Source organism: Dermacentor andersoni, chromosome 6, assembly GCF_023375885.2.
Source record: "Dermacentor andersoni chromosome 6, qqDerAnde1_hic_scaffold, whole genome shotgun sequence".
NCBI classification, from domain to species: Eukaryota; Metazoa; Arthropoda; class Arachnida; order Ixodida; family Ixodidae; genus Dermacentor; species Dermacentor andersoni.
Genome location: NC_092819.1, coordinates 2,064,452 through 2,136,540, shown reverse-complemented (window position 1 = coordinate 2,136,540; position 72,089 = coordinate 2,064,452). Strand labels below are relative to the sequence as shown.

General features: G+C 44.4%; 1 protein-coding gene and 1 long non-coding RNA gene across 2 annotated transcripts; one reads left to right on the top strand and one right to left on the bottom strand.

Annotated features, from left to right (window-relative positions):
• The first annotated feature begins 16,754 nt into the window (after positions 1 to 16,754).
• Positions 16,755 to 65,269, top strand: LOC129382204 (uncharacterized). The gene is made up of 4 exons (XR_008610293.2): positions 16,755 to 17,038; positions 19,422 to 19,632; positions 32,443 to 32,484; positions 64,773 to 65,269. It is a non-coding gene; the product is annotated as an uncharacterized lncRNA (long non-coding RNA).
• LOC126534420 (uncharacterized) lies at positions 52,841 to 56,944 on the bottom strand. The gene has a single exon (XM_050181699.3). The coding sequence runs from the start codon at positions 56,641 to 56,643 to the stop codon at positions 55,786 to 55,788; it is 858 nt and encodes a 285-aa protein (XP_050037656.2). The 5' UTR covers positions 56,644 to 56,944; the 3' UTR covers positions 52,841 to 55,785.
• Positions 65,270 to 72,089: the final 6,820 nt, after the last annotated feature.

The following is a 72,089-nucleotide window of genomic DNA, read 5'->3' as shown; positions in this document are numbered from 1 at the left end:
GTCGTGCTACATCTTTTTACTATACATAGGCATGAACTTAGGTGATGTTCCCAATCAGTGTCCAATTTTTATATACACTATGTGCTGGTTCAAAGAGGCTTGAAACACTGCGATGGAAGCTTCAAGTAGAAAAGGTGCCTGGAAGAAAAAAACTTAGCAGCGACAAGCCCACTTCATCAGCGAGGGGAAAGACGTACGACGGTGCAGCAAACCCAGATCTCGATCGACCATTCACCCAGGCAGAGCTCCACGCAGCATTAGCCAAACTCACTAGAAACACCAGTCCCGGCAAGGACAGAATAACTAATAAGCTCCTACGCAACCTCCCGCAATCTGCCACTACAGCACTGCTACAGTATTACAACTACTGCTGGGAAAAGGGGGACCTACCAGCAGCCTGGAAGCATTCGGAGGTCACCATGATCCCCAAACCCAACAAACCCCTTCTCATCGAAAACCTACGTCCAATTTCCCTCACATCTTACGTGGGCAAACTCCTCGAGCACATGGTGCACGACCGGTTAACAACATACCTCGAGGACAACGGACACTTGCCGCACACCATGTTCGGATTCCGACAGCATCTGTCCACGCAGGACGTACTCCTGCTCCTCAAAGAAGACTTGCTTGATTACCTCGATCACAGACGCAAATCATCAATCCTGGCAATCGACGTAAAGGGCGCATTCGACAACGTGAGCCACGAAGCCATTCTCCGCAACCTCGAAGATACAGGCTGCGGAACCCGGATCTATAACTACATCAGCAGCTTTTTGACACACCGAACAGCAACAGTAGGCGTCTGCAACCTCCGCAGCGATGAATTTCGGCTACCCAACAAAGGAACCCCTCAAGGATCAGTTATTTCACCCCTCCTTTTCAATATCGCAATGATGAAGCTACCGAAACAACTGAACGCCATCCCAAACCTATGCCATGCCCTTTACGCCGACGACGTCACGCTCTGGACCAAAGGACCTACTACTGGACAACAAGAACGCAATCTACAAGAAGCCGTCGATACTATCGAAAGATACCTCCGACACTGCGGTCTGCAATGCGCACCCGAAAAGTCGGAGCTTCTCGTCCTGAGAGCACGGACACGAGGAAGACCACCTAACTACATCGAACCCGATCCTAGCGTCTCGCTCAACGGAACCAAGATCCCTATAGTAGACTCTCTTCGCGTACTCGGACTTCACATCCACAAGGACGGATCAGGGGTGGCCACTCTCCCGCGTCTCCAACGCACACTGTCACAAGTTACGCACCTCGTCAAGAGGATCACAAACCAAAGAAGCGGACTTAAGGAGCACGACACACTAAGCATAATTCAAGCTCTCCTAACTAGCCATATCACCTACGGAACTCCCTACTTGACGCTCAAGCCGGCAGAAATCAAGAAACTCAATGTTGTCATTCGAAAGGCAATCAAAGTTGCCTTGACCCTCCCACCCATGGCATCAACGGAGAAACTCCTCAAGCTCGGCGTCCACAATACGTGGGAAGAGCTTGTCGAGCCTCATAAGATCAGCCAACTAGAGTGGCTCAAGCTCACACCCACCGGACGTGCAGTTTTGCGCTACCTCAACTAGAGTGAAAGCTTCATTGCAGACAAAGACCAGAAAGCAAGAATCCCACCTGCAGTTCGGGACTATCAGCGTTGCAAGTATACCGCGCAATATGCATCCAACTTATCATAAGGAGCGTCGGCAAAGCAGAATCCGCGCACTCAGCAAGAAATACGGGAGAGACCCTGATACAAGGTACACCGATGCTGCCTGGTATATTAAACGAAACGCCTTTGCCCTAAGCGTCACGGATCACCAAGGCAAAGAACTTGCAGCTGTCACCATCCGAGCAAGAGCCTCCGAGACCGCAGAGGAAGCGGCAATAGCTCTGGCAATGACAACATGCCCTGAAGTAGCAGTAATACTAACAGACTCCCAAGCAGCAGCGCGCAACTCTCAAAAAGGACGCGTATCAGAAACCGCGCTCAAAATACTAAGAAATCACATCGCACGCGCCCCGCTCCCCGACACTCACATCAACTGGGTCCCAGGCCATCAGGGCATGACAGGAAATGAGGCGGCACACGCCGCTGCCCGCGAGCATACCAGCCGGGCTTTCGTGCCATCCCACACTAGGCCGGCCACCAACGTTGATGACATCTCCCTGAAGTACTCGGAGCTTCTGCAACACCACCGACTCAGCAGAAGAACGTACGCTTCACACACAAGAATCCGAGCAAAGAGGAAGAAGTCATCCTGCGCCGCCTACAGACCAACACCTACGTGCACGGAATAATCATGCACAGACTGTATCCTACGCAGTACTCGTACACGTGCCCCCATTGCGACGTTCCAGACACCCTGCAACATATGGTCCAGGATTGCCCTTTGCGTGACAAAGCCGCAGACCCTACCTCACAAGCTCCAGAAGACGACTCCAAAGAAAGCCGCCCCATAGAAGCAATAAAAGAGCGCCCCAACTCACCTCAGATCCATACAACTGAAACGTGGGAGGCTAAGCTTAGCTTTCCTCCGATGACCTGGACAACCAACGCAGTCTCGTCGCCCGGGCCAAAGAGGCAGCCCAAGCCAGAGGGTTCTTGGAATAAGGAATCCTCCCACCTAGGGTGAACCGGGTTCTGACTCGGTTTACCGTTTCGGAAAATAAAAGTTTAGTTCTCTCTCTCTCATATCAACTTGAGCCCTGCAGTTTTGATTAAAGTACCAGTGCACTTATGAACAATGAATCAAATCTCAAAGAGCATGTGCAGTCCAGCCAAAAGCAGGGGCAAGAATCTGCATTGTGCTCCTGCATTGAAGGTGAATAACACGTACCATAATGGCAAATGTGCTTTAGTAAGCTTCTCTGCAATATGAATTTGTAATGTACAAAGAATTGTCAATGACGCTTACCACGAGCGCAGATGCACTTGCAAATTATGTCAATTGAAAATAATGAGCACAGTGTAAACCTACGTGCCCTTTCCACTCTTAGTATGCTTTACTGCACGATGCTTATTTACACTCCTGTATTGCGGTGAATCATGAACAGCAGGTTGCCGCTATTTCTCAAGAGGAAAGTGTATAACAGCTGTGCCTTACCAGTACTCACGTACGGGGCAGAAACCTGGAGGCTTACGAAAAGGGGTTCTGCTGAAATTGAGGACGACGCAGCGAGCTATGGAAAGAAGAATGATAGGTGTAACGTTAAGGGATAAGAAAAGAGCAGATTGGGTGAGGGAACAAACGCGGGTAAATGACATCTTAGTTGAAATCAAGAAAAAGAAATGGGCATGGGCCGGACATGTAATGAGGAGGGAAGATAACCGATGGTCATTAAGGGTTACGGACTGGATTCCAAGGGAAGGGAAGCGTAGTAGGGGGCGGCAGAAAGTTAGGTGGGCGGATGACATTAAGACGTTTGCAGGGACAACATGGCCACAATTAGTACATGACCGGGGTAGCTGGAGAAGTATGGGAGAGGCCTTTGCCCTGCAGTGGGCGTAACTAGGCTGATGATGATTGCGGTGTAGCAAGCTACGAAAGAAACATTGCATGATTAGGCTTTTTACGATTATCTTTCTCGCAATACACTAATATTTCGCGGTGAAGCATAAGCAATGTACTGCGGTGAAGCATACTAAAAGTGAAAAGGGGCCACTGTCACTGGACATAAAAGAGTTCTTTAATTATACACTCGCGCACCCGCCGCCTCTCAGGTCGCCTAAGTGGACATACTGTGCTGGCTGATAGCGGCCCCCTCCCAGTTTTAGTATGCTTCACCGCGTAACTAAAATGTACTGCGGCGAAGAAGCCGTACATTTGTATTGAGTGAATAAACAAATGGTTTTTACAACAGTACAGAAATAAACGCGCACCATGCATCAGTCTACCACACGGAAGAGCGTCGCAACATACGGTAGCTGATTCACACAGGCCGTGTAGCTAACTTATCAGTCGTAAAGGGTATTATGGGTAATTCAAAATTTCAGACACACAGATGTGTTTATGTTTACGTTCGCACTCCTTGCGTAATAAGACTCCCAGAACTTCCACAATAGAAAATAATTTAAAACACACAAAAGCAAAGAACACAGACATATGTCTCGTTTTCAACTCGGCCGTCATGCAAATGACATATAGCGCGGAAAAACGTGAACATACTGTGTGTTAGCGTCGTAAACTTCATACTAGGCAAGGAGCTAGCACACCACAATCCCGCGACAGCCGCTAATGAGACCACGACGGGAGCACATGTCTGCGAACGCGCAAACCCTAAGCCACTCTGCTCCTCCGCCACCCCCGCCGCACGGCTGCGCCACTTGTTTCAAGCACACCAAACACACATTCAGCGCTGAACAGCGGGCGGTCGACGCAGTTGCATTTACATCACTTGCAGCGAGCAGCACATCCCTCGATGTCCGTTAAGCAAAGTTGGACACGGCGACGCCACATCGCGGTTCGCAGAACTTTGTTGCCGAGGCGCTAGGCCACTTCGATATTTCAATTGTCACCACCGCCAGGTTCTCAAGAAAGCACGGATCACACAACGCAGATTCTGTACTGCCAGAGCTCACCGAGGCCAAAGCCGCACTGCCGCACCGCCACTACTCACGGCTTTCCGCAAAGTAACACAGAACCTACAACCAACATACAAGCAACGCACGCACAATCACATGAGCAATATTGAACAACGCGCGGTCCAGAGAACGATTACGCCGAGGACGAACACGCACACGACGGCGTCGCTCGGCGCCACCATCGCACCTTCTCAAAAATCCCTAAACGAAGGCTGTCCCTAGGCACCTAGGATCAGGTCACGTGAGGGATTTTTGCGCGACAAATAGACGCACGCTGCATCTTAGGAGAGTAACACCAACACCACATTGCCCATAGTTGTCTTGATTTATGCCATTTTTGGCGCGTGGTCAGTTAGCTAACGTAGTTTAATAATGCAAATAAGGAAATATTCGTTCAAAAATTAAATTCTCGGGTTTTACGAGCCGGAACCACGATATGATTATGAAGCAGGCGGAAATGAATTACTCTGGATTAATTGTTACGTCCTGGGCTTCCTTAAAGCGCATGTAAATGCGTAAATCACGTCCGTTTTTTAATTCCCCCCAACCAAAGTGTGGCTGTCAGGACCAGGATCGCACCCGCCATCTCAGCAGCGTGACGCCAGAGTCACTGAGCTACCCCGGTAGGTAAAATATTAGTTTTCTACTACGAGAAGTGTTGAAGCAAGTGTTCAGAAACATGAAACGAAATTGTTTCCGTGACGTTATGTCTTATGCGGTTGTTTTATTCGGCCTATTAAGAATGATTGGGATGATGTATGCATTTTATTGGCGCAAGGGCCAGATATTTATTTATTTATTTATTTATTTATCATACCCTCAAGGTACGGTCGTACATTGCAGAGGGGAGGGTCAAAGTAAATACAGAGGCAAATCACAAAATAAGGAAGGTAGGCAAATAACATGGCAAAAAACATCGTATATGAAATAATAAGAATGATAAACAGAAACTTGTAAGCGTGGCAAAAATACATGGCGTAACAAAAAAAGAAAGGAAAGAACATACCATATAAAAATGCAAGCCATAACTTAAAATTATGGCATAAAAGCAGTTATTATACAGAACAAGCAAACGCAACATCATTTTATAATATGAAACGTTGAAGTGTGCTTTTAAAGTTGTTGGTGTCAGTTGTGCTTGTAAGTAATGCGGGTAACTTATTCCAATCTTTGCTCGTTTGGGGAAGAACTGAATATGAAAAGCCGACGGTGTTGCAGTGCGGACCACCTTTTGGCGGTGGTCAATGCGAGATGAAATGTATGGTGGCGGTATTGACACGTGTACTTATCTTTATCGGGCGACCACGTTTGGCCGCCTAACAAATGTTATCGCGCAGCGCAGGACGCGCCTGCATGTAAAAGAAGTTTCTGGAATGTTATCGATGGTTCCGTCCACTGTCTTTCACCGCAACTTGTGTAATCTGATTGCATGTATGCGCGACACGAATAGTGTAGAACTTTGTGATAGACACGCGGGTCCCATCGGTTTATCTGGAACATTCGACGACTGCTGTATAAAAGCCGACGCGCTTGACCCGCTGATGAGATTTTCGACGATCGCCGACCGTGTTCGCCGCTATCGTTGTGCTATAAGTGTAGCCTCTTTTGTGGGCACAGGTTCGCCCAATAAAAGTTAGTTTTGTGTTTCACAGTATTGCTACTGTGTTCTTTGACGTCACGACCACGTCTAAATCTACTACCACGTTGTGGTAGTAGATTTTATGGAAAAGACATATGCGAGATAGTTTTCTACGGGTTGATAACAGCGGGAGGTGTAGGAGAGCTTTCATGTTAGTGACACTCGCAGTTTTTTGGTAGTTGGTGAGAATGAAACGGGCTGAGCGATTCTGTATTGCTTCTAGAGATTGTATGAGGGTGTCATGACCAGGGTCCCATACTGATGATGCGTACTCTAGTTGTGGACGAATGTAAGTTGTGTACAGTAAGAGTTTTAGCGATGATGGTGCTAGAGAAACTTTCCGACGAAATTATCCCAGTGTACGAGTGGCCTTAGATGTTATGTGATCAATATGAGTTTACCAGGATAGATTGCTGGCAATGTGAACCCCCAAGTATCGATATGACGTTACACATTCTAGTGGGATGTTATTTAGCGTATAGGTGGGGCGGATCACGTTAGTACGAGCAATCCTAATAGTCTTACACTTTCTAATGTTTAATTCCATGCGCCACGTACGACACCACTCATTTATGTTATTGAGATCCTCCTGAATCAGTAGAATATCTGAAGAATTAGTTATTTTACGATACAAGACGCAGTCATCCGCAAATAGACAAATGGTCGAGGTAACGTGAGTGGGCAAGTCATTAATATAAATTAGGAATAATAAAGGATCGAGCACAGACCCTTGCGGGACGCCGGAGTCAACTGGGGCTAAAGGTGAGTTAGCGTCATTAGTGGTTACAAATTGAACACGTGCTGTCAGAAACGCGCGAATCCAAATAATTACGGAGGGGTCTGCGTTTAGAACGTCTAATTTATGAAGAAGCAATGCATGGTTCACTCTTTCAATGCTTTAGAGAAGTCGAGAAATATACAGTCTGTTAAAAAACCAGAATCTAAATTGGCATGTAGGCCATTAGTGAAGAGGATAAGCTGAGTGTCATAGGAGAAGTTTTTACGGAAACCATGCTGCATAACTGTGAAGAAGTTGCTATTTTCAAGAAAATTAACTAGATGCGTGTATATTATATGCTCCATAACTTTGCATGGTACAGATGTAAGTGAAACAGGTCTATAGTTCTCTGGATCATGGGTTGGTCCAGTTTTGGGAATGGGGATTACTAGTTTTGTGAATGGGGAATGGGGATCATATGGTAAGGTGCCAGAGTTGTAAGATTGCGAGTAAATGCATTCTAGTAGGATTGAACAGTATTCCGCTGTGTTTTGTAAGAATATAGTATTAATTTCATCTACCCCACATGATGCTTTAGGTTTTAATTTTTGTACTATGGCTTTGATACCGGTTGAGTCGAAAACGATGGGATCCATGAAGTGGTAGTTGAATTTATCTCAGGCATCGGATCAGGGATCTGAGGTGATGAAAATGACTGAGTGAAGGTATTGTTAAGCACAGTAGAACACAATAGGTCAGGTACTGGGTCCCCAGAAGTTGTCAGCAATGATATTCCAGTTTCATGGTTATTTTCTCGTATGGTTTCCCAGAAGCGCTTTGGAGTAGTCTTCAATAAATTTGGAAGTGTACAATTAGGGATTGAAAATTTGGCTGACCTTAAGGCTTTAATATATGAAATTGCTGCGTATTTATATGCTAGCCAATGTGTCTGTTTTGAGGAATGTTTCGCTGTAGGGAATAAACGTTTTTTCCTGTTCGATAACCGATTCAGATTTGTGCTGTACCATGGTGCTTTATTGTTAGCATAGACGGATCGAAGAGGCACGTGTTTGGTGATAAGCTCACTGATTTTATTTTTGGAAATAGACCAGTTAGTTTCTACGGAGCGTTGCAGATGAAGTGGTAGGAAAGTGTCTAGAAATATGCATAGTTCTCTATGGATGGCTTGATAGTTAGCTTTTTTATAATCTCGGAACTTTTTCCGCTGCCGGTATGTTTCTTGTTGTGTTGTAATTGTAAAATGCAAGATGTCGTGATTGCTCAGTCCGGGCATGTGTGTTACCACAGAAAAGTTATCGGGCGATGACGTTAGAATGAAGTCCAGGAGTGATGATGTGTTTTGTGCTACACGTGTTGGAAGTCTGACGATCTGCGATAAGCCGAAGTCAGAGCAAATGGAAATGAACCGATTGGCCTCGGCCGACGAAGGATTAGAAAAGGGATTGACATGTGACCAGACAATGTTAGGAAAATTAATATCGCCTAAGAGTATAATTTCAGTTCCGGGGAAACGCATGGTAATCTTATTTAAACAATCATATAAGTCATCGCAAAAGGATGAGTCGCTTGATGGGGATCGGTAGCACACGCCTAGTAATATATTTTTAAAACTAATAGTTATACAGCACCAAATTAGCTCTAAATTCGTATCAATGGTCACACAAAAACAACTAATACATTCTTTAACGGCGAGCAGAACGCCACCACCAATTCTACCTGTTCGGTCGCTTCGGTAAGCAACGGATTGGTTCTCGCATCCAAACAGTTCGGGGTTTGTTATTTTGCTATTTAACCATGTTTCTGTGAGTACAATGATGTCAGCATTACAGTCGTTAATAACAGCACATAATTCGTCTTTCTTAGGAAAAGAACTACGAATGTTAGTAAAAAGAACTGAACACCCGCAATCTTTTAAGGCACCTCCCCTAACTTGGCTGTAACTTGCGGCCAGAACGAAGAGTTGTGCCAGGTGTATGCGTTCTGCGCATTTCATAAATACTTTCATTGGCTTCGTCATATGCGTAGCATTTCCCATCCAACATTAGTTTTATATATCGTAATTTGAAAAACGTGCTTTTCGATTTGCCATATTCTATTAATTTTTTCCTTATATTACGAGTTGCTTGGCAGAAATCATCACTCATTGCTCTGTCCGTCTTTTTTAACAAACCTCGCTTTGAAGAGATGAGCTCCCTGGTTTTATAGGTTTAAAATTTAGTTATTAGTGGTCGAGTTTTCGCTGAATCAAAGCGACCAATTCTGTGCGCCCGGCACATGTCACAACTCGTTATGTCAACCTTCATAGTATTATTCAGCAGGTTTAGTATCTTATTTTCTGATTCTGATGAAGTTTCGTCTGCGGTGTCCGGTATTCCATAAAAGATCAGATTATTTCTTCGAGATCGATCTTCTGCGTCATCAAGACGTGAGTGCAACGCACTCATGTCTTTTTTGAGACGCTGTACTGTGGCATGCAACTCTTTCATATCTTTTTGGCACTGCTCGAAAACGGAAGTTTGGGTTTCAACTTTTGCTAGTCTGTCCTTTATTTCGGACGTCGCTTCTGAAACAGACTGCAGCTGTTGCTTTACTTCAGCTACTGTTTCCAATATTGTTTCTTGCGCTGATTGAATTCTCTTTGTACGCTCATTTAAGTCCTTCATCGTTTTCAGAACTTCTGCAAGATTATCGGGGCCGGGGTCGCTTTCAACATCCCCACAAAGAAGAAGCAGCAAGGGGCAAAAAGGCAATAGGACGACTTCAGGGCACGGAAGCATGATAGCGAATGAATCATCTGATCTGAAGCTACGACAAGGTAATTTAGAAATGCAACTAACCTGCAGGACGAAAAAAGAGGTGTGTAAGCCTTTGGTTCGTCCGCTTATCGTGCCTCCGTGCCCACTGGAGAGATACTGTTCGATGCTTGGTCTTATCCTTTCCAGACGTGATGACGTTGACGTCGCAGCTGCGCAATGGCGGAATTGCAGGTGGCGCTCTATGCGCACTTTAAGGTCCACGTGAGCTGTTGCCAGCAGGTGTGGGTCCGGAGCAGAGGCGGCATCACAAATTCCGTCCAAGGGTGGAAGGTTATCCCGAAGGCCAACCACCGATGCGCCGGCGGCGAAGACAACGACGAACTGCAGGACGGAAAAAGAGGTGTGTAAGCCTTTGGTTCTTCCGCTCATCGTGTTCCCGTGCCCACTGATATGGGCACGTATGGCCAAGTAGCGCCAAGCAAAAGATAACAAATGAAGAACCGATGGTGGAACGTTGACAAACGTCAGGGTTGTGAATCAAGATGTGAATGGTACATGCAACTTGGCTGTAGAAGAGGCCCAAAATTAGTCGCTGTAAAGTGCGTAAAATATGTAAGTATTAAAACAATGACAATGATTAGTGGCGTATGCTATTACCATAAAAGTTCTGTTGCCAAGGGATTATGTACTGAACGAGTGAATAACAGTAGCGCTAACTAATACCTCACCGTGAACTCATGAACGCGAGGGCCTCTGATGAATATGTCCGCAAAAGATGAAAAAAAGCAAACAATAGACAGTTTTAGATTGGGGGGAGGGGGGGCGCAAACGTTGGAGCACTAAGCACCAGGGGGCCTCAAAGCTTTGCATCCCCCTAATCTAAAACTCTAATAACAAAATGAAAAATAAATGAAGCAGATCCCATGCATTGAGAAAGTTGATGTTATGCGAAGAATGTTCCTCGTGGATGACAACGCAGCATCGTTTGCGATTCCACAAAGCGTTACCAGATGGAACAATGCGTTTTTGTTAGGCGAACATGATGCGAGTGTGTATGTGAGGATGTTTGGAAGACGCCGGCGATGACAAACGTGTCATGGCATGATTTCTACTCAGGCACGTCCCACGCGAGCTCATTGATGACATGTTCTTAGGGGTGGACAGTGCTACCCGGAAGAAAGACAAAATGAAGTACACGATACGAGCGCGGACTAACAACTGGTTTATTTTTTCAAACAAGTGAATAAAATGTACAGAATATGTAAACACGTGTAAAGTGACGCTTACAAGGGTGAAAGGGTGAAATGACATGCCGATTATTGGGTTCTAGATAAGCACTCGACAAGTACTCGACACAGTATGTCACGTTGTCCGCGACTGCATGTTATACACTCTTACGTAGTACCTATGACTATGTCATATGGCGTACGTTGAAACGACGATGGCATTTGTACACCGGCAATGAAACGTTAAAAGCTGCTCGCCCTGGGTCGATCTTGAAGGCGGTACCGTATCGCACAGTTTCTTTGTATCGTTCGCTGCTACAAGGAAAGCACCAGGGAATGTGGGCTGACCCTGAGACGTTGTAGTCTCACACGGCGTGTCATGGTGTGAGCTGTTACGAGGAAAGAAAACGAGAAACTTGCACGCGACACACGCGCCATGTTTACTGACCGATAATGGAAAATGCATGCCATTTGTTATAATGCTTCTGGGCCTATATATTATTTGGTTGTTGAGAATAGCCGATCGGTCATGCAGGTTTGAACGCGAGGCCAGTGACGAGTTATGGGGCCGTATAACGTAAAACTATTCCAAAATGTTTTTATTCCAATCTCCTGACGTCAAATTTGCGTAACCGCCGACGCCATCAGCAGGCGGTCACCCGCAGGCTTGACTGAACGGACCAATCAAACGCTCTCCTCGTTCACAGGCGGTCACTTTTCTTTGCTTCAAAAACGAATAACATTGCCTACGTTGAGCGGCTTGTCGTATATAACTGACTGACAAAAGGTGAGGAGCACGCTCAAGTGGATAGGAATTTGATGGGGCCGAGCCACTGCACTAAAATTGATAACCGGACGAAGAAGGTGGTGCCGGCGTCTGCGATTGGTCCGCTTTCCCTTATTTAACTCGCGGTGGATGGTCGAAAATTGCGGCGGCGTGCAACGGAAGCTTAAGAATGACGCTAAAATGGATCCTCAGCAAAGAAGAGTTGGCAGAACGAGGTCGTAAACGTGCCAAAAGTGCTCGAAAACGTTATGCGGCCACGGAAAAAGTTTTATACGCTAATAAACCCATGCTTTCCATAGGTACAAGTAGCCAGTGCCTGGGCGATCGGTAACAGCCATATTTTATTCCTTTCGGAATGGGGCAGCCTGCGGCTATTCAGAAGAAAACTCAGTTTTGTGCGCCATATTAATGCATCTTTAAGGCGTGCACGTCACTTTGACGCGGTGAGTTTTTGTGGTTTTGTGACGTCGCGTGACAGGCAGGTGAAGTGGGTGCAGCCCGAAAGCCTTTGACCAATGGCCGAGGGCTAACGGCGAAAAGACGTAGAATCAGAAATAACTAGTTTGCTTTTGTTCGGTCAAGTCATGCACAATCAGTGTGCACACGTCATATCAGATGGGGAGCTATCGCGGTTTACGTGATGTCCCGTGACAGCCAGGCGAAGTGGGTGTGTTCCAAAAAAAGTTTTTTAATAATCACGTAGGACTGATTGCAGAAGTGGAATAGAAAAGTTTGGAATAGTTTTACGTTATAGCGCCCATGTCCTCGAATCTGTAAGTAGAATGGTTAAAGTGTTTAAACGCCCAGAAGCAGAATATATACATGCCAGACCGCTGACTGCTTTTCTTCTCAGCCCATGCTGGGCTGGCATATCTCTCTGCGGTAACTGTGTGTGAATTGAATAAAGTCAATTAAAAAAATTATCGTGGCCTACTGGCTGCTGTGCTCGAAGGTATAGGTTCGATTCCACTGTTGGTCATGCATATCTGTTTCTTACAGAGAGCCGAACTGCGACGAGAGGGGAAATACCTACTTGAACTAAAGTGGCTGAAATGAGGCGAAGAATGATTCGCATCAAAGCGACGCCATTATTAAGCGACGCCTTTAAATCGAGTTTTCAAAGAACTATGCTCTCATGCCCGTAGTAAAAGAAGTCGACGAGTGCGTTTTGGACCAATTGGAGTGCCGGCGTATTCCTTACGATTTAGGATCGCGGTAGATCTCCACAACGACGCTTCTTTAAGTACGAAGCATAATCTGCCGCCTTCCATAGTATCGAGATTAGGTCCACTGCAACAATCAGCGAGCGCAGGCGCCGAAGAAAGTGTTCACCTTCCGTCTTGACCTCCTCGCAGGCACGCGCCACGCGGCGGCCGATGGCGACTGCCGCTCGAGGCGAAGAGCAGCGGTGCCCAAGAATGCCGGGTGATCGGGTAGATCCGTCGTTTCAGCTGCGATAAAGTCGTTAAAAGCGGATAAGGATGGCGAGCTTGCTAGGTAGGCTGGTTTGATCCTGTCTATATCGCCACGGCTCCTTTACGTCCGTTGAGGTTGATGGTAACAGTTATTATGCGCCTGCGCTTGCACGGGAGACGTTTGCAAGAACAGGCCGACAAGTTCGATTGCGCCGTCTTTTTTTATTTTACGCCAGCAACCACGAACTGCTTGGCCAACACACGAAGGTGGCCTTTAAGAAAAGGCGGCGATTTTATATCACAACGGAGGAAAGATATGACCGAGCTGAAGCTGAGCGTCGATCAAGTACCGTGGATCCAGCCGCCATCATTGTTCGAGTGCGGCGCCCCCACAAGGTCGTGAAAATCGCAGATAGCGTAGCCTCATTGCCTAATATTGTGGGTCGTCGGTATCTCGTCAACCAGGCTTGACAGGAGTTCTCTCACATAGCACTGCAATGGAGAGAGAAAGCACGCAGAGAAGTTGGGATGTAATCGTAACGTAGTTTAGAGGAAGCACTTGCGCACTCACGTGGGTTTGCTCACAAATGGTATTCGTAAATTGCGATGCGACCTCGAAGGACATTTACCAGCTTTTTGATTGGAAGGTATGATGATGATGATGATGGTTTGGAATTTTAATGGCGCAGGAGCCGTGCAGGCGCCAAGCACGTCTGGAGGTGTAAATAATGTCTTTGCAAGTGGTGCAGACGTCAATGCAAACATTTTGTATATATCAGTGCATCTGCGCCTGCTTCTGCATGCACCGTGGGAATAACTTCGCCTTGGTATTTGGGAGTGTGATAGAAGTCACGCGCCTCTAATGTTAAGTAGTGACTATCCTTGCCTTTGTTAATGGAATAATAATTGCTGCTTTATCCATTCTCGAGAATAGCTTCTGCACAAGCAACGTCATCACACGCATGACTTCGACGCAACAGTTAGATAACCTAAACGTGGTACTAGCATAACGTTGAATTTTGTCTACTTTACTTCATGATTGCAGAATGGGACAAATGTACCATTAGCAAAAACATCTGCGTCAAAGAGCCTTCGTGTCGACCGATTGTCACAGTGTGGGGCATCCGCGCAATTTGTACACGTAAAAAGGCCTTTCACGGCAGAGCTAACTCGTCTTGATTAACCGGCCGCATGGAATTTACGGGTTGTCAGAGCAGAAACCTGTGAAAGTGCTTTCTGCTTCCTGGTGAAGTCAAACCCGCTGCCAGCGCCTTTAACCTTGACGGTAACGCAGACTTCTGTCGAAGACATTGTCTGCTGTGCTTCTGAACTTTTCATCCCGTCTCTTTTTAGGGCATGGCAGAGCAGATCGTGTGCCCTGGTTGGCTTTTGGTCCGGTGGCGGGCCACGACCACGCCATGCTGACATCGCCCGGAGCTTTTTCACTTGGGGATCTTTTCACCTGCGGGGCTTGTGCCGGTCGGGGTCATTAAGGTTCATTTAGGGCTGGGCCGGGGCACCCGCGCCCCGCTGATGGCCGTCCTCAGCTCGTTCCTTATTCATGCGCGCTACGGCGGGAGCCAGGCGGGTAATTCGCTCTTCCCCTGCTGCAGCCACGTTACCCGCCCGATTCTTCCAGCGACCCGCTCATTTGCTTTCCAGCTACTGGCGTGCCGAAATTGTATGCCATGCTTACTGTACGACGTTCTTCTTTTGGTCGTTCGTGGAAGAGTGCACGTGTTCTTGCAACCGTATTCGACCGCCCCTTTTGTGAAACCTCAGCTATGTAAGTAATATATCCCGTTTCTATGTACTATTTTCGGCAATGTGTTATGTAAGCAAAATATAAGCGAGCTCAGGAGAGAACTAACACCCTTTCCACATGAAAGAGCTATAGGTGCAGAAGGTTCCGCCTACGGTTCTTGAATCATGGTGCATCATACTGAATATGGAAACAGTGTAATAGTTCATGCAGTCTTCTGAAATAAATCTGAAATTTGAAGTCTAATATAGTCTTCCTCACCCAAGGAAGTCACGTAACGGCAATTCCAGCGCTAAGTGCACTGTGAGTTATAAACGTCCGCATTAAGGCCCAACCACACGCAGCACGGGATACGCGTACACGTAAGCGTACGCGTCTGCGAGCGCGTACGCGGCTGATGAAGGGCGGCCAGCCACAACACGTGCGCGCTGCGCGTAGCACAAGGCTGACAGACCAGCGATGGCGGAGACGTTCATCTGGGGCTTTGAGAAAAGTTTATCCTTAATTTCATTATGGCTAGCCTTTCTTACTTATCAATGTTAGAGCTAGTACATTGTTTTTAAGTTGAGAAATGCACGCCGTCTATATCTACACATCCTCATGGCAAGAAAAGCTACATCAATGATCAACATCACGTGCGATAGCGTCTGCTTGCCTACGACTGCAGCTGACACACACGACGTTGCTGTAAAGCTTTTGCTCAGCCGCTTGCTTCGCCGGCATCAGCGCTCTCATCCCGCAATGTACCACATCAGAAAGAAGGTTTTGCTGCTGCTGCTCTTGTAAAGGCGGCGGGAGCGCAGAATGCGTCTGCGGCGACGTTGGTGGGTCCTGCCAGTCTTTCAACGGCGTAAAGGACTTTACGGCTGTGAGTAACTTCTTTCCTTTCGATGATCTACAGTGGTAGAACTAGGAGCCAGTGTTTGGACATGGGGACTTATCTTCGTCGGGACAGCAATTACTTATCAGTGTTTTTAAGTGCGCGCATATAGGAGACATAAGTGAAAGGGTTAAAGTAGTAATGCGGGGATCGTACTCGCAGCGCGCGAACGCCCAATTCGCAGAACAGCATCGCGTCGTCGGTACAATGTTCGTCCAGCTTGACAGCACCGATTGAAACGATAATGTGACGTACGCGAACAGAGGGAACGACAAGACTAGGGTGCAGTTCGAAAAGCGCGAAAGCATAGGCGAAGATCTGGCTGATTAGCCGCCGGAAGCACACAGATCGTATTTTGTATACGTGGTGACGACACCTCAAGACGTTTCAACTGCCATATGTCTAACCCGTGTATGCAGTAGAATATACAGTCACTAATTCAACTTCAGAGGGGAAGAAGCACTTGATTCTATTTAGCAGACGATCTGTAATACTGATTTGGAGCTTCCTTCATTATTAACAGTAGACCATACTGTTTATACAGAGCTTGTGTAGCACCCTCTTTTCTTGCACAAAATTTGTAAGGATTAAGTTTTGTAATACATTTTCTGCTATTTGATATTTTGTTTGATATACAGCTTATTTCTTCATTTGATTCTATATTTGATTCTAAATCTACCTTGCGGTATTAGCATATCCCTACAAAAAGTTAAGGACTGCTAGTTATATTTGTGCCATTAGTATAGCACATAGATTCAAGAACAACTTTTTACACGTGTTGGTTGTCATATATGAAGCTTGTGGATGAGATACGATTAAATTGTGACCTGGCAGGTTAAAATGCTGTGTGACTAATTTCGGAAGTTTCTTGGCAGTGGCCGCATGATTTTTCTTTAATATACCATTGACTGGCTCTCGTGTTTTGCCGACACACTGTTTGTATTCAAGCATATAAACCAAGCAGGGGATAAAGGTAATCATGGCTAGTGGCTATGCGTGTGTGTCAGTGAAAAGCGTACAACTCCTGATACCTGCGCGTATATGTGGGCAGGGCACGGCCTTGCTGCCAGGTAATAAAGCGCCATTTTTTACAGATACGACGGATACGTCAGGATGACCATGGTTTTTTCTAAAAGTTCATTCGCAAGACGCCGCAGCTCTTTGACAAGCTATTGAGCTTTGTCGCAGAAGGCCTCACACGGCAGCACCACATTCGACAAACCCCTGGAGCTGTAGCATTGAGGTTTGTAAAGGATAGTTGTCCCTAGACTAATAATGTGCGATTGGAAGAATACAGAAGAACACTGTTTCTTTGTCATTTAATGTATCATTTATTTTATTTTATTTACGTAATACTACCCGCCGCCTTTTGGCAGCCAAATCAGGAAGGGGTCACAAAACATTGAAGCAAAACAAAAAGAATGAAACAACTGACATTGAGCTTGCATAATAAATACTAATGCGTAATCTAGTTCACTATACACCACTAAATATTTATTAACTCATAAACAAATAAAAAATGGGACACAACATACTGATACAAAACAAGAGAAATAGTAATGAAGGTAGTGACAATACACGTGAAAAGAAATACCAGAAAAAATGATCACATGATCACAGAGACTGAAAGTTTCCACTTAGTGCATCACCATTGTAGCAGTTATGACTAATAAGAAAACTGCCATCGAATAGCATCGCGCAAAAGCTACCTCAGTGCTTTTGACCTTGCGCAAATGCACATGTACCTTGCCCATGTAGCATTAAACAAAGGCGGTAGCTAACCTACACAAATGAATTTCGATGGCATGTCACCCAAAAAGGGCCCCCACAGCCATGGAGATCATTGTCAAGAAAAGTCATGTCATCATAATTAATATGCAAACGATTGAGACATGGGTACTAATTTTTTTCAACTTGCATTCAAGCTACTTGGCATCCGGGAAAAACATAAAAGAGCCTTGGCTTACTGTGTAAGGATTGAGGCGGCTAGGCTCTGCAATGGTGTGCAAGTCGTATTGGGGCGATCGTGTCTGCAAAGTATTAAACAACTGTAGAACAGCACGACAGCAGCAGAAATTCCTTACATTTTGTTTTTCAGCTTAAGAATTTTTTAAAGCTCGCATGCTGTTTAGGGCTCCCGTCAGGTAGCCCTGCTTCCTGCCAGAGAAGCAGGTCATACGTATAAATGTTTCACTTATGCACTGCCTTTAATGTCACTGATTACGTACAAAGACTTTGACCAAACATCCAATGCAGAAGGTGCAAAACCGACTCTGGACTGAGCCACGCAACACACACAAAAAATGTGAGGAATGTGGCTTGTGGACGATAGTAGTGGGAGTGGTAGAGATTGTCTATGTTGGCAGTGAACCTCGCCTCCTAGCTAGGTGGTGACAAAACTTTTCCCTTTCTGCTATCTCTCCTAATAATAATAAAACAATTTGAAAAATCCTTGCGGTGCAAGAACGCCCCGACACGCTTTACAACTTGCAGCATATAACCGAAATTTTCCATGGGGACTGGTTGAAGGTCCATCACATTTCTTTTTCATTACAGGCATGTACAGGCATCCATGGATGCTTGCACAAACTCTACATGCACAGGTGGTGAACTCAAAAAGGTTCATTGCCGCAAGACAGGCTGAATGAGTAAGGACAGATGAAAGCGATAAACATCTGTCTTGCAAGAACAAACATTTAGTTGCAAGTCAGTGCTTGTTTCTCTATCGTAGGTGTGATGCTAAAACACGTTCTCACATTTCTACAGCAGCAATGGCCAACCAACCAGGCCCACATATATCAACTTTATGAAATTCTTGAATAAGAACGCACAAAAATAGGGATACAACACAATGTAAAATGAACAAAAAAGAAGAGCTGAGGGGCTTTGATATGACAACAGACAAGGAAACGTAGTAAAGCATAAGGGAAAATAACTGTCGTTTTATTTGTAATGCCGACATCACAAGGAGAAGGGAAATGAAAGTGGACAAAATATAACTTGCCACTGGTGGGAGCTAAACCCAAAACCACTTAAGCTGGAGGCTATTCCACCATCAATTTCCTAGAATGTTTATGTGTACTAGATTAGGCTCTGGGAGGGTTCTTGCACGAGTAAACCTGGCTAACACTACCAGGGCGACATCTAGTTCATGCACATACATGCTCAAGAATGTTTACAGAGGAATAGCCATTGCTGCAGCTCTACTAGTAAATCAATGCAAGCATAATTCAAAGGTTGTGGGTTCGTCTCCGATCAGTGGGAAGTTACCTTTCATATACTTTCATTTCCCTCCTTATTTCTCCATTTCAATATAAAGCAATTAAACTCCTCAATGATTTCCTTTTGTTTCATTGTCTCTTGCCTTTATTATAGAAAGGGTATACATTAAAAAACACAAATCTTTGAATTACTTTACTACCTGCATCAGTTTAATTTTCATATCGAGATGCTTATGCTCACTGACCTCTCTTATGTGTTTGAGCAGAGAGAGACGGCAAAAGTTTGAGGTCGTCCTGTGGTTTGCATCTTTTGATTGCACTTGAAACGTTGCCTTATTCATCTAATATTAACCGACTCTCATCTTTCTTTTTTCCTTTTCCTTGCTCTTGACGTCGCTTCAGAAGCAATGCTTCCCAACGTATCCATCCTGTGACTGCCTGCTGAAGCCAGCAATGCTTGTGACTGCGGCCTGCTGTGGTGTGCCTCAGAAGCCTCAGGAACCAGAACTTCTTGGACCATCGGTTATTCAAGAGATTCCAAAATGTTCTGAGACTCCACAGACTCGTGCGACGCCGAAGACAGTCGATGCTGGCGCTTGTGACTCTTCACTTGACGGTAATGGAACTTCAAGTGTTGCCAGATCGGAAAACTGGCACATTTTACATTAAGATGTCTGCGGCGCTTCCCTCCTCACTCGATGGGGGCACTGGTTGAAGGTAGGCGGATGTCCTGTATGTGAGCGTAATAGGGTTTGCACATATTGTCAATGTGTAAATAATGTGCCAATATGAATGCAAAAATATATGAAGGCTCAAGTACGTCTACATTTGTTTCAAGGTGTCATTTTATTAGAGAACGCCGAAGCTCCGAGTCAGTTTTGTAGGGACAAAAGTGGCTTGCCTACACAACTAGAATGAACAGTTTCTGCATGCGCTTAAGTGTAGCTTTTGTATCTTTTTCTGTTTTTGCTTCTGATGCATTTAAGCAGTTCTTATTAGATCTGCATGCCTAAAGCCTAGTGATACCTTCTACTCAAAACAGTGCATGATATTTACAATGTTTCAGTTTCGAAATAATCAGCAGCAAGCATTCCACTACATTTATTCAGTAATACCACTTAATAAATTTCATGTTTAAAGACCTATGCTTGCACTTTCTAAACATAGAGTACTAGTATTGTTAGGTATTTCTTTAGCATAAGGCTCTCTCCTGTTCCAGTTTTTCTACTTGAAACGTTCTTGGCTTGTAACCTTATTTTCCTTTCATTTGTTTTTAAACTTCATCTCATTCTAAACTGTTTTTTTAACTGGATGTATGTCTAAACACAGTGTGAAGCTGTCTACGTAGTAATCAATGCATTTGTTGTTTGTATTTAGGAAGTTACGTATAATCATGCTTGTCATCTTGCCATCTGCCTTGTAAATGATGTTTTGGCCCAGTAAAGCTGATATTAGCCAGCAAACCCTTCCAGAAGGTTTCTTACAGCTAAGCTTTTTTTGCCTCATCTCTGGGCTTTCCTACCGCTGCTGTTACTGTCTTTCCAAATAGCTCTTATTGAATGCCTCATACTGATAATAATGTCGCCATTGAACAATTGTCATCCCAGCTGACTATTGGCTACTGTCTTGTACGAGTGACCAGTACCGGACATAGTGGAAATACCGAATATAATAAAGTAACTAGCCCCGCAGGGGCGTCTGCGTAAGCAGGCGTTTGGTGTGTTGCGACACCACGTACCCGAGCACACGAGGGTTGGACCCTCCCGCGTTTAACCGTGCGTGGCTTAGCCGTGTCCGGGGAAAAGGGGATCCTGGGGGTAGAGCCGATGGCGGGTGTTTGGACCTTTACGGCCCCTCGGCGGAGGCAACACACCCCTTTGGCCTCGGCTTCACGTAGACGGCACCCCCGGACTGACCCACCCGGGGGAAATCGGTAGTTGCCTTTTCCTGTCTCTCTCTCCCTCCAACCTTTGTCTTTTTATCACTTTCCACCTTTCCTGTCTTTTCCTAGCTTCCCTTACTTCCAAGTTTCCAGGCAGCAAGGGTTAACCTTGTGTGAATAGCCAACCTAGGTTATACAGTCCCTGTAGCGTCCCCTCGTAGGGCTCCATGGTGGGTGGCTGGCGTTATTGCCGAAAACTACATTTTTCTATGGCAGGTTCCTTTCCTCCAATTCCTGATCGCCCTCAAAAAAGAGGGCGCACCGATGTATTCCAGTTCTTTGGTCGTCAAAGACCGAACTTCCCACGGTACCATGTCATCCACTCTGAAAAATCCGATAAACAAGTACGAAATATCTCGCCTTTTCTAGTTTCCAACTCCTTAACAGATGTCCTTGGCCCAGGCTACAAGGTATCAAGGCTGGCAAGTGGTGATCTCCCGTTAGAACTGCATGATCAGAAACAATACGAAAAGTTGCCCAGTCTATTGTCATTTGGGGATGTTCCATTGACAGTAACTCCTCACCGCACTCTGAACAGCACCCGTGGCGTTGTGTCTGATGACGATTTGCTCCAGCTGACAGAGGCTGAGCTCTTGGAGGGCTTCAGCGAGCAGAACGTTGTCAATGTCAGTAGAATTAGGATGAAAAGGGATGGTAAAGAAATTCAAACGAAGCACCTAATACTCGCATTCGGTTCAAGTATTCTGCCCGAGTCTGTAGAGGCCGGGTACATCAAGCTCCGTGTCAGACCATATGTGCCGAATCCCCTAAGGTGTTTCAAATGCCAGCGTTTCGGCCACAGCTCGCAGAGCTGCCGAGGCCGCCAAACATGTGCGAAATGTAGTGCCCTTGAACACGCCACTGAAGCATGTAATAACTCTCTCCACTGTGTAAACTGTGATGGGGATCACGCCGCGTACTCGCGGTCGTGCCCCTCATGGAAGAAGGAAAAAGAAACTGTAACTATAAAAGTAAAAGAGAATATATCGTTCAAAGAGGCACGAAGGCGGGTAGCATACCTGCCAAAGAAAAGCTTTGCCGAAGTGGCGCGTCAGGGGGCCACGTCACAAGGGCCTCCAGCGACTGTCCGACCCACAAATAGTGAGTCGGCAGTCACACCATCTGCCCCCTCGGTGGTCGCAGCTAGCGCTGCTCCACCAACCGAGCAGAAGGGACTACCTACCCCGAAGGTGGGCGCAGTCGAGACTGCCCCAACCTCCCCGGCCCTTTCCAGCGCTGGCAACAGCCGGCGCAGCCAAATCCCACAGGGAGCCCCACCGACCTCCGGGCTGGTGGGCGCAGGGGTCTTGCCCTCCAAGGCGGGACTCTCTCGGGAAACATCTCGCTCGCAAGAGCACGTGTCCGGCGCCTCACAAGAGGCAATGGACACCACCTATTCTCAAGGCGCACCAAGCGCCTAAGGAGCGACGAGGCTCCCTCGAACGCTCCAGAAAGGACAGAACCCCCGTTACAGGGCCTCGAAAGAGCTCTGTAACCTAAGGCATCACCTCCCTTTCCGTACACACAGCACTTATTTACATTAAATATGGATACACAAATTATTCAATGGAACATCAGAGGTCTCCTTAGAAACCTTGATGATTTGCAAGAACTCATCCACAAACATAATCCAAAAGTGCTGTGTTTACAGGAAACACACTTAAAATCCAAACACACAAACTTTCTCCGTACGTATGTTAAGTTTCGCAAAGATCGCGATGATGCCGTCGCATCATCGGGTGGTGTTGCGATTCTCACTCATAAAAGTATAGGATGTCAACCTCTACAGCTACGAACGCCCCTTAAAGCAGTGGCGGTGCGAGTTGTTCTGATAAACAAACTCATCACTATTTGCTCGCTTTATATACCCCCCATTACAAATTAACTATACATGAATTTCAGTCCTTGATAGATGAATTGCCAGAACCTTATGTTGTCCTTGGCGACTTCAATGCACACAACTACCTGTGGGGCGACCCTCGCATAGATGCGCGAGGGCGTCTTGTCGAGCAGTTCCTTTTCTCTTCTGGTGCTTGTCTTCTGAATAAGAAGGATGCGACATACTTTTCTCTTGAAAACAGAACATTTTCTTCAATAGATCTTAGCCTAGTCTCGCCGTCACTACTGTCTGAACTTGAATGGGAAGTTAACGACAATCCTTACGGGAGCCACCTCTTCCCTATACTACGAAGAACATATAAAGAAAACGAATGTCTACCACAGGCTCCTAGGTGGAAAATCGATACAGCCGACTGGGAGAAATTCCGAACTCTCACCAGGATCTCGTGGAATGACATGTCCTCTTTAGGTATTGATGCTGCCGTGCAGTATTTTACAGCCTTCATTATAGATGCTGCATCTAAATGCATATCTGAAGTAAGTGGTTGCGCATGCAAACGGCGCATCCCGTGGTGGAACGACGAATGTAGGACCGCCCGTAAGAAACAAAACAAAGCGTGGGGGTTGCTACGCGCCTCTCCCACTGCGGAGAATCTTATTAACCTTAAAAAAGCAAAATCCGAAGGCAGGAGAACGCGCCGACAGGCCAGGACAGAGAGTTGGCAGAAGTTTTTATCGGGTATCAACTCTTATACAGAGGAGGGGAAAGTCTGGAACAGGGTTAACAGGATAAAAGGATGACAAACTTATTCACTGCCCCTGGTAAACACTCAAGGCGATACCCTGCTTGAACAAGCAGACTCACTTGGGGAGCACTTTCAGAGCGTGTCAAGTTCCAACAATTATTCAAAACCCTTTCTCAAATATAAACAAATAGAAGAATGCAAGCCACTCATAAGAAAGTGTCGGCAGGATGAACCGTTCAACCGCCCCTTTAGTATTGCAGAGTTCAGAGCTGCCTTGAGCGCATGCAAGAGCTCTGCACCGGGATCTGACAGAATCATGTATGAAATGCTGAAAAACTTACACAATGACACGCAAGTTACACTACTTACACTTTTCAACACTATCTGGGACGCAGGGTACCTTCCGACCACATGGAAAGAAGCCATTGTGGTCCCTGTTTTAAAACAAGGCAAAGATCCTTCCTCAGTGGCAAGCTACCGCCCGATAGCCCTCACAAGTTGCATGTGTAAGGTATTTGAAAAAATGATAAATCGGCGACTCATCCATTTCCTTGAACAGAACAAAATGCTTGATCCCTATCAGTGTGGTTTCCGAGAAGGGCGCTCCACAACCGATCATCTTGTACGTATTGAAGGAAATATCCGGGACGCATTTATACATAAACAGTTCTTCTTATCGATATTTCTCGATATGGAAAAGGCGTATGACACAGCATGGCGATACGGGATCTTGCGAGACTTATCGGAAATGGGCATTGATGGTAATATGCTAAACGTAATAAAAAGCTACTTGTCCAATCGCACCTTCCGGGTAAAAGTTGGCCATGTGCTGTCACGTCCTTTTACTCAAGAAACTGGTGTACCCCAGGGTGGCGTGCTCTCAGGGTGGCGTGCTCTGGTGGCACACTCTTTATTGTTAAGATGACAACACTTCGTGCTTCCTTACCACCGGCCATATTGTACTCCGTCTATGCAGACGACATCCAAATAGGTTTCAAATCCTGTAACCTCGCAGTGTGCGAGAGACAGGTACAGCATGGTTTGAACAAGGTGTCAGGGTGGGCAGAGAAAAATGGATTTAAAATCAATCCTCATAAGAGTTCTTGTGTTTTGTTTACAAGAAAGAGAGGCCTGGTTCCGGATCCTTGCTTAGAACTGTGTGGACAACAGATACCTGTAAACAAAGAGCACGAATTTCTAGGTGTTATACTTGACAATAGACTCACATTCGTGCCACACATTAAACGTCTTAAAGAAAAGTGTCTGAAAACAATGAACCTAATGAAACTTCTATCCCAGACTACGTGGGGTAGTGACAGGAAGTGCCTAATGAATCTCTATAAGAGCCTCATCCGGTCACGATTAGATTATGGTGCCGTGGTATATAACTCTGCCGCCCCGAGCGCGCTAAAGATGCGAGACGCTGTTCACCATCTAGGTATCCGCTTAGCCGCCACGGGCGCTTTCAGAACAAGCCCGATTGAAAGCTTATATGCCGAATCCAATGAATGGTCTCTCCCCCTACAGAGATCATACATCAGCGTTACATATTTTCTTAAAGTACGCTCTAATCCTGAACATCCATGTTTTGATACCGTTACCGACATGACGTGCGCTACACTTGTCAGCAACCGTCCCTCCATAAGACAGCCTTTTTCGCTGCGTGTGAAGGAGCTTAGCAATGAAATGCATGTCCCACTCCTCGAGCATCGCTTAATGCACATAATCAAGCTCTTACCTCCTTGGGAGTGGCAGGTGATACAATGTGACATATCCTTTATAAAAGTTACAAAGCACGCTCCTGAGGCCGAAATCAGAATGGATTTCCTAGAACTTCAGTACAAACACTCCTGCGCAGAGTTCTACACAGACGCTTCGAAGTCAAATGCCGGGGTATCCTATGCAGCCGTCGGCCCATCCTTCTCGGAATCCGATGTACTACATCCGGACACAAGCATCTTTACGACCGAGGCCTACGCATTACTCTCTGCCGTGAAGCATATAAGAAGATCAAAACTTTCAAAAGCAGCGATCTATACAGACTCTAAGCGTCGTGAAGGCCTTAATGTCACTCTACAAACATAAAAATCCCGTATTCAATGAACTGTATTCGGTATTATGTAAAACGTACTCATCTAACCAGAATATCTTAATATGCTGGGTCCCTGGCCATAGGGGAATCGAAGGTAACGTTCTCGCGGACGAGATGGCCACGTCAATCACATCGCAAGCTGTTAACCCTACCGCTGAGGTACCTGTCACAGACCTGAGGCCTTTCTTACGAAATAAACTGCGACATCACTGGCATTGCACGTGAGACGCGCAAACAAATAACAAACTGCACGTTATAAAGCCCCAGTTAAGTTTTTGGCCCTCCCCAACAAAATCTCGGCGAACAGGTGTCCTATTCTGTCGCCTCAGAATAGGACACACATTTGGGACCCATCATTTTCTACTTACTGGAAGTGAACCTCCAACCTGTGGTAGATGCGGTGAGAGGCTGACCGTCCTCCATGTCCTCTTGGAGTGTCGGAAAGCCGAACCTGAAAGAAACATTTTCCGCTTGCATATCGTAATTACATCCCTCTACACCCGGCTATGTTTCTTGGTAAGGAACCGCTTTTTAACACCAAGGCAGTCCTCGACTTCTTAAAGGATGTAGTTCTACACGTTATAAGCCCATTAAATTCGTAGAGCATCGTCGCTCCAGAGGATGCCGGTGCGATAATTGTTTTGAATAGCACATGCCTCCAGGCCCTTGTGCTTCAAGGCCTGGAGGCCTGGAGCAAATCTGATATATTTTACCTCTCGTATCATTCTTTTTATATGCATCTAAATGTTCATAGTACAAGTCATACGTCATCGCCATAATTTTATTATACAGATTTTACGCACTTTACAGCGCATATTTTAAGGCCCCTTTACAGCCACGTCACACCAATTTCACAGTAGTCATAATTACACAGCAAACTCATTACCACCGACATGGCGCTCTTTGGCCATACCTGGCCCTTGCGCCATAAAACCCCATACATCATCAATAATGTAACTCGATCGTGGTTTTGGCATGTAAAATTTCAATAATAATTTTTGCACAGTGAAAATGTGTTTAACTGGATCATCTAGTCTTTCCTTGGAAATTTTGCTAAGCAGAAACAGCGTTCTCCCCAAACATCGTAAAAGCTTCGCTTAAGCTAGCAACCACAGCGCTTGGGATCTGCAGAATAACCGCAAGCTCATAATTAGGTAAGGACACTGCTGAGCAGACACAAAAACAAGCATTGTCGTCAGTACTATGGTGCATTTATTCCTACAGCATGATGGCACTGAATGAATCCTTGAGCAAACTAGGTAAAATTTGAGGGTCTGGGATGAAGCACATATTTGCACACTGCTGGCAAGCAACAAAATGCAAAATTAAAGCTGTTCATTACAATGCCTAAGACACATGTGAATATAGCAACATTGAATATTCGCCTAAATACTGCCAATTGACTTGCATGCTGTCTTCTAGGATCAGTGCACAGAATCAAAGGGAACTCTTTCATCCTTTGTGTTTTGTTTTTATGTGTGCATCATGCAATTCCTTTTCTTCTTATTCATCCTGCTAGTTTGTATGTGATATTCTCTGCACTTCTGTCTTATGCTTTATTGTTAGGTTTTTATGTGCTGTTCTACTTGTTATTTTGTACCTGTATTTCTGCTTTCTCTGCTCCCCACTGCAAAGCCAAACTGGCTTTGTGGGTACCTAAATTAATAAATATACAAAGCTATTCTTGTACTGCTTATATGTCCCCTTACCGGATCACATTTAACGAAATATGCGATAATCCGACAGCGATGCCGCACAAATCTTCTATCGCCAATTACACAAAGCTGAATATATAGCATACTGTGCATCGATTTACTTATGTAAGCACAATTTTGAGTCGATCCCCATAAATGCGGTGAATTTCCAGCTATAATAGAAACATACGGCATCGCCGGTCGACGTTGGTAAAGGGAAAGCACTAGAACCCCGTGTTTCATTTTTAACACGCCGGCTAAGATGGAAACTTCAAAATCACTTACGGTCTGTGCTACATTGTGTAGCGCAGGAACATCATCTGGTCGAAAAACAGCCAGATGACGTCGTTCTGAAGCGTCTTCCAAGGCACCGAAACTTATTCCCCAAGGACTTCCATCACTTCTGCAGCGCTGTGATAACGTCACCTGCACAGATGAAACCCGTTTTCGACATCTGCGAGTCGGCTGATGAGAGAGACAGCTTATACCGGTTCCACACAGGCTTTCGATCGTGATCGAGCGCGATCGAATTTCTCGATCACGATCGGTTTTACGCAGATTGCGCAGTACAGGCAATCGTGATCACAAAATCCGATCCCGATCGGGCTCGATCGCAATTGAAACTGCTCCGGTATGACGCCCACCGAGCACTAACCTGTTAGGCAGCGTTGGGCATGACGATCCACGAGCACCTCGTCATGTGCTTGTTCTTGTGGAGCTTGTGTTTCGCCTGCCACAAAAGTGCAGGTCGAGCCTCAATGCAGGCGATCAGCGCTTCATTGTTGGTCGCCTCCACAGCCTCTGTGCTCTATCGACACGAAACCAGCAGCTACTCCCGGCGTTTCCGTACAACTTCATCAACCTTTCTGAACCGCCGGAAGTGTACATGCGGCCCACGTGACGTCGGTGCATAAGCTTCAACTTCCGTCGCGTACGCTCAATATGACGCCCAAGATCAAGACCTCCTTGACGCGCGCGATTCCTGCGCGTCTCCCCTCAGACGCGTAGAAGAGGCGCGCACGGGCTCGCAAAGGCGTGACGCGTAGCCAGGCGCGCACGTTCAACCGCGTGTGGTTGGGCCTTTAGGCAGGAGTTCCAAAAAATAATTTCTCTTCGCAGCCTAGGCGCAAAATTTCACATAGAAGGAGCACTGCGCACTTTGTGTCTGGACAGTGCGTTTCACATGCCTGGAAGCTGCCACTTTTCTGTGAAGCGCGACAGTGGTTCAAGGTTGCCTGACCCGAAAGTCTGGCAAACCTCGACGTAAGCATGATGGATCAGCTGTGCGACTCCTTGGGCACCACTGAAGCTCTGTTTGCCATAGTGCAGCCGCTTTTAAATCTCGCTCTGGCAGAAGACAAATATGAAATCATTGCTCTTCACCGCAGAAGAATGCTGACATATGCAGCATTAGCAAGATTTCCCTAACTGTCCCCACGCCGAAGTAATATTGCCCAGTGCGAGGAAATCTTGCGTTCCAAACGAAGCTTTCCTTCCCTAACTCCCCGGGGTTGGACTTCGCTGCGTTTCCCACCAAATAAGCTTAGCCGAATAATAGAAAACCCGGATGCATGTTACCTAAAGGTGGGCGTGGAAACACGGACAGAAGTAGGAATACACAAACACCGACTACCAACTGAAATTTCCACTACAACTTGCTGAATTTTCAGTCGTTCGAAGAAAGCGTGGGGTCTTGCATGGCTACTGATGCTGATGCATTTCATGCCGAGAAATCTGGGCGGGCCCTGGATGGAAGTATGACAAGAAGCTGGGCCTAGACTAAGAATAAAAAAAAGATCACGCAGGTCGATCTAACGAACATGTTCAACTCTCTGTTGAATGAAGCTTTCCTGTAACGATCAATGCAACGGTATTTCATCTTCTGCAACGCATTTTGCACTATAGTAATTTTGTGCCTGCTCGGAAAACACGCTTCGATGAAGAGTTACCCGCCGTGGTTGCTCAGTGGCTATGGTGTTAGGCTGCTGAGCACGAGGTCGCGGGATCGAATCCCGGCCACGGCGGCCGCATTTCGATGGGGGCGAAATGCGATAACTCCCGTGTACTTAGATTTAGGTGCACGTTAAAGAACCCCAGGTGGTCGAAATTTCCGGAGTCCCCCACTACGGCGTGCCTCGTAATCAGAAAGTGGTTTTGGCACGTAAAACCCCATAATCTAATCTAATCGATGAAGAGTTGCAAAGATGGAGCGGTAGTCGAGGGGGTCAGGTGACTAGGGAGGGCGGGCCATTTTGTCGGTAATATTATCACTGGTTGTGATCCAGCACCCAGTGTACTTTGCAGCACAGATTTTGCGGCTGGGTGGTTCGTTACAATAATTTAGGTCATAGGGCTGGATTCACACGGACTTGAAAGCGCCCGTCCTGTCGTCTTTCTTGTCCGTGTGAATCGAGCACTATGACCTCAATTATAGTGCACTTTGATTGCGAAATGTGATGACATCTGAAATCTATTTCTCTCTTCACATATGCGCATTGTTTTTCCAACTTCTTTCAGCTGTTTCGCAGCGTACGAAGCGAGTTTTAGTTAGGATTTCCTGTACCACTGCAGAACATACCAATTTGGAAGCGGCAAACATACATTTTGGTTAATTATCAATCAGTCAAATCAATTTATTTACTATCAGTGTTCATAAAGTGGCGAAAATAAAACGCTCCCGGTGAGGAAGCTTGACGGGTTCTCACCCCCTACGTGTGAGCAACAACCGTTTACAGCAAGCAAAAAAGCAGTAACGCAAGAATTGCCACGCATGCAGTGGCACATTCTGAATGGCTAAATCAGAGAAGTTCAAGTAAACCAAGGAAGCCGTTTGATATAATTTGCAATTCCATTAGGAGGTCGGTGTGCTTTAGATATATATATAGCTATAAGCCGTCACTACAAGTTCCACTACATAATATTAGCCAGTGCCGTTCAAGGCGGACGAAGTCGACGGATCGAGTGACAGACCCCCACGGCTTGATGTAGTGCACACAAATACCCACGATAGTGGCCGGGTTGATATCCGCCGCCGTATCACAATTGGTGGTGGAACGCACGCGTAATGCGCAGAATGTCAGTTAGGATATCAGCGGCTGCAGATTATTGTTTCGTTCGGTTCCGTCTTCCCTTTTCCTCAATAATTCTTAAAGTTTAATTTAAACCACAGATAATTCCTGCTATGCTTTACTTGGATTCATTTTCTGTTGGCTTTATATGGTCGCGATAACCTGTCGGGATTTTAGTGTAAGTGTGCACGACAACAAGCTTATCACAACAGTTTACAGAAAACCAACCGGCAAGCACCAATATTTACATTTCCGTCGTAGCCACGTAAAGAAATGGTAAAAATTACTCCCGTACAGCCGAGCTATTCGTTTCAAGCGCATATGCACTAAAAAGGACTTCGCGTAGAACTGTGAACAACGCCGTAAAGACTGACTCCGCCAGCTATGTCCTCCCTCTGTCATCAGCCACACGATTCAAAGATCGACGAAAAATAAGCGCACAGGACGACACACACGAACATGTGTCTTCCTGTGCGCTTATTTTCAGTGGATCTGCAATGCACCGCCTAGCCTGTCTGCAGGTGTTGTTAAACGATTCAAACAGCAGATGATGGTCATGCGCTCATCAAAAGCAAACCAGCTCCCTCAGGTTCACGGACTAACCTTATCCTCTGATATTAAACTCCGTCAGCCCCTTAACTCCTCCAAAGCAGGAAAGTGGGCGAAGTTACTCCTGAACCTTCGCGGCGTTGCGACTGGGGGTTCGAAGACGTGGGATCCTCTTTCCTCGTGGAGGGGTAAGTGAACGTGAGGCTGGGTCCGATATTCAGGACGTTTACAAACACGTTTACATTTACGTATCTACTAAAAATGCAAAGTAATACAGAAAAGTTGATGAAGTTGTAGCCGCCGATCACTCCCGCCATCCGTGCCTTGCGTGGTCATTGTTCAGTCGCTTCCACCAATCCGGCGTCAGGAGACCGATGACATCAGGTTCCACCAATCCGGAGGTCGGTCGCCCTCTCCCTAAAAGGGGAACTTGGTCGCAAATCCACGCACATCACTGAGCACAAACAGGGAAAGGAGGGGAACGTATGCCGACTCCGATCGTACACTGACAGGTGATGGCCGTATCATCGGACTGACCGCGTCTCCGGCTTGGACATGCCAATTTGTGCGGCTGCCTGGTGATGGCCGTATCATTACACTGACCGTGTCTCTGGCTCGGACGTGCCAATTTGTGCGGCTGACAGGTGATGGCCATCGGAATAACTGGTCCGCCTCTCGCAGTTACAAGATAGAAAAGAAGTCGTTAACATTTATGGGTACTACTCTAAAGAAGCTACTACTAACAGTGGTGTACCACAGGGGTCCATATTAGGTCCTCTACTTTTCCTAACTTATATTAATGATCTGCCTAGTTGCCTCTCCTCATCGAAGTGTATTCTCTACGCTGATGATACTGCTATATTTAGTTTTAACAATTGTATATCAACGCGAACACGCAAGCTAAACGAAGATCTCGTGAAAATTTCCACATGGTGTCAACTTAACAAGCTGCATATTAACCATAATAAGACCAATGTTGTCGTCTTTGCCTCACATCAGCGATCGCCTGAGCTCCTTCAGTCTATTTGCATCAACAATCACCTAATCACTGCAGTTGATAATTGCACCTATTTAGGTGTGGAATTTGATCGTCATCTTAAATTTCACCTTCACATAGCTCATGTGAAAAAGAAAACGGCATATGGAATATGCGTTTTAAACAAAGCGCCATATTTCTCATTTACAAGTGATCACCTCGCTTTATTATGCTTTTGTTCATTTTCATATTAAATATAACATTTAATCATGGGGAAACACTTATAACAGTCACCTAACGTCGTTGCAAGTAATTCAGAATCGAGCTATTCGACTAATGACATTTTCACCTCGTAGCATTAGCGTAAATCAGCTGTTACATGAACATGATGTTTTGACTGTGACTGATCTTGTTAAATATAACCTGGCCATGTTTATTTTTAGTGCATTAAACTATGATATTCCAGTAATCATCATACCAATGACATGCCTTGCTAATGTAAATAATACTATATTTGCAGGAAATATGAACTTCATTTTATCCTTCGTTCGCACCAAGTATGGTAAGCAGTCATTACACTTTTTCAGCTTTATCTCTGTGGAACACATTACCATTCCCTTTAAAATTGTTTAAAGCTCACAGATTTCGTACAGAACTTAAGTATTTTCTTTTAGCTTCCTCTGACTTTCGCATTTGAGTGTACTATGTGTTGTATTTCTAACTTTCACGTTGTTTCTCTATACGTCTCCAGCATTTTTTTACTTCTTTCTTCTTGTTAAGCTATTTTTGTAGTTTCACCTTTTGCTGACTAATCCAAAGCCTTGTTATTGCTTAATACATTCATCTGCTGCTTTTCTGTTCATTTATGCCTTGTCTCCTAATCTTTATTATCGTAAATTTTACATGTTGCCTTCGTTGTTTTACTAATTCTAGCCATCATGCACAGGAGGTCCCATTTCAGTTTCTAACTACGGGACCTCGTTCTGTATATACTTATCATGTAATTATGCCCATTTTTGTCTTGAATAAAACTGATTCTGATTATTATAATCAAACCGTGTTTTCGGCGCGCAAAACCCCAGAATTCATTCACTCTCTCTTTCACTGAGCGTTAAGGAAGGGGCGCTTACACAAGCTTCACTGCCTCGGCCAATCGCAAAGGCCTCAGCTATCAGGCGGCCATATGCACTTTTATAGCGTCCTATGACCTGGCACTTTTCAAAGTGCAGAATTCATCCGCACTCACTGCAGTGGAGTGCCATGTTGCACCTTGTTCTTGTCGATGATTGTTATAATCATCATGTAGATATGGCTGGTTCGCACATATATACAAGTGGGCTCGTCTCCCACCAAAGGTCGTGGGTTCAACTCTCGACGTTCGCGATGGCAATTGGAATGCAACTTGGAGATATATCCTGTTCACCGATATCTCCAAGTGGGTTTGATCCCATCAAAGTTCGTAGGTTCGAGTGTCTTAATTAACTTTGCCTTGTTGAACACCACAGGTCGTGCTGACGCTTCTTCTTCGCTTCGGCTTCAAGCTTTCTTATAAAGAAATTGATGGCGCAATTCGCTATAATTAATAGCGAGGGTCATAGGTTCTACTCCCACCGAAGGTCGTCGGTCTTAATTCAATTCGCCTGTAACCGGCAAAAGGAGGCCTGAGGAGAGCACCTCAGGTTATACTAAAGAAGGCGCAGGATCTCCAGGGCACCCAAGGGTAGCGGCGGGATCAAAGCTGGAAGCAGGGTGGCTCGTGGGTTCAGGCCGCGGAGGCCGAAGCATGCCAGGGGTCCTCGCATAAAAAATTGCCTGTCCGCGATAGCGGACAGTCGATCTTATACACCTCTGGCAAGCGCAGGCGTCGTTTGGTGTCCCGGAGGCACCGCCAATAATGCGAAATAATGAAACTTTGTTAGAATTAGTAAAAAACACAATTGAATAAATATAGATACTTCCAGCCGCCAACTTGTGATGCTAAGTTCAGCACCACCGCGCCCTGAGAATGCTGCAACACCAGTCAGAACTTTGCCTCTGAAGGTACGTCGGACAGACTTTCTCCCGCCTGCGGCACTGGTGCTGAGTCAGTCATCGTCACTGGTGGCCTTTCAGCCACTTGCGTTCAGCCGCGGTTGCCAAGGCCCTCAGCTCTGCCTTCTATATTATCAATATATGCGGCCCAGGCTCTACTGCAGTCGGAACTGCTCCCACAGAAACATCTGTGATGTTATTTACAAGGTGCATCGCCGTAAGGCGCGAGAAAGCAACGATCCGCCACGACTGACTTAGCCCGCTGCTCCACCTATACTTTACCGCGCCGGCAACCAGCGTCCGAGCGTAAACTCGACCCCACTCCGCAATGCCGGCACGCCTAGGGACAAAAGCCTACAACACGCGCTGAGAAGCCTCCTCCGTAGTACCTAAAGTCGGATACAACTTTAGAAAAAAGGGGGCGTTTGCTCCTCCGAGGCGGAGGCACACGAGCATTCATCGATGGACGCGCACTCTGGACTAACGTCATGAGCCGGACGGCCGGTGACCCCGCCGACGGAGAAGATGGCCGCCCGCGCTTCGAACTGGGCGAAGTCGCGTCAGCTGTGGGCTTCAGCCCCTCGTAAGAGTGAATTCCAGAACTGTTTGTTATTGTCTATCATGCCGGAAATATTACTACGAGCTTACGATGCGGCATGTGTGCGGCATGCGTTTATTCTGAGCCGTGATCCGGCGAAGGAACATTGCAGCGAGCATCGCTGGCGCTGCGCTACCCTTTGCCTGAAAACAGGATCCCACGGCGACCGCTGCAAACACACATCCTGCGTATTTCTTCCATGTTGTTTTATTTCGCTCCCGAATGAAGTTACGACGACAAAAGTTTTCCAAAGACTGGTGCCTACTGTTAGCGGCGGGTGCGTTCGTGTACTGTGTCCCTGTGTTTTTCGTCGGACGGGGCGAAGTGATGGAGCAAAACGATTCTCAGGAGAAATCATAAAAGTGTGCGCGCATGAAACAAACCTACGAGTGTCTCAACAGAAAATATTTGCAGAAGCCTGCAACGCAAAGACGTGTCGTCGTCAACTTAGCGTGAATGATCATTGTCAGTGGTGAGATGGCCGAACGTCTAGCGACGGTGTTCGAGCGTTGTGTAGCACCGCCGATTGATTGCTGTCCACCAGTGCTCACTGCACGCGCAAGCTGTAGAATGCGTGCTGTGATACAGTCACGCATAAAGTGTGTTGTCAGCGCTCGATATGATTTCCCACAACACAGCTCCGCGCTGCTTTTCGATTCTCGTGATATGTTGCAATTAAAAATTCTCATGACAGTGTTAAGAGAAGGGTAAAAAGAAAAAAGAAACATACTAGAAGCTAGGCACAGCAGCTTGTGAACCCGCTCCTAATACCTGTACCCGCGTCTGTTTTTGAATGCGTGTGTGTATGTTTTCTTGCGTTTGCCTATTTTATTTTCCACATTTGTTGATATTTGAGATTTTCTTGGTTTACACGTTTTTGTGTGAATATGTGCCTGCTTCCATGCGGGTTCTCGCTTACTCTTATTTCTGTACTTTTATTTTATATTAGCATTTGTTTTTGCTAGTTTTTTTTCAGCGAAGTCCTTTTAACTTTTCCATTAACCCATCTCATTCAAAGCACTAACTCCTGTAAACTGCAGGACTGGCCCCTTCCATCTCATTAAAGCCTTTCTCACTGGTCTACCTCCTCGTCTGAATCTGCCTTCTCGCTGTGTTTTCGGTCCTTGCTTTTTGTGTTGTTGCCGCAATGTGATTAACCAACCTACTCAAAACAAATTTTGATCACTTATGAAGACAGAAAGGTTTACAGATACGCTTTCTTAAAAGCGTCATGTGGGTTGCAGAGTAACTTTGCCTCTTACCTCTGTTCATATTTATGCATCAGTGCACGCCGCCGCTCGCCAAAAGTGCACATGAAAGGGTGCCATATTGTGAAACAGCACATTACTATGTCATCGTGTCGTCACCAGTGGGCATGGAAGTACAAGCAGGATGACAGTCTCATACCGTATCTTCCTATTTGTGCAGGTCGGTCATTTTTCTATGCTGCCTACTAAATCTTTCAGGTCTGAAGACCGCTTTATAATTGTGCTTCCATGCCCAGAAGCAGTGTGTGGTTCTTTTTGCAAATTACTGTTGTTGTTGAGTGGCGACGTAGAGCAAAACCCTGGTCCCGATGATAACGTTATGGCCGAATTGCTTAAAACTGTAAAAGAAACAAACGCGCGTTGTATTCGCATTGAAACAAACCAATCCAGTATGTCACAGGCGATAGAAGAGCTTAAACTTTCACAGCAGTCCATCACACTTAGCATCACTGATATGAATGAACGCCTACAAGCTCTAGAATGTCAGACTGTTGGCTTTGAGACATTGCAGCAAGAAATGAGTGACACGTCTCAAAATATAAAACGCGTGCAGCGAGAAACTGCCACGCTTCGTGGGCGACTTGACGATGCCGAAGACAGGTCACGACGAGAAAATCTTATACCTGTGTCACACGGGCACATTTGGAAGGCCTTCCAGTCAACGGCCTTTGAAACGCCACAACTCTATCGACTCAAAGCAGTTGTCGCGCTGCTACACGGCACTTTTGAAAGGCCGTTGAGTGGTTCAGGCGTTTCTCGCAAAATTGTGTGGCGCTGCGGATCTTTATTTTCGTTTTCATGACACGAAAAGCTAAACAACATTAAAACCATTTAAAAACACTATAATTTCTTTTATGTTTGTTTTTACATTAAAAAAATTTGTTTATACATTGCCATACATATATGTTTAGTTTTTAAGTTGTTGAGTAGCGAAACTGCGGCAACGTTTGCGCCTCTCGATGCGGCTGCCGTTTTGGTGTGTGTTCGCACAGGTCAAGTGGCAAAAACACTTTATTGAATAATGAATAACACTCATATATAGTATTTTTAGAGCATTTGGTTTGATTTGTTCTTTCTAACCGTGAGTACGAGCACATTGTGAACGAGCGGGCATGTTCGCGCTGTTTCCGCTTCCGTTGCTCAAAGGCCATTGAGATTTCGATAGAGTTGTAGGGTGCTCCGTTGAGTCGATAGACTATTGACTCGGCGGCCTTCGAAACCGCCCGTGTAACAGCTCGAACTTGACCTTTGAGTCAACTGACTATCGGTTGGAAGGCCTTCCAAACGCCCGTGTGACACGGGTATTATATTCTTCGGGATACCCGATGGCCCGTCTGAGAATGCGCGTCAGTGCGAAGAAACAATTATCTCCATCGCCTCAGACAAACTGGATATACGTTTACCACTTGATAGTATAGAGCGTTTACATAGAATCGGGAAATTTGCCAGCGGCAAAAATACGCCTCTAGTGGTGAAGTTTACCACATTCAAGACAAAAGAGCTGGTGTTTTCCAAACGGTCGTCTTTCGCGGGAACAGGCATCAGCGTAAGCGAAGACTGTTGCGAAGCCACGCGTCACGCCCGGAAGAAACTTTTGGAATTCGGTAGAGGCTTGAACACTAACTTCAAGTTAAGCTACAAAAGACTATTTTCGGAAGGAAAGTGCTACATGTTCAATGCCGACGAAAATTCCGTTATTGAAGTCAATACTGGCAGACAAACGAGCAATGCTGTGGCCCTGTCCCCAGGAGGAACGCGTTCTGGACGTGTCTATGCGGGAAGTAAATAGGCTCACGCGAGGGGTGGAGGCCCATCGGCAACAGCATCCGTAATCTTTACTAATATTCGGAGCGTTTTTCCTAAAAGAGATAGGTTGAATAGTTTAATTAACGATACTGGAGCTGATGTTGTTGTACTAACAGAAACCTGGCTCTCTGACAAAATAGAGACAGGCGAGCTCTTTCAATGCAACAAAAAATTTACTGTATATCGGCTAGACCGCACCGATAGAATAGGCGGTGGTGTTTTAATAGCTATTAACTCTAGTTTTGAATCATTCCTTTTGAGTGTAACTACTAATTTGGAATTACTCTGGTGCTGCCTATCTATTGGTTTCAAAAAAATAATCGTAGGGGTCTGTTATCGTCCCCCTAATCCCGATTGTAATTTTGCAGAAAAAGTTCATGACACCCTAAGCGTAATATCTGTTCGATTTCCTGGATCACCTATGTTTCTTTTAGGAGACTTTAATTTCCCAACTATCGATTGGTCGCGTTCCTGCCCCTTTTTTAATCCGACATCTGCAGAGGCTACAGGATTTCTTAACGTTTGCGTAGATTTTAACCTTGCACAGCTCGTTATCAAACCAACACGTGTCACATCTGCTACAAGTTCGTTGCTCGACTTGATTCTGACTGCTCATGCTGATAAGGTTTCACCAGTGACCCACATGCCTGGCCTAAGCGACCATGACATCTTACACTTTAACATTTCCATCCCGCCTACAAAAGTAAAGAAACACACCAAATATATTAGGGACTGCAAAAAGGCTAACTTTAACGCTATAAACTCTGAGCTATCAGCCTTTCTTGATTACTTCCTTATGACACATGTAGACTTAACAGTTCAAGAAATGTGGTTGTCTTTTAAATCTACAGTAATGCATCTTATCTACAAATATATTCCACTTAGAATAATTCATCCATCTTCTAACGCCCCTTGGTACAATAACCATCTGAAAAGATTATCCAACAAAAAATGCAGACTTTTTCGTTCCGCCAAAAGGTCATTAAACGCTGATCGATGGTTAGCATATACATCCGCTGCGAAAGCCTATACAAGCGCTTTAAACACGTCCAAATTTAACTTCTTTAACTCAACCCTACCGTCTCTGATAAAAACTAACCCAAAACGCTTTTGGAACGTTATGAAATGTACCAAAGATAGCGTTATAAGTCTCGTAAACGATTCAGGCGATCAAGTTCCGAATCATCTTTGTGCTTCTGTACTAAACAACACGTTTGCCCAATCATTCTGCACAGAAAATTTAAGTGACTATCCCCCTTTTACACCCGTTAACTTTCCGGCGATGGATCCCATTGCCCTAGACCCAGCAGGTATCCGAGCCAGAATTTTCAAGATAAAGCGGTCATCATCATGTGGTATTGACGGTATTAATTCCAAGTTTCTCCAAAACACTGCAGAATACAGCTCCATCATACTTACCTTTATTTTTACTAGATCACTTAACGACAGTGCCCTACCCATTGATTGGAAAACCGGTAAGGTTACCCCGCTTTTTAAATTGGGAAACCCACATCACCCTTTGAATTACAGACCCATCTCATTAACTTCGGTACCCTGCAAAATTTTTGAGCACATCATTTTCACTCACCTTGTAGACGTTCTTGAATCAAACAATTTTTTTAGCCCTTATCAGCACGGTTTCAGAAAATCTTTTTCTTGTGAAACACAACTAATAACATTCACTAATGACTTGCATGCGTTCTTGGACTCGGGTTTTGCGACGGACTGTATTTTTTTAGACTTTTCTAAAGCCTTTGATAAAGTTAATCACCAGTTACTTATCTATAAGCTAAGCCTTCTAAATATTGACCCTTTAATATTCAAATGGATTTGCAGCTTTCTTTGTAATCGTACCCAATATGTAACCATCAATGACAATGACTCACCAGAGGTGCCAGTACAATCGGGTGTACCTCAAGGCTCTGTGTTGGCGCCTTTACTTTTCCTCATTTATATTAACGACCTGCCTAATCAAATCACTAGCTCTATTTGTTTGTTTGCCGACGATTGCGTAATTTACCGAAAAATAACTAATGATTCTGATATGGTTACATTACAATCAGACCTTGATAACGTTACAACCTGGTGCTCCCGCTGGCACATGAATCTTAACACCTCAAAATGTAGATTCATGAGAATCTCACGCAGCCAAGTATCTTTTTATAACTACCATCATAACAACATCCCACTTGAATCAGCATCTTGTTATAAATGCCTCGGAGTGCACATTACAAATAATCTCTCATGGAAACGACATATCGAACACATTACATCAAAAGCTAACCGCATGCTGGGCTATCTTAAACGAAATTTTTCACTCGCACCTTCTTCCCTGAAAAAACAGTTATATGTCACCTACATTCGGCCTAATCTAGAGTATGCATCCTCAATATGGGACCCTCATCAATTAACATCAATTAACAGCTTAGAAGCTGTGCAGAATCGGTCCGTTCGTTTTATTCTTAACAATTACCAGCGCACAGCAAGCGTAACTAGCATCAGACTTGCCTTCAACATATCTCTCCTTTCCAAACGCAGAAAAATCGCTCGCCTTTGTCTGTTCCATAAAATATACCACTTAATTCCTACACTCAAGTCACGCTTGATCGAACCAGCCTCTTTTACTTCTGCACGCTTGGACCATCGTCATAAGGTAAACATCCCATTCCACAAAACGTCTACCTATGGTAATTCATTTCTTCCAAAATCATGCCAGGAATGGAATCACCTACCAGATCCACTAGTCTATATAACTAACACAGATAACTTCCCTAAGGCACTTACTAATATTATCTAGCATGCCTTGATGTGAGTGTATAACGAAGGAATTCCGTTTTCTCCTGATCAGTATTGTTCATAAGCTTTCTTTTTTATTATCTACCTAATCTACAAACGGTGTATTTTGTATTATGCTTTATTTTCTATCATTCTGTGCGTATTGGCTCACTGTAACTTGTCCTATATACCATGTATGTATATTTAATCTGTATTACCGAAGTTTTCCGTTTTTCTTTGTATAATTATTTTTTACCGTAATATGCTTTTTTTTGTGTCGCTCTCGCGTTATTTTTACATTGCACCATGCATTGTCATCTGACTAGTATTCGTGTTTTTCTTTCTCCTTTTTTGCATATTTATCTCCCCTCTGTAATGCTTCATTGTAAGCCCTGAGGGTACTATAAATAAATAAATGAATGAATATATTCAAGGAGCAAAAGCCCCCAGATTTTCTCTCTCGCGCCCTCTCTTACTCGCGCCTACGCACAAACGACTGGCGATCCCCCAAATGAACGTCTGGTAGGAACGTCATGGAATAAAAAACCAACTTTAGAGAAGGAAAACTGTACTTTCCATAGCGGTTCGAAAATAAGAAGCGGCAGCGCATGGAACTTACCGGGGAGCCCGACAGATGGCGATACTAAAACAAAAAAAAAAAAACTTAATAATGAATGGTCTGGCAGTTTTTGTTGTGGTGGCCTCATGTGGCGGCTCGGAGTCCTTGGACTCGGGCGTCATCTTCGGCTTGCCGGACGGCCCAGAGCTGGTCTTCCAACCACAGAACACCTATACAAACTTAGAGAAGGGAAACTATACCTTCCACACTGCAACGAACATAAGAGTAGCGGGGGCGTTGCGAACTAAAGTATGCGACCGAGAGATGGCGCAGGCACTATTATCATCACTATTACGTAGTGAGCAATATGGCCGCTACGGTGGCGGCTCGTGGGGTTCGTTGTGCTGCTCGTTCGCTGGTTTTGGGTGTTTTGCTACCGCTTTCGGAGTGGTGTTCGTGTGTATGATACTCTAAAATGACTATCGATACCTTTATTACATCGCCAGGTGACCGAGAGGCCTCAACTGGCAAAAAAACACGTCAGACAAGTAAGCTTACATTGTTCATTGTCAATCGTGAATGAAGCAGTACATTACCACAATTTTCGTACAGGTCTGGTGGAGCTAATGCTGTCAGTTACTGAGTTTACAATATACAGAAACACAGATAGTAATCTATTTAACGGAATTGAAAGCTGAAATCAAGCGAAGTTTTCTCGTCGCGTTTGCCGTGCCGCTAAAGCAAGGACAACGATATTGTACTCCCCTAAGCTAGTACTCGTGTTGCATACAGTGCTGTTTGACGTGTTCCATACTGTATGTATGTTGTCCGCCTTCGACAATTTCAGCTAGATTAAAGAAAGAAACATAAGAAGTGCTCAGCAAACATGTACTGTCAGTAAGGTAAACTCGAACTGCAATGTCGCATTGTTTTCATAACACGTTGGCGATAGGCGCGAAGTCTAGAGGGAAATAACATTATGCTAAATTTTAGATCACATATTTTGTGTTCTTGATATTTCTACTGCACATTTAGTGTTCAGCTTCAGCAGTAAAGGCTTTGACACAAGTAGAGTACTCGTAGGAAGGCGAGGAACGTTATGGGACGACAGTGCGACCTCTGCCAATGTTGTGTTGAAACAACGACACTAAATAAACATATAAGTATGCCCAATTAATGCTCACGGACCCTTGTAAAATGCAATTTACGATTTCATGTTGAAAAAACATCTCGGTTTGCGCGTTAAAACAATGCAAAAAGGTTACAAGGAGATGAACACGTCATTTGAGTAACACAGGTGAGCAAGGGAAGCCTAAGCCTGTAGCCAACGTTCCAAAAATCAAGCATATTTGTGAGGCCGGTGACGAAGACAAGTTCCCACGCTGAGGCTTCCCTTGCTCGTCCACTGTTGATTGGCTGAATGTTAAGTCAAACTTCGAGTATACTTCAAAAGCTTTTTGTGAACACACTACCCTCAGGTATGTCATCTGCTGTTTGAAGAGAAAGAAAAATTGATTTTATTGGTTCGTCATGTTTGAGAAGTGTGGAGCAGGCCAGTTGTGTTCATCATGTCCTATAAATATATTGGTGTACACATTACAAATAATTTAAATTGGACAAACAAAGGGTATGTCATTAACACTGCAATTCGCCTGCTCGGGTACTTACAGTGCAACTTTTCCGAAGCGCTGTTTGCTTTAAAACTACGCCTCTGCTGCAAGACGCTAATACGCTCAAAACTTGAATATGCATCTGCAATATGGGATCCCAGTAGCGTTAGTCGTACTACTTCACTTCAACTAGTACAAGATAACTTTGCTCGCTTCATTCTTGCTAATTATAACTGTACCGCGAGTAAAACCTTAATGAAGCTAACCAGCAATTATTCCCCTAGCTAGTCACCATGTTTCGCTATTTCATAAAATTTTCCGTCATACCACACTTCACGACTTCATACCTCGGCCTCAAGTACATTTCAAACTGCATCGATCATGGCAGTAACGCAGGGATTGATTCTTGCTACACGAAGTCTTTCTTTCAATCTTTCATCCCCCGTACAACTCAGGAATGGAACCACCTTCCCTCAAGTATCGTAGCCAACACAGATAACAAACTTCTTTTGCAATACATTAGCTAACATTATATAATCAGGAGAATCATTGTATTACCAAAACTCACTGCTCTTGTTTGTTTTACTCTACTGCTTTGTTACCACTCCCCTTTTTAATGGCATACGGCCCTGAGCGTACTTTAAATAAAAAATAGAATAATAAAGTGAAGAGTGACTGCCAAAGTTTCAGTGAACATGAAGCATCATTTCCTCAAAATTGCACTGAGCGGTTTTGAAGGCTTTAAAATTCTTTGCAGTTTCATGTAACAAATTAACGCTAGGAAGGAGCGCGTGAAACTTGTTGGCAATGCCCGTCAATCTGATTTTTAAATAGCAGATGACAGAATTTGTGCATTACCAAGTAGGAGCTTGCTACATGACGAGAAAAGAAACAAGTTGGGACTCAACTTGTTACTTCTCCGATTGTCATAAAATGCCCTTAAAATCAAGCAAGCTTGTATGTCAAATTTTAGCATTCCCGCTCGGTACGATACAAAACTGTAGACTGTTGCTTTCCTGATAGGGCTCACAGCCCTCTATCTGGTAAACTTGCAAACGTTTCATGGTGAGGCACGTAGTTCAAAAGGACCTGTTGACATTACGGTGCCCGTTGAGCTTCTTATGGCTTGACGTAAGCTTGGCCTCTTTCTCGCAGTGGAAAAATACTATGCGTGGCTCTGTTATCGCAGAGACCAGTGGAGCTGGGGGAAGCCCAGCAATAGTTCGACTAAGTGGGTGGTTCGGCATTACCTTACTGGCCTTCACCCAGCTCCAGTGGTCTCTGGTGTTTGCGATAGCAGAGCCGCGCATAATTTTTTGCAGCACTAGTCCACTTCCTGGCGCAACTTCGGGGAATCGAATCCTGAACGCATTGAAAGCATTACTTCGACATAGAGTCGAGTTCTCGGTTGACGACTATGGAGCAGCATAGCCGGAGAAACACCTGTAGTCGTGTGTGAAGAAAACCTGTAGATTGCCAAGTATTCTAACGCTGCAGACCTAAGGTCTCGTTCCAACATAGCAATCTGTATCAATTATTCCAGGACAGTTGAATGTTTCTACCTGGACGTTTACCTGCGGGTAGTAGAGGGAAGACAGGAAATACTTGATATGCCTCGTTCTTTCAGAAATCTTCTAACTCAACGGAAAGAAACACAATACAATACAATATGTTTATTTAACACGTTTCGGATGTTGGGTGGGCCGTTGGTGGGCCATTGTCGGACACAATGGTATCGGGAAGCCCTTCTCTACTGAACAGAGTAATCAGACAGCGGATGATTGCTTCGAATGTGACTAAATACATAAAGGCAACTTCAGACCACTTGGAATGATAGTCGGCAATGACTAAGGCAAAACGCGCATGCTGTGGAGCATGATCTAAAGGACATATTATCTTTATAGCTAATTTTTCCAGTGATCGAAAAGACCATTCCATAGGTTGAAGGGGAGAAAAAAATACGATTTGGCATGTTTATCTGCATGTTAACAAACAAAGCAATTTCTTACAAGTTCCTCAACTTGTCTCTCCATGTGAGGCCACTAGTAGATGCCTCTCAGTCTGAGCTTCGTTTTCGTGATCTCAAATGACACTAGTGCACAAAAGACAGGAGTTTCTGACGCAATAAAACAGGAGCGATAATACGCTCTCCTTGGGGAATATTATCCACGTAGGATAATTCGGACTGTAAGGATGCATATCCCTGTAATTCTGGCGGCAGATCTAGAGCATTTCTTCGACCGTTTACTATCCTTTCTCTTAAAGCCTGACAAACTGGATCAGCCACTGTAGCTGTCTGAAATTCTTCCTTCGCTATGCATACAGAAAGCAAAAACACTATTTCCTCATCTAGTTATGGTTCAGATTCAGGAGGAACAGGAAGACGCGACAATGAATAAGGTATGACATTTTGATCGTCCTTGAAACACTCAAAGTCAAAATTAAAGCAAGCGAGTCGAGCACTCAATCGAGAAATTCTTATAAGACGCTGACCAGAACCTTCGGAACACAGCAATGCAGCAAGAGCTTGGTGGTCAGTTCGAAGCTTGAACCAATGACCCCCTAAGTAAACATGCCAATGTTCACAAGCAAAAAGGCAGGCTAAAGCTTCACGTTTGCCTAGTACCGTAGTTCTTCAGGGGTTAGAGTACGAGATGCAAAAGCCACTGTAAAGAGTTAATTGCCGCACTTTTGCTGAAGGACCGCTCCCAAGCCAACGCCTGAAGAATCGACTGTCGCTACGATGAGCAGGTGCACCGGAAACGTGCACTACAGGAAGCGAAGCAAGTACTTCCTTAATAGACTGGAAGCTGCATTCATGTAACTCATGTATGTCATGATATACATATCCAGAATGCATCCAGAATGCATGTCATGTCATTCAACAAAATATAGTGATGTCCTCTCATTTGTGACATTCCTCTCTTGACATGCATGTCATCTGACTCATGTTATGGCACGATTGTCATTTATGTCAGATTCTTTTTTTTTAATAAGGTATGCATTTCGATGACTGTGACATGAATGAAATGGCATGCCTCAGATGAATGACATGGCATATATGCCATGACGTGATTGTCATTAATGACATTGACGTGATGGCGTCGTGGTCACTCCTTTAACTTGATATGTATCAACATATAAATGAAGAGACATCAAATCAAACTTTATTTTCCAGTAAGCAAGAACAGCATCATCATTTAGGGCTAAATGCTTCGACAGTAGCCTGACGGGGCCCTAAAGACATTACATAACAACCTCAGCACAGTACACAGTAAAACAAGCATACATATTGCGACGAAATGGTAATTGTATATATATATATAAAAGGAAGTTAGATACAAATTATAAACATCAATAAAACTATGGCAGCACCGACACTAAAACTACGACATAATTCTGCATCAAAACCGACAGCAATATAGAAACAGAAGAAAGCAAGTGCTTCTACACATCAAAAACTGTAATTAGTGAAAAGTCAAATATGGCGAGCATGACTAAACATTAACATGTAATGTTGTTTGCGTAGCGATCCTAGTTGCGTCTATTCCTTCCGTCTACATTTGCAGTATTTCTAGCTTGCGTATTTTGTTTGTATTCTCGGGAATTGTATTGCGAGCGCGGCGGTAGCAGGGCCGTCAATTGCTTCCACGCGCGAAATGTTCAAACCATGTCTGACTTATCGAATACGGCACTGCTGCAGGTTAAATGAGGCGTAGCATTCCTGACTTCCTAGCGTATAGGCCCGCAGCGTTCCCGGGAAACTACGGAGAAGGGAAGCGCATTAGGGGACGGCAGAAGACTAGGTGGTGCGACTAAATTAGGAAATTTGCGGGTGCTAGTTGGAATCGGTTGACGTAGGATAGGGGTAATTGGAGATCGCAGGGAGCCTGCAGTGGACATAAAATGCTGCTGCTGCTGCTGCTGCTGATGTTGTTGTTAGTGTTAGACAGCTTAAAAAGCAAAAAAATAATAAGATTCAATATTCATTTATTTCTCCAAGAGAAAAAAGGCCGGGGACAAAAAGCTGCCTTGGAGCAGCTTGACGGGGTCCGGGGCCCATTTACAATATGGCAGCAGTGAAGGGAAAAAAAAAGTACAATTTGACATACACCATGAATCAAGGAACCATACACAATGCAGAATTACAATTAAACTTAATGTAATACAAAGTAAAATTCAAATTTACAATGCACTGAGAAGTAACAAAAAAGCATAATACAGCGGTATTGTAGAAACAGAAGGATAAAAACATAATTGCAATTTAAAACTACGATATAATATATCAAGTTCAAATAATACATAGCAGTATTTCTTTTTATACAATGGCAAAAAAAACTATTAGCCTAATTTGGGTTTGAACCCACCACATGCTCAAAAAATTGCTGAACAATTGTTTTTCTGTTTAGGTTCATATTTTCTGTGTACCATTTGTTTGTGTTAAGGGTGTTCGGAATCAGGAAATGCAACATTTGGGAGCCATACGTTGTGCGAAGTCGGGGTAGATGCCATTTCTCTTTGCGTCTGGTGCTTGTATGAATGTGCGTTTGTGTCACCGATGAGAGTTGGGTTATGAACTTAGCCCGAGGTAAGCTCTAGTTATTCAAGGTGTGAAGAATGGTAAATGACACTAGATGATGAATGGGAGATATTCCTTGTTTAATAAACAGTGGTCTGGTATGAGCTAGGTAATCTGAGCCAGAAACTATGCGGATAGCTTTTTTTTTTGCAGAAGTAGTGTTTGGTTTAAATGCACGCGAGCCGCCGTTCCCCACACAAGATGACAGTAGTTTGTTTGAGAATGTAATAATGAATGATGTAATAATTTTTTAGCTTTCGCGGGAAACAAGTCACGACCTCGTGAAAGAGCTCCTACAGATTTCGACAAGCTTAAAGAAAGATGACGGAAGTGATCAGCCCATTTAAGATGTTCGTCAAATATTACGCCAAGAGATTTATATTTACTTACGATTTCGATAGCGTAGTCTCCAATAAGCAGTGGGATTGATATGGTTACTTTCCGATTTATCAAACGAAAAATAACCGCCTTTGTTTTATTATGATTAATCTTTAAACTGCTTACATGTGACCAGTTATGGAGGCTTCCCAATATGACGTTCGCTTCAAATAGGAGTTCATTCGATGAGTTCCCAGATAAAAATAAACTAGTGTCGTCGGCATATATTATAAATTCAGCCATCTTGGAAATATGGACGAGATCGTTTATATATACGTTAAAGAGGAACGGACCTAAGATACTGCCCTGCGGTACTCCGCATCTTATATATTCAAAACTCGAGCTACAACCATCAACACATACGGATTGCTGCCGTTTTTCAAGGTATGACCTTATCAACTTAAGCGGATTGCCTCTTATACTGTATGCATAAAGTTTATCTAAAATAATGTTATGATTAATGCAGCCAAATGCTTTGCTGAAATCGACAAAAATTTATTTTCAATGTTTTGCAAAATTGGTTCTTTTTGTATCTGTATCTGTCAAAAGGCGATTATCATTAAAGTAAGTTTCCAAACGCTTAAGCAAGATTTTTTCTAGTGGTTGCGAGAAAATTAGCAGAATCGATATTGGTCGATAGTTGGCCATGTCTTGTGTCGTCCCAGATTTATGGATAACAATCACTTTGGCTAGTTTTCGTCTGTCTGGAAAGGCAGAAGAAGATATCGATAGGTTAAATATATACGATAAGTGAGGTGCAAGAAGGTCAGCTACAAATTTTATTGGTTTTACTGACAGACCCTCTGCGTCAAGGCTGGAGCTATTCTTCAAGGCCATTAGTGTAGCAAAAACTTCGAATGGGTGCGTAGGGTGGAGAAAAAAGGAGTCGGGTGTCTGTACAGAAATTAGGCAGGTAGCATCTTTGTTGTAGTCTGTTTTAGGGAGACCAATAAAGTGTTTGTTAAAGCTATCCGCTAGTTCAGTACCCATTAAGGTTAAACCGTTCATTATAAGACCTCCATAGAATTGGAGGGCTTGGGCATGTTAAGGACTGCGTTTATTGTTTTCCAAACTAATTTTGCATCACAGCGGCCGTCTTTCTCAAATATATTCGTATATATACCCGCTGTTTAATTTATTTCTGGACTGTTTGAAGGCAGTCAGGTCGGCCAAATCTCGGCTGGATAAAAATTTTTGAAACATCTTGTCTTTCTTTTTTATCTGTTTATAAAGAGACGGCGCAATCCATGGTTTTCTCATTTTTTTTAGATTGACGCTTTGTGGACCACGGGAAACATGCATCATGTATTTCACGAAATTTATTTATAAATATATTGTACGCTTCATCTGCACTGCTATTAGTTTAAATTTCGGACCAGTCAGCACTGTTTGTCATTTCTCTGAATTTATTCAGATTTGTGTTATTAATTGACTGATAGGTAGTAAGGGCTTTTCTAGTGAAAGTTGAAAGTTTTTGTATAGCCGACACAAAAATTGGACAGTGGTCACTAAGGTCGAACGACAATGTACCAGCGCATTCGACAGTAGTGTCTGCATTCACGACGTATAAATCTGTAGTTGTCTGGCTAGAAGCCGTAATTCTTGTGGGAGACACTATTACGCTTGTAAAACCATTGGATTCAATTATGTTGGCAAGAGTAAGTGACGTGTAATTATCTTCAGCTATATTTATATTGAAATTGCCACCCATGACCACTATATAACGGTTAATAGAACAGAATTCTAGAAATTTGTTTGCATAATTGAGAAACTGGTCACTGTTCCCGCTCGGGGGCCTATAGACTACCGATAAGATTTGATGGTTATGACGTAATAATATGAGAATTTCATAGTCATTTGTTATAACTGACAATTCATCAACAAGCTCGAATGCGTCATCATCATCATCATCAGCCTGATTACGCCCACTGCAGGGCAAAGGCCTCTCCCATACTTCTCCAACTACCCCGGTCATGTACTAATTGTGGCCATGTTGACCCTCCAAACTTCCTAATCTCATCTGCCCACCTAACTTTCTGTCGCCCCCTGCTACGCTTCCCTTCCCTCGGAATCCAGTCCGTAACCCTTAATGACCATCGGTTATCTTCCCTCCTCATTACATGTCCTGCCCATGCCCATTTCTTTTTCTTGATTTCAACTAAGATGTCATTAACGCGCGTTTGTTCCCTCACCCAATCTGCTCTTTTCTTATCCCTTAACGTTACACCTATCATTTTTCTTTCCATAGCTCGTTGCGTCGTCCTCAATTTAAGTAGAACCCTTTTCGTAAGCCTCCAGGTTTCTGCCCCGTACGTGAGTACTGGTAAGACACAGCTGTTATACACTTTTCTCTTGAGGGATAATGGCAACCTGCTGTTCATGATCTGCGAATGCCTGCCAAACGCACCCCAGCCCATTCTTATTCTTCTGATTATTTCACTCTCATGATCTGGATCAGCAGTCACTACCTGTCCTAAGTAGATGTATTCTCTTACCACTTCCAGTGCCTCGCTACCTATCGTAAACTGCTGTTCCCTTCCGAGACTGTTAAACATTACTTTAGTTTTCTGCAGATTCATTTTTAGTCCCACCCTTCTGCTCTGCCTCTCCAGATCAGTGAGCATGCATTGCAGTTGGTCCCCTGAGTTACTAAGCAAGGCAATATCATCAGCGAAGCGCAAGTTACTAAGGTATTCTCCATTTACTCTTATCCCCAATTCTTCCCAATCCAGGTCTCTGAATACCTCCTGTAAACACGCTGTGAATAGCATTGGAGAGATCGTATCTCCCTGCCTGACGCCTTTCTTTATTGGGATTTTGTTGCTTTCTTTATGGAGGAGTACAGTGGCTGTGGAGCCGCTATAGATATCTTTCAGTATTTTTACATACGGCTCGTCTACACCCTGATTCCGCAATGCCTCCATGACTGCTGAGGTTTCGACTGAATCAAACGCTTTCTCGTAATCAATGAAAGCTATATATAATGGTTGGTTATATTCCGCACATTTCTCTATCACCTGATTGATAGTGTGAATATGATCTATTGTTGAGTAGCCTTTACGGAATCCTGCCTGGTCCTTTGGTTGACGGAAGTCTAAGGTGTTCCGGATTCTATTTGCAATTACCTTAGTAAATACTTTGTAGGCAACGGACAGTAAGCTGATCGGTCTATAATTTTTCAAGTCTTTGGCGTCGCCTTTCTTATGGATTAGGATTATGTTAGCGTTCTTCCAAGATTCCGGTACGTTCGAGGTCTTGAGGCATTGCGTATAGAGGCTGGCCAGTTTTTCTAGAACAATCTGCCCACCATCCTTCAGCAAATCTGCTGTTACCTGATCCTCCCCAGCTGCCTTCCCCCTTTGCATAGCTCCCAAGGCTTTCTTTACTTCTTCTGGCGTTACTTCTGGGATATCGAATTCCTCTAGATTATTCTCTCTTCCATTATCATCGTGGGTGCCACTCGTACTGTATAAATCTCTATAGAACTCCTCAGCCACTTGAACTATCTCATCCATATTAGTAATGATATTGCCGGCTTTGTCTCTTAGCGCATACATCTGATTCTTGCCAATTCCTAGTTTCTTCTTTACTGCTTTTAGGCTTCCTCCGTTCCTGAGAGCTTGTTCAATTCTATCCATGTTATACTTCCTTATGTCAGCTGTCTTACGCTTGTTGATTAACTTCGAAAGTTCTGCCAGTTCTATTCTAGCTGTAGGGTTAGAGGCTTTCATACATTGGCGTTTCTTGATCAGATCTTTCGTCTCCTGCGATAGCTTACTGGTATCCTGTCTAACGGAGTTACCACCGACTTCTATTGCACACTCCTTAATGATGCCCACAAGATTGTCGTTCATTGCTTCAACACTAAGATCCTCTTCGTGGCTTAAGGCCGAATACCTGTTCTGTAGCTTGATCTGGAATTCCTCTATTTTCCCTCTTAGCGCTAACTCATTGATCGGCTTCTTATGTGCCAGTTTCCTCCGTTCCCTCCTCAGGTCTAGGCTAATTCGAGTTCTTACCATCCTGTGGTCACTGCAGCGCACCTTACCGAGCACGTCCACATCTTGTATGATTCCAGGGTTAGCGCAGAGTATGAGATCTATTTCATTTCTAGTCTCGCCGTTCGGGCTCCTCCATGTCCACTTTCGGTTATTCCGCTTGCGGAAGAAGGTATTCATTATCCTCATATTATTCTGTTCTGCAAACTCTACTAATACCTCCCCCCTGCTATTCCTAGTGCCTATGCCATATTCCCCCACTGCCTTGTCTCCAGCATGCTTCTTGCCTACCTTGGCATTGAAATCGCCCATCAGTATAGTGTATTTTGTTTTCACTCTACCCATCGCCGATTCCACGTCTTCGTAGAAGCTTTCGACTTCCTGGTCATCATGACTGGATGTAGGGGCGTAGACCTGTACAACCTTCATTTTGTACCTCTTATTAAGTTTCACAACAAGACATGCCACCCTCTCGTTAATGCTATAGAATTCCTGTATGTTACCAGCTATATTCTTATTAATCAGGAATCCGACTCCTAGTTCTCGTCTCTCCGCTAAGCCCCGGTAGCACAGGACGTGCCCGCTCCTTAACACTGTATATGGTTCTTTTGGCCTCCTAACTTCACTGAGCCCTATTATATCCCATTTACTGCCCTCTAATTCTTCCAATAGCACTGCTAGACTCGCCTCACTAGATAATGTTCTTGCGTTAAACGTTGCCAGGTTCATATTCCAATGGCGGCCTGTCCGGAGCCAGGGATTCTTAGCACCCTCTGCAGCGTCGCAGGTCTGACCGCCGCCGTGGTCAGTTGCTTCGCAGCTGCTGGGGACTGAGGGCCGGGGTTTGATTGTTGTGTTCATATAGGAGGTTGTGGCCAAGTACTGCACCAGGGTGGCCAATCCTGCTCTGGTGAGGGAGTGTGTTACCGGTTCTGGTCACCGGCATCAGGCCACACCCCAGGCCTGTTTATGCAATTTTATCAACACGCGGACTTTTTTTTTTTTTTTTTAATCCGGTGGAAAATTGCGCGGCACCGGGATTCGAACCACGGACCTCTTGCACGCGAGGCGGGTGTTCTACCTCTACGCCACCGCTGCAACCCTCGAATGCGTAACAAGATTTAATATAAACTGCCAGGCCGCCCCCGCGGGTCCTTCTGTTCAAGAAAAAGCGCGAGAATGATTCCATCGAAATTAGAAAATTTTCTTGTGCGCAGCATGAAAATGGTTGGCAAACGCAACGTGTGTAACTGCAAGGCCGAGTTCTTGCTGACCATATGCAGAGATCTCTGGTACAGTAACAATAATCAGTTCAGTTCAGTTCAGTTCAGTTTATTACCTTAAAGGTCCCCCGTAGGGGCATTACATAAGGGGTGGGTTTTTATAAGATAGCAAAACATCGTCAGAAATAATTATTTAAAAAAATGGTCGGTTACAAGTTCGGTGAACGAAGATGGACAAGTCGTATTAGCGATGTTGGCGGGAAGGCCATTCCAGTCTGTGGCGGTACGGAAGAAAAAGGAGGCTGCGAAGGTGGTTGTCCGTGCACGTGGACGTGCCACTTGAAGTGGATGGCTGGTGCGATGAGATATGCGTGCTGCTGCTGTGATGTAAGGCTCTTGATTAAGGGAGGAAAAGAAGAACTTGTGGTACAGGGAAAGACTGGAAATGCGACGTCGACATGAAAGTATTGACAAGCCGGATTCTGATTTCAGTGATGAAACGCTGACGTCATATGAATATGAGGTATGAATGAATCTAACAGCACGATTTTGAACTGATTCTAATGCGTCGGTGAGATATGCTTGATGCGGGTTCCAGATAGCTGACGCGTATTCCAGTTTCGGCCTGACAAGTGACTTATATGCTAGTAATTTTAAATCTGATGGGACCAGCCGTAGGTTCCGTTTTAGAAAACCTAAGGTTTTGTTAGCTGCAGAGATAATGCTAGTGACATGTGCACGCCAAGACAAATCGTGAGACAGGGTTAGACCTAGATATTTATAGGATTGTACTGATTCTAATGGTGTGGTATTAATTTCATATGGGAAGAAGGAAGGGTTGCGACGGCGGGAGAAGGACACGAATTTACATTTCTTGGCGTTAAGGGTCATCAGCGAATTGCTGCACCATTCTAAAACACTGTTAAGATCATATTGGAGTGCACTATGGTCAGATGAGTTATTGATAGAGCGGTAGATGACGCAGTCGTCTGCAAACATGCGTATATTACAGGAGACACACTGAGGTAAATCATTAATATATATTAAAAATAACAGGGGACCATGAACAGATCCTTGGGGCACGCCAGAGGTTACTGGGAGGGGACTTGATAGGTTACCGTTGATAAAAACCATTTGTGTGCGATTAGACAAAAATTCATTTATCCAGATTAGAACGTTAGGGTCCAAGTTCAACAGTTGAAGTTTTAGTAGCAAACGTTGGTGGGATACTTTATCAAATGCCTTTGCAAAATCTAAAAAGATTGCGTCAGTTTGTACATTGATGTCAAGGTTAGTATGCAAGTCATGAACGAAAATAGCTAATTGAGTTTCGCAAGAAAAACCTTTGCGAAAACCATGTTGTGAAGGGTGAAAAAAGTTATTACTGTCCAAGAAGGCAATGATTTGAGAGTAGATGACATGTTCCATGATTTTGCACGGCACGCTTGTTAGCGAGATGGGTCGATAATTTAATGGAGAATTCCTGTTACCGGTTTTGTAGACTGGAATGACCCTTCCCACTTTCCAATCACCCGGCATGTTTCCTGAAGAGAGTGACTGTGAGAACAGTAAGGACAAGTATGATGCAGCCATGTGTCTTGTGTTTCTTAGAAGTTTAGAGTTAATTTCATCAATGCCGAATGACGATGATAGCTTAGTCTTCTGGATTATGGATGAAATTCCGTCAGCACAAAATGTGATGCATGGCATGTGACCTTCAATGTTGTACAAAGGTAAAGAAATGTTTGTTTCGATTTCTTTCGTAAATACTGTTGCAAATGCGCAATTAAAAGTGTCAGCGCATTCAGTATCGGTAATTGTCTCGTGCGAGTCATTGGTGAGCGTAATAGTGTGAACAGGATGAGGATTTATTACTTGCCAAAATTGTCTTGGGTTAGTGCGCAGCAAATTTGGGAGTGTAGTGCCATAAAAGGAACGCTTTGCGCTGCGGATTGCAATCAGATATTCGTATTCAGCTTTGTAGCAGATTTCCCATCGATGCGAGTTCCCGTTATTTGTAGCCACTCGGTAAAGACGTTTCTTTTTATTTTCTACTTTTTTTAAGGCGTTAGTAAACCAAGGTTTTTGATTATTGGGGCGAATGTGAACTTTAGGAATATATTTGTTAGCCAAATCTGTTAACTTATCCTTAAACATCGACCAGTTATGGAATATTGACCGATTGCGATACGCGGCTTCAAACGTGGGGAAGAAGGTCTCAAGTTCGCGGTTAATTGCGTCATAATCACCCTTTTCGTAAAGCCTTATAGTTTTCTTATGTGTCTTATTTGGTGTTACAGGAAAAGAGAAAGTAGCATGAATGACTTTATGGTCACTAATTCCTCGAAGGTGTGTAATTGATGAGAGGGTACTGGGATCATTAGTCAGGATGAGGTCCAGAATGGTTGCGGATTCTGGTGTGACACGCGTTGGCTCCGAAACTAATTGTGTTAGATTAAAGTTCAAACAAATGTCAATGAAATTCCTTGTCTCTGGGGGACCTACTATTGAAGAATATGTTAAGTTGCTCCAGTCTATGTTTGGGAAATTAAAGTCCCCGAAAAGTAAGATGGAGCATTAGGGTAGATGGTCGTTAGTTGTATTAAATTGTTATTGAGCTCCCCACAGAATTCAGGAGTGGCATGTGGAGGCCTGTAGCAAACCCCCAGCAGCACTGTGAGTGGGGATGTGCGATATAGTAGCCATAGTATTTCGAGTTTTGATGCGATGTTAATAACTGAACACAAAAGTTGCCGGTGAACTGCTACAAGAACGCCACCACCCCTTGTGCCTACGCGGTCAGTTCGATAAACATGGAAGTCGGGCAGCTCGGCCAAAACTTCGGTATCAGTGATGTCATTGTGTAGCCAGGTTTCTGTTAGAATGAGCAAGTTGCTGCCTGTTGATGGTATGATGTTAGATATAAGCTCGCGCTTTGGAAGATAACTACGTGCGTTAGTAAAGACTGCGGAAAACGAAAGATCTTTTCTAGGTGCAAGTTCTGGTTGATTCTTTTTTTGTAGAGGACGGGATGATTGCTACACAATTTCTTTTACAGAGTTAGATGATTCATCAAAAACGTATCGTTTAGGACCAATGTACAAAGTTTTATAGCGTAGAGAATATGCAAGTGATTTAGATTTGGCGAAATGCAAAAGGGCCTTCCGTGCTTTCTGAGTCAGGCGAGAGAAATCTTCACCTACACTATAATTAGTTCCTTTCAGCATTCGGCCTTTTGACAGAAGGGCGTCTTTCGTTTTCCAATGTGCGAATTTTACTATTATTGGACGATTTCGATCTTTGGTGTGTTTTCCTAAGCGATGTGCCCGTTCTATATCTGTGGGGTTGATGTCGGTTTGTAAATGATTACGGCAGATCTGGATTATTAATTCTTCAGACTTAGTAAATGTTTCATTTGAAGTGGGGTCAGTAATTCCGTGGAAGATCAGGTTATTGCGGCGAGATCGGTTTTCGGCGTCGTCGAAACGGGCCTCTAATGCTGTGACTAGGCGAGTTGTTTCAGTTGATGCTGTCTGCAGTATTTCTATGTCTTGGCGTAGAGGCATGAGAGCCTGATAATGGGCCTCTAAGTCGGTCATGCGCTTATTCAGGTCACTGATTGTTTTGTCTGTGGTGGTCAGCTGCAGTTTCAGGCCCTTTAGCTCCTGCACAAGTGTTGTTTGGCCGGCGGTTAGTTTCTGCAATTCGGCCAGTACAATGTCAAGGCTGGCAGGAACAGGGTTAGTCTCGACGTCACCAGATATGATTAATAGCAGACGGATGACAGAAATGCACTCAGTGGCAATCGCGACGCAGCACCGTGGGCTCGGGAGCTGTACCAGAAGATAATTGCTTGATTTTTTAGCAAAAAGTGCATATGTTTGACTAACCTGCATGGCAAAAGCAAAGCGGTTAGCGAACTGCACCAAGGTACAGTCACCGGGCCCACAGAGCTGCGTCGACGGTGGTTGTTGCTTTATAGCTGGTAGGGCTGTCGATGGCGATGAATCTTTCCAAGTTGGCTCCAGGATCGCTAGGTGGCATGCAAACGGTGAGGCAGATGGAGATGGCGATATGTGAAAACCAGGCAAAGGATTGCACGTGGCCGCTCCGTCTTCGTGACAAGGGGAAGCCTGCACTGACGACGCACTCGAGGATGCGCATGCCAGAACAGGGAGCAGCAGGTTGTAGATGCGATAGACGACCATCTGCATGGCAAAAGCAAAGCGGTTAGCGAACTGCACCAAGGTACAGTCACCGGGCCCACCACGTGGGACTGTCAATTTGTACGATATAAACTTGGGCAATCAAACTGGATGCTTCATCACGACTGAAACTGTTTAGTGCCACAACCTTAAGCACAGGGACACAACAACGTAATATGACGCAATTCGTTTTGGGTATAATATACTTACAAGGGATGTACGAGGGTACGACAAAACTTCTACAGAATAAACATGTCGCACTGCAAGTGCACTTGGTTTCAGAAGCATAGACATGCGACATGTTTTCAAACGTTACCATTTCTGAGCCAGTGACACCTTTTGCTTTAGTCACTATCTGATGACGCAGTGAGCCTCGCAATGTCCTCTCTGCATGCAATTCTGATTGTGGGCGTATCGTCGGTTTGACGAGCAAAGATTTTACCATTGCGCACCCAAACATGCTTCCATTTGGCTTGGCGCTTCTGTGCAGTTGCCCCGCCTAGAATGCGCTTGAGTTCAGGGCAAAGGTGCTCATTAACAAAAACTCGCATGTCCGAATCAAAACCAATGTCAGAGCATACCAATTTTGCAGCGCGCGCTTTCTGAAGAAAAGCGTCACGGACCTGCCTCCGATTGAACTGCACAAGTATATTTTTTACGGCTGAGTTTGCTGCCGGGACGCGGTGAATTACGGAAATGTCAGTTAGGTTCTCTGGCATGTCGCAAGGAACACCTTTAATTTCAACATTTGCGTTTCGAGAGAATTGTTCGGTATGGAGGAGACGACTTTCATGAGCCTTCAACTGCTGTGCAAGGTCACTGCACCGACTTTCAAGTTGAACATTCGCCTGTTTCAGTTCTTTGTTCTCCACTTTCATTTTATAATACTCTTTACTAATGAACGTCAGGCTGTTCTTCACCTCCCTCATTTCTTTCCGAAAGTCTCTCTCAAATGTATCTCTAAAATCTTTAAACCCTGCATGAAGTTCATGTTTCAGTTCCTCGAAAAGAGCCCTGAGTTCTTTGGATATGGCAATGCAAAATACACCGTGGCAGCAGCAGCAGCAGCAGCAACAGCAGGAAACCAAACGAAAAAATAAATTCAGTAAACCAGAGCAGCACAGACCTGCGTGGAAAAAGCACACGAGTGTGAGTACGTCGTGGTTGTTTTCCGTTGCCGCTGCTGCCAAAATGAACCTTGAGCGGGAGCGCTCGCCGCTTTTGTAGTAGTCTTCTCCTCGAAAAGCCAATGAAAATTAGTGTCCAGGTTACGTCGCAGGCCTCCAGTAGCACGTGTCATACGGCCAGGTGACGAAGCTGTGCTGATATGACGAGCTAGGTGATCAGCTATGTTAAGCCGAAGAAACTCGATGTAGAACTGGCCTGCGTGGACGAAGCACACGATTGTGAGTACGTCGTCGCTGTTTTCCGTTGCCGCTGCTGCCAAAATGGATAAAAAGCCCATAACTCAACCAAATGTAAACGACGTTGGTTTCGACTATAATGTCTAACGTCTGCGCATTTATTTAGAGTCACAGGTAGATTGTAGACTAGTGACAGGTGTTAATAACAAAACGTGTGGAAATGCGGAATCATCCAGTTGTCAGGATTTCTTGTGTTTGCAGTACGTTGACGGTATTCTAAACATGCTAAACAGGCAATGAAACATGTTAAAAGTGCGTGAAAATTGTATTCCATATAACAAACGGTATATATAAATATGACCGACACGAATAAAAATAAACAATTTGTACGCATCTCTTGTAGTTGGCAACGGTTCCATATTTCTGATATTGCGTATAATTTTTTTCCTGTAAGGTAAGAAGTCTGTTTATATTAGCTAATGCTTAGTTAATGCTACTTATTCCTTAGATGAGCTAAAGCTTAGTTAGCAATTAGCTAACAAGAAATTTATGCATAGTTTTTTAGGTGCGAATTAAGCAATGCATGATAGATTTGCAGTTTGGCGGACGTTGGGAGCATGCTGTTTCAACGGGATACAATAGCTGTCACATCGGGTAGCTTGCTGGACAAATAGCCAGCTTGTGCGCCCTAGTTTAAAGTAGATGTAGAATAAACTCCATGAATTCTGTAGCTATCAACAACCTCTTTTTCCCGGCCCTCAAACCTAATAGAATTGTTCATTTTTGCCTTTTTATTCATCGCGTGAAAAATCATTACGTTTGTCTTTACTGCATTGGCCCTTATTTAATTTTCCTTCGGCTAACGGGTAACTTCGGTAAGAACTCGTTGCACGGGGACCATAATTGGTTGATAATATATCCGGTGATAACAACAGTACTATGGTCAGCGTATATAATGAATTTGCCTTACTACCAAAGTTATTGATATTGTTACGTGTGGAAAGACACAGACGAGAGATGCTATTTACACGCTATTTACACTGGAGCCCGGCAGCCAGGCTGACACTCGCTCGTGCCGAGGGCACCGACCAACTTCGTCGTCGTTCTCGCGGCTGCTCGTCTCTCGCGGAATCATATCGTAATAATATTATTACTATAACCAATAAACGAAAGTGGTCCCAGCACACTCTTTTGTGGTACACTAAATTTATTGTGTAGGAGGGATGACGTTTGGTCATTTAGACATGTGCAGTGTACTAATTTATTTAGATAATACCGGGAAAAATTTGGGGAACTACTGCGCCAAGGGAGTCGAACTCCTTGCTAAAATCCACAAATAGCGCAAGAGTAACCGTGTTGATCCGAAAGCATCAAATGGTCCATAGAGTGAAAAAGCAGGCGCCTGTCGTTTGGACAAGCAAAAAATGGCGCCTAAACTTCCATTGGCTGTGACGATCGCGCTTCGACGGAGCCGAGCGGGCGAGAGGGTGCAGGCCCGCTACTGCGCTGGGTGTTGCCTCGGGGGACAGGCATCCCCGTGAAGGCACGTCGCCCTCGGAAGCTCGTGTTATCCGAGAATTTCTTGTCCGCTCGAGCCTGCGCCTCGGTAATTGCTATAAAGACGTTAATGCATAAAAAAAGAATAAATAGGAAGCAAGAAACGTTGGCGGTACTAAGTTTCAAATCTCCGACCCCACGCTCAAAAGCCGAGTGCCTTACCCCCTGGGCTAAATCAGCACCTCCTAGATCGCAGGCCTGTGCGATCTGCTTTACGACGTCATGCTAGCTGGACTGAAATTTCCATTTCCAAGCCCGGCGTGAGGAAAGCGGTGACGACAAAGTCACCGCGGTTTACGAGGCAGCGTCCCCATCCGGTTGTATGGCAGTCGGGCAAGGTAGCATGACGTCACGGATTGAAGTGCACCGGCCTTGCGCTATCCAGTAGGCGTTGGCCAAGTATCTCGACACGCTCACTTGCCCGCGAGGAGCTCATAACTGGAAGCACCGCTCAGCGGCGTTCAAATGGACATTATATTCACAACTCATAAAAAGTGCTCAAGTATACTCGGATTTTCAATGCGTAACCATTATTTCGTAAGTACCCCAGCAAAACCTGTGTCACGCACAAATGTGCAATGAGTGTATCTGCACAAAAATACGTAATCTGCAAATACATTTAATCCTTATAGTAGCGCGAATGTACATCACTGGTAGTTTTATAAGCGATAAGTACCAATTGAGAAACTACAATAAAAAAATGGCTGTGGCTTAGCTAAGGTTAAGCCCAGGATGCGAAGCATACTAGCCTTTATTTTAGTTGTTGAACCACTGTTTAGCCTGGTGAACTGCTGTTGCTTGGCTATATTTGGTTCGGCTAGACGAAGAAACAACTCATGCGTTACTCTGCTTCGCCTTCAAGAGTGGAACGCGACAGCGTTCCCGTCGACCCGCCAAGGGGTGTAAGACGATGGGCTACGGCGCAGCGACTACGCGCCCCGCATTGGACGCGGTGAGCGTCGAGCAACGCAGCGTTCGGCGCGGCAACGAAATGTGCGCCTGGGCAAGCGACGCACGCCTGAGCCTTAGAAACAGCTCGTTTCTAAGGCAACACCGCATTCACTAGAGGCGCTTTTGTACCGCTTTGAAGCATCGTACTCGTGGCTCAGTGGTAGCGTCTCCGTCTCACACTCCGGAGACCCTGGTTCGACTCCCACCCAGCCCATCTTGCAAGAGTTGAGCCAAAGCCACCTAGAAAATCAGTCTCTGTAGCACGCCGCAACCTTCGCTTCTCATTCCAACGAGCAGCTCTGTCTCCAGGAGGCATCTCACCTCGTGAGTGTCTAGCAGAGGCAAGCGCAGGTGCTTATATACCGCCGCGACGCCGCGAGCGACAACGTGTCCGCGAGCGACAACGTAAGCAAAGCCGTGTCCGACTTTGCTTAACGGACATCGAGGGATGTGCTGCTCGCTGCAAGTCATGTAAATGCAACTGCGTCGACCGCCCACTGTTCAGCGCTGAATGTGTTTTTCGTGTGGTGTGCTTGAAACGAGTGGTGCAGCCTTGCAGCGGGGGTGGCGGAGGAGCAGAATGGCTTAGGGTTTGCGCGTTCACAGACATATGCTCCCATCTTGGTCTCATTAGCGGCTGTCGCGGGATTGTGGTGTGCTAGCTCCTTGCCTAGTATGAAGTGTACTACGCTAACACACGGCATGTTCACGTTTTTCCGCGCTATATGTCATTTGCATGACGGCCGAGTTGAAAACGAGACATATAGTGTTCTTTGCGTTTGTGTGTTGTAAAAAACTTTCTATTGTGGAAGTTCTTGGAAGTCTTATTACGCAAGGAGTGCGAACATAAACATAAACACATATGTGTGTCTGAAATCTTGAATTACCCATAGTACCCTTTACGACTGATAAGTGGGCTACACGGCCTGTGTGAATCAGGTACCGTATGTTGCGACGCTCTTCCGTGTGATAGACTGATGCATGGTGCGCTTTTATTTCTGTACTGTTGTAAAAACCATTTGTTTATTCACTCAATACAAGTATACGGCTTCTTCACCGTAGTACAGCTTAGTAACGCGGTGAAGCATACTAAAAGTGGGAGGGGGCCACTATCAGCCAGCATAGTATGTCCACTTAGGCAACCTGAGAGGCGGCGGGTTGAAGTTGAAGTTTATTTTCACCACCAACAGTACAGTGTGTTTTACACAGAACAGTTGTGGCGTGGAAAGTGGGAAAAAAGCTGCGCTGATGCAGCATGACTAGCCCCACCTCCCATCCGTACAAGGCAGCAGAAGGACAACACAGCAAACTTCATACAGTCTTAACGTATGACAGAAAAAGAAAAATAAATAAATAAAACGTGTACAATAATTATCAAGTATACATAATTATATGCGCCCTTGGATACCTAAAAGTACATCGATCATTCACGCATAAAAAACCAAAACCAACGACAAGAAAATTATTGCGAGGTAACATAACAGTAAGACATACTGCAAACAGAAAGGAGTGCTTTATTTAGACAGAATTTTTCTAGCCTTGTAGCGGATTATGTAAACATGTTGAATAGCTCGCTGCCTGAAAAGACATGCAAGTGATCTTCTGTAAGCTAGAACGTATTGAGTACGTGTGGAATGGTGAATTTTAACATTTGGAGACCGTAGTTCGTTCGTGTTCGGGGAATGTGCCACTGTTGAGAATTTCTGATGGGACGCAATGAAATGTGCGGCTGTAAATGCGCTAAACCTCTTAAGTTTAGGCTGTTTCTACGAATTTCAGACCTTAACGACAACAACAATTGATGTTCATAGGCAACATTGAATTTTAAAACCTTAAACTTCATAAATAAATGAGATGTATGATCTCTATAGCCTAAATTTGCAACAGCCTGCAAAGCACACTTCTGAAGTGTATATATCTTTTTCTTTAATGTTTGAGTTCCAGATGCCCATACCAACAGGCAGTAGCGTAGGTGGGAACTAAAAAGCGCATTAAAAATATGAAGTTTCGGGGGAACCGGCAGAAACGACTGACACCTCCTTAGTATACCTAGGGCTTTTCTCAGTTTAATACATAATTCTTCAATGTGATAATCCCACAGCATATGTTGATGAAAGAAATACCTAATGTTTCGACAGTCTCTGAAAGTTCAAAATGATTTAGTAGCAGTTTATGTGAGTACTTGCAAGCCGTTCCTTTCGCGCGGAAAAGAACGGCCTTGGTTTTAGAGCTGTTGATTTGTAACGAATTACGACAAGACCATTCGGATAATTTATGTAAGGTTTCATTAGCTGCTTGAATCAACTCATCTAGGTTTGCTCCTGTAAAAAATAAGCTCGTGTCATCTGGATAGATAATGTATGTTATTGATCTATCTATGTTTACAATATCATTAATATAAAGGTTAAATAAAAGAGGGCCTAATATAGTTCCCTGTGGTACACCACGTTTGATTTTTTAGGGCATAGATATTTCCCTATTTATTGACACACATTGGTACCGATCGCTAAGATAACTCCTTAAGTCAAGTGTAACGCCTCTGATGCCATAATAGGGCAATTTTTCTAACAATGTTTGGTGATCAATCCTATCAAACGCTTTTGTAAAATCTACGAATACGCCTAGTGTGAGCTTTCTTGCTTCAATGTTGCCTAGTATGGCCTCTTTCTGATGTAGAAGTGCTGTCTCTGTCGATACACCTGACCTGAAACCGTATTGTGCCGCTGTAATCACAGAATGCATGTCCAAAAATTGTGAAAGTCTCGTGAAAATAATTTTTACCAGAGCCTTTAAAAATACTGGCAATACCGATAATGGTCTGTAATTACTCATTTCGTTTTTGTGGCCACTTTTGTGAAGTACCGCGACCTTGGCTTTTTTCATACCCTGAAGAAACAGACCTGTGTTTAAAGCAAGATTATATATGTGGGTCAAACAAGGTACTAATAAATCGAGGACAAAAATAACCGGTTCCATTTTTATGCCGTCAATGTCTTGGCTTTTACTTTTTTTAAGTTTCATAAAAACATTAGTTACCTCAGATTGTTCTGTGGGGCAAATAAATATCGAGGGTGTTATTGGCGTGGGTAAATAACTTACCGCATTCCCATCGTGAGTACTGTCCGATTAAGAACTAAAGTGGTCATTAAATTTATTGGCCAACGCTTTTCCCTTAAATACATGTTTGTCAATTTCAAGTTCGTTGACGCGGGGCGCTTGTTTACCTGAAAATATAATTGTGCTTAGGGTTTTCCACATTTGTTTGCTGTCTATGATGCCGTCGAAAATAGTAAAGTAATAATTACGTGTATGAGTGTATGATGTATGAGTGTATGAGTGTATGAGTTCGCGAGTCTATGATTAAAGAACGCTTATTATGTCCAGTGACAGTGGCCCCTTTTCACTTTTAGTATCATTCACCGCAGTACATTGCTTATGCCTCACCGCGAAATATTAGTGTATTGCGAGAAAGATAATCCTAAAAAGCCTAATTATGCAAAGTTTCTTTTGTAGCTTGCTACACAGCAATACAGGGGTATAAATAAGCATCGTGCAGTAAAGCATACTAAGAGTGGAAAGGGCACATAGGTTTACACTGTGCTCATTATTTTCAATTGTGACGTAACTTGCAAGTGCATCTGGGCTCGTGGTAACCTTCATTGACAATTCTTTGTACATTACAATTTCATATTGCAGGGAAGCTTACTAAAGCACATTCGCCATTATAGTACGTGTTATTCACCTTCAATGCAGGAGCACAATGTGGATTCTTGCCCCTGCTTTTGGCTGGACTGCGCATGCTCTTTGAGAATTGATTCATTGTCCATAAGTGCACTGGTACTTTACTCTAAACTGGAGGGCTCAAGTTAATATGGAAGGGCAATTTTTATTAAAGGGACAAGGTGTTGCCGAGATGGTTGCAGCACAGCTTTTTTTTTTTTCTTCCAGGCACCATTTCTACTTGAAGCTTTCATTGCAGTGTTTGGAACCTCCTTGAACCAGCATATAGTGTATATAAAAATTGGACACTGATTGGGAACATGACCTAAGTTCATGCCTATATATAGTAAAAAGATATAGCACGACCAGACAAAATAAAAGAAGGGGGTGGGCTGTAGCAATACTAAGTGTTAAATGGTGCTTTATCCTTTCCCTTGAGTTTTCTGTTTTTGTGCTTTTTATGGATCCTCCGCAGTAACCATGCGAGTGCCGAGCTTGAGCTTGTTGGTTTCAAGTCTCATGGTTGTGTGATAAACGAACAGTGTGATAAACGAACAAGGGCTTGGAGGCATCCGTTCACCTTGCTTGCCTCATGGTGCTGCTTCATAAGCACCGGGAGCATCCAGGCCAACTAGGAAGGGAGGTTTGTTGCAATTGCTTCTTAACTTTATTGCCACCAAACCAACAGTGCTCTCAATGACCGCTTTTGGACAGTAGAATGCTTGCACCCAGCAAAGTCTTAAGAAGGAAGCTTTCAAGATGTGCAAAATGGACTTTTGAAGCTGGCAGCATTACTGAAGGGGCTTTGCCCATCTGCCCTCTTTATGGATAAACAAAGAAGATTTCCTCTTTAAGAGGGATTGTTTCAGAGGTCGTTACATGGCAACAGTGTTGGGTGTTAGTAGCTTGTCTTTGCCCACTGTTAATAATCTGTTCCTTCTCCAGTGCCCCTTTGAAGTGCCTACTTTTTGGACACAATGTGCTCTCCATGAATGCATGCATTTTTAGCTTGTAAAGACGTCTATTACCCCTTGGCTCAAGCTGGTCCTTGCTGACGTCACCCAAGAAGGCATTGGGGAAGTATGGCAATGTACACTTACAAAACACTGTTGATACCAGTGAAACCAAATTAATGGTGCTGCTGTTCTTTTTTTGTCCACTCCATCCTTGTTAGTTACAATGAGCAATATCCGAACAGAAGGCATATGTAGGTGGTCGTGCATAGACTGCGCACAAGGACTTGTTGGCATGTTATGACCTTAGCACAGTGTTTAGATGTAAAAACCTTCTGATGTGTTGATTACTTCCTTCTCTTTATCATACTTTGCCTGATAGAGCCAGCAAGTGGGTCAACCAGATGTTCAACAGGCTTCCCACTAGTTTTCCCAGAGTCTCCTTTACCAGGGTGCTGCTCATAGATATCTGTTTTCTTGACCTTCCACTGCCCTTCAACCATGGCCACACCTGCTAAACCTATAGCATGCGATTAAAAAAGTGCTATACATCATGTTGCTCCAAACTCGTGACAGGTGCTACAAGGCCTTGAGGAACACCCTGATTTATTTACGCCCTCATCATACTGTTCGAAGCTTCGCATGATAAGTGCGGCAATTAACATCTGCTGGCTTTTCAGTGTTATTCCTGTCCAGCTTGCTGAAAGCTATCCTGAGTGTTTCAAAAGCAAACGACCGCTGCTGGACGAGAAGTGCTTAAAACAAGGGTCGCTATAACCACATCTGTCACACGAAATGAAGGCCACTGAGTATACAGGCGGTTTACTTCATATCCGACAAGCTTGGTTCTCCCTTTGCTAGTGAGTGAACTCAACTTGCCGCGAATACATGGCCTGTGACAAACTATGTGCCAGATGCTGTGTCCCCTGCAAAGCTGAAGATGTGTATGAGATCCTGACACCCTTCAGCGGTTTCTACACTGGGCAAACAGGCTACTATAGAAACGACTGCCTTTACTAATATGCTAATAACATGAAAACAGGCAGAAATTTGGCTATTCATTGGACCCAACTGCAGGTGCAAGCCACTCTTCCACTAGATGTGTGTTGTCCACCGAAACTGGAGCTATACAAATGCAGATAAAAACAATGAGTTTGAAAGTAGTAGAGTTGAACTATATTCTGCACAAGCAGTGCTATCTGCAGCGCTGGTACCTTATAGCCACAATTCATGGCTGCACCACCATGCAAAGGCACTATTCTTGAATTATTAACTTCTATTATATTTATGGTGGCCATATATTGCAATTACATATCATCCACATTGTGTGCAATATAGTTAAATATCAATTATGATAGCCATTCCTAATCTGGAATGCAACAAAAGAGCAAATATAGGCAACAAATTGCAATTCAAAGAGACAAAAGACGACCAGCGCACAGGATAAGTGACAGACTTCCTTCTATTGAAAAACAAACGTGACATGTGTCATGCCACCACCAATGGGTAGCAATCTTTCAAGCTTGGGTGACAGAGGCAAAACTTAGCAAAATGCTACAATCACGCTGTAAAGCGGCCTTGGACACAAAAAACCGGCATCATATTGTACAGAATGAAAGGGCAAGACTCCATCTAAGAACAATCTATGGCACCACATACTTGAAATGGTGTAAAAGATGTTGACATGCCCTACCCATAAAGAAAATGCAACAAACACAGAAAACACGCCTTAAAATACAATGTGCAGAGTCTGAAACCAAGAAAAAACAACCTGAAAAAGGTTTCGCTAAGTCTTTCAACGATTAAAATGGTCAAACTGTATCATCACTTCTTAATGAACCTGCACAGCTGAAAAGGAAGGAAGGAAAGCCCAATAGCAGTGCTGCAGAAAATGTCACCGAATAAATATACTTTCCTTACCAACGATACCTGTGGTTTAGTTGTGGTCTGTGTATAAACAAATTGTTTATAAACTTTTCTTGTTTAGAATGGTTTAGTGGATAGGGAAAAAATGACCATAAGAGCACCAGGTGTATGCATAGTCTACGCACAAAAAGCCACTGCTTTCTTACTTTTTTTTTCCTCTGTACTACTATTCATGAGTATTTATGTGCCTTATTAGCACTGCTAACATCCCACTGCAAAACACAAAATTGGGCAACTTGTAGCATAAGAATTGCAGTTTCACTCTTAACGCAAAGCAATGATGTAGTAGCTGGTGAAATTTGCGCAGGAAGGTCCCTTTATGCGGTGTTTGTTGAAGTGATCACTTGCCAATGCAAGTCAGTAATCTCCGTTAGAGAAGTAAAATAAGTACAAGTCGTATTTATTTGTGGGAGTTGTGCCTCAGTGTTGAAGTGGAAAGACTCGGCTTTTCTTCCTCCTCTTTCATATCCGGACTTAGCAACTGATCTACACCAAAACAACCCTTTAGCTTCTTACTGCTGAATTCGTTTTGGTTTTCTCAAATCTATATTTGGGCTACCCATTGCTAGGTCTCGCGCTTTGCTTGAGGAAAACAAGACACCAACAGCTCCATCCAGTAAATCTGAGAAGCCAAGCACTAGAAGAAGATTAATGAAGCAGATGCACCCAATCATTGTCATCACATGCAAGAAGAAAACTTAACATAGGACTGCCTTCACAAGTGGGAAGGTGATGTGTAAGAACTTGAAGGTGTGGATGCAGGCTCTATATGCAGTATGCAGACATTGAGCAGGTGCTAGCCAATCTAGGCACCTGTTGGCTAGATCACGCTCTCCGGGATTGGTATTCACCACGACTGTACCTTCAGCAGAGTGGCTGAAATGTAGAATTGTGGACTGCCACTCTTTTGATCGAATGTTAGAATACTCGCAGCACAATGAGAACTTTATTTGCAATATTCTAGCAAAAAATTCGGGAATTCCACTGACAACACCAGTAGACGTCGGAACAACCAGGGGAGTTAGCCCATAGCAGCTATTGCTGTAAAAAAGAAGACTGGCATAAGAAGAATTGAGATGTGCATGTTACATGCCTTTGTTCTGGTAGTGGTCCACTAACTTTGGTGCTACAGTTAAGGATCTCCACTGTCACTGGACATAATAAGAGTTCTTAAATTATACACTCGCGCACCCGCCGCCTCTCAGGTCACCTAAGTGGACATACTATTTATTTATTTATTTATTTATACATACTGCAGCGCAATTTGCGCTATAGCAGGAGTGCGTTAAGAAAATGTACAAAAAAAAAGCATTGGAGTATACAGCGGTATACACAAGTGAACACTTTTAAAGAGCACAGATAAAAAAGAAAATACACAAAAATACAAGTAAACACTTTTGCAAAAGAGCACTGGTGAAAGAATACACAAGTTATACAAATACAAATGCTGCCAGGCATACCCATGCCTGATTATGCCCATACCTATACCCATGATTATGCATCTGGGATGGCGGTTGCAAAAATTTGGGATGAGCATGAGCGAATGGATCCAGGTAATGAATTCCAGTCTTCGATTGAGCGGGGAAAGAAGCTGAATTTGAACATGTTAGTACGTGCGTAGTAGGGTATCAAGTTTAGGTCATGATGTCTTCTCGTGGATGATCCCGGCGTGAAGTTAATGTAATTATCATTTGAGAGCCTAACTAAAGAATTGACTATGGAATGCAAGAATTTTAATGAGTCGACACGGCGACGAGAAGAGAGCGTGTTTAGGTTCAAGGAAGAAAGTGCAGAAGAGGGCGAAAAGTCTCGATCGTAACGATGACATATAAATCGCACAGCTTTTTTCTGTATAGCCTCTAGTTTATTAATCTCCAACTGCTTATGCGGGCTCCAAACTACAGATGCATAATCAAGAACAGGTCGGATTAGGGATTTATACATTAGTAACTTTGTGTCTTTAGGAGATCGGGTTAGCGTTCGCCTCAAGTAACCTAACTTTTTTAGTGCTTTACTGCATATGTAGTCAATGTGTTTGGACCATGACATGTTATGCGTAAAAATTACACCAAGATACTTATACTCAGAAACCTTATCTACTGTACGGCCATTGGACGAGTAACTGAAAAGGGAGGGGGAAGATTTGTTGCAGAAAGACATCAGAACGGTTTTATTGAAATTAATGTTCACTTGCCAAGTGTTACACCAATCGCAAAACCTAGAAAACGACTCTTGAAGGCGATAATGATCATTAGAAGATTTAATCACTTCATATAAAACGCAGTCATCAGCATAGAGACGGATGTTAGAAGAGTAGTGAAGTGGCAAATCGTTTATGTATGATAAAAAAAGAAGTGGCCCAAGGACGGAGCCTTGGGGCACGCCTGATGTCACATCAACAGTAGCGGAGTCAGTCGAACTGTAAGAGACGAACTGGGAGCGAAATGAGAGAAAGCTTAAAATCCAGTTAACCAAATGAGGATTATTCAGTACAGCATTAAGTTTAGCAATAAGTTTAGAATGTAAAACGGTGTCAAATGCCTTCGAGAAATCTATAAAAATTGCATCGACCTGGTTGCCTACGTTGCCTATGCTGGCTGATAGCGGCCCTATACCACTTTTAGTATGCTTCACCGCGTAACTAAGCTTGAGTGAATAAACAAATGGTTTTTACAACAGTACAGAAATAAAGGCGCAATGTGCATCATTCTACCACACGAAAGAGCGTCGCAACATACGGTAGCTGATTCACACAGGCCGTGTAGCCCACTTATCAGTCGTAAAGGGTATTATGGGTAATTCAAAATTTCAGACACACATATGTGTTTAGGTTTACGTTCGCACTCCTTGTGTAATAAGACTCCCAGAACTTCCCCAATAGAAAGTAATTTACAACACACAAACGCAAAGAACACTACATGTCTCGTTTTCAACTCGGCCGTCATGCAAATGACATATAGCGCGGAAAAACGTGAACATGCCGTGTGTTAGCGTCGTACACTTCATACTAGGCAAGGAGCTAGCACACCACAATCCCGCGACAGCCGCTAATGAGACCGAGACGGGAGCATATGTCTGTGAACGCGCAAACCCTAAGCCACTCTGCTCCTCCGCCACCCCCGCTGCACGGCTGCACCACTCGTTTCAAGCACACCACACGAAAAACACATTCAGCGCTGAACAGTGGGCGTTCGACGCAGTTACATTTACATGACTTGCAGCGAGCAGCACATCCCTCGATGTCCGTTAAGCAAAGTCGGACACGGCGATGCCACATCGCGGTTCGCAGAACTTCGCTGCTGAGGCGCTAGGCCACTTCGATATTTCAATTGTCACCACCGCCGGGTTATCAAGAAAGCACGGGTCACACAACGCAGATTCTGTAGTGCCAGAGCTCACCGAGGCCAAAGCCGCACTGCCGCACTGCCACTACTCACGGCTTTCCGCCCAATAACACAGAACCTACAACCAACACACAAGCAACGCACGCACGATTACATGAGCAATGTTGAACAACGCGCGGTGCAGAGAACGACCACGCCGAGGACGAACACGCCACGGCGTCGCTCGGCGCCAGCATCGCGCCTTCTCGAAAATCCTTAAACGATGCTGTCCCTAGGCACCTAGGATCCGGTCACGTGAGGGATTTTTGTACGGCAAATAGACGCATGCGCAACTGCAGAGTATGTACCCGTAATGTTTACCGGGAAACGCTCGCGGCGAAAGCAATGCACGAAGGCCAGCTTTCTGGTTGAAACGCGGCATCGTGCGTGGGCCGCGATGGATGTGGTGGATGGATGTTATGAGCGTCCCCTTTGGAACGGGGCGGTGGGTTGCGCTACCAAGCTATAGCTATTATACTGCCTAATGTCCTATCTACGTTAAAAAAGGAAAAAAATCACTATGAACTCCCACAACCAAATTTTCTGACCCCCTGTTGCGAATTTTGCCTTTGTACGTCTCCATTTTTTGTCGTTTGACTAGTTTTCTTCCACCAATCTTCCAATCGCCTCTTGCGGACACGTTTACTTTTGCATTGCTCTTGACGAACCCAAGCGCTTCAAGGAGGCCAGTGGTGCCTAAATCGACCGCTGGGCAGACGTCTTCACATTCTAATAAAACATGCTCCATCGTTTCCCTTGCTTAGCCGCAGCAATCACATGTTGCTTCTTCCTTCCTATATCTCGCTTTATAGGTGCGTGTTCCAAGGCTTCCCGATCTAGTTTCGAAAAGTAATGAGCTTCCCTTTGAGTTATCATAAATTGTTTCTTTCCTGATTTCGTTTTTTTCCTCTTAAAAATAGTTACTCATGCCAGGTTTCTTTTCCATTGCCGTCACTCATGTTATTAGCATCTCTGACTTTCCGCTTGACGTTCTTTGTTGACATGTTGTTCGCTATACAGGTCGCATACTTGCTGTTAAGCTTCCTACTTCTTTTCCTCCACTGCGAATCAATGTTTGTCCTGTACAAATACATGAAAACTTTGGCAGCCCATTTACTTTCTTCTATATTCCTCAGTCGTTCTTCATAATCAATTTTACTGTGCGCTGCTCTTACTGCAAGGCTTGTCCAGTCCGTATCATCCTACACAGCTTTATTTGTAGCCTTCCGTGAGCGCCCGATGCGAGGCGTCCCGCTGACCTTTGGTTGCCATCGAGTCCTGAT

Bases quoted from the DNA above. Each gene is read 5' to 3' on its own strand.
- LOC126534420 (XM_050181699.3), bottom strand. From the start codon at position 56,643: ATGCAGGTTAGTCAAACATATGCACTTTTTGCTAAAAAATCAAGCAAT.